This window comes from Tamandua tetradactyla, chromosome 8 (assembly GCF_023851605.1).
Source record: "Tamandua tetradactyla isolate mTamTet1 chromosome 8, mTamTet1.pri, whole genome shotgun sequence".
Classification (NCBI taxonomy): domain Eukaryota; kingdom Metazoa; phylum Chordata; class Mammalia; order Pilosa; family Myrmecophagidae; genus Tamandua; species Tamandua tetradactyla.
In genome coordinates this window covers 114,307,030-114,379,118 of record NC_135334.1, presented here as the reverse complement: position 1 = coordinate 114,379,118, position 72,089 = coordinate 114,307,030, and the positions used below count along the sequence as shown (strand labels likewise).

The 72,089-nt window shown below is 35.8% G+C and overlaps 1 long non-coding RNA gene and 1 pseudogene across 3 annotated transcripts; one reads left to right on the top strand and one right to left on the bottom strand.

Annotated features, from left to right (window-relative positions):
• Nucleotides 1–17,413: 17,413 nt before the first annotated feature.
• Nucleotides 17,414–67,002, bottom strand: LOC143644879 (uncharacterized). 3 transcript variants are annotated; one of them, XR_013156923.1, is made up of 4 exons: nt 66,849–67,002; nt 59,409–59,444; nt 19,110–19,268; nt 17,414–19,022 (listed from the first exon to the last, which is right to left on the bottom strand). It is a non-coding gene; the product is annotated as an uncharacterized LOC143644879 (long non-coding RNA). The 3 variants fall into 3 exon arrangements; XR_013156922.1 differs by lacking the exons at nt 59,409–59,444; nt 66,849–67,002 and adding an exon at nt 22,257–22,366; XR_013156921.1 differs by lacking the exons at nt 59,409–59,444; nt 66,849–67,002 and adding an exon at nt 22,257–22,361 and having other exon boundaries at nt 19,110–19,291.
• LOC143643958 (RNA-binding motif, single-stranded-interacting protein 1 pseudogene) lies at nt 54,042–55,733 on the top strand (annotated as a pseudogene).
• Nucleotides 67,003–72,089: the final 5,087 nt, after the last annotated feature.

Below are 72,089 nucleotides of genomic sequence, written 5' to 3'. Positions count from 1 at the left end.
AAAAAGATACCGCCCAGCAATATTGAATGAGGATTAAAGGACATGGCTTTTCTGGGGTTCACAATAGATTCAAACTGGCACAAGCTATAAATAGAATACAAGCTGCCCAATTGCAGAGTCCATGTTCCTATGTACTCCACTCTACAGTGTCAAAAATATGTGTTGCTGCTTTGCATATTTGAATTAATGAATAAAATAACCTGACTAAATTTCTACCTCTCTGAACATAAATCAATTATTCCTTTTTCACATCATAGAAAATATTGTCATTTTAAACATAATAGCTAGAGAAACATCACAAATTCTGTAAATAATTATCTCAGTGTGGAACCATCACTTGAACAAGCCCAAGGTAAATAAATCTAGAGCATTCAAGCTTGTAAAGAGAGATTTTAATTCTGGAAGAAGACTAAAATCAAATGGAATCAACATTTTATTCAAGGAAGCTATCAAATATACTTTTCCATAGAGACTATGCAAACAAATATAAAAGTTTTCTCACCCGGGTCTCATTTCCTTATGGGTCTGAATTTTGTAGACCTAGGCACAGCTCTCTAGAGTATAGACTAAGTAAGGTTCCAGGTGAAGAATGTGGATAAATAAATGAGAAAATATAGAATGGAATTTATTGATCTTATTCCACTGAAATTACAACTCATTTCACTCAACAATTCTGACAAACCTAACACTTTGTTATTGCTTTCCTCCTGTTCAGCAAAGATAAAACTCAAACTTGACATTAGGTAGACATGTGACAACCCATCTGAAATAAATGGCAAGAACCCAATGCAGACAGGAAAAAGTGAATAGGTACTCAAATGAGAAATTTGGCATGTTTGAACTGATATAGAGGAGTAGCTAAAAAAGAAAGTTTTATAAAACATAGCATAAAATTATCCAAAACAGTTTAATATTTAATAAAAGTTCATTAGTGACGTTTGGATCAAGTTTTAAATGTGTTCATTTTATCTTTTCCACCCAACATGTATTTCCCTTTACATAAAATGTACTTTTTTCCTTTATATTTTAATTTTTCATTTACTCACTCTGGACCCTTTGGCATTCTGAGTATTTCATATGTTTTGAAACTCTTTATAGAGAATAAAAGTTGGGACTGGGAACTCCAGCCCATCAAATCTTTTTATCAAGATGTACACAACCATTCCCATGCACAATTTTGAATATCATCCATGAATTCTGAATAGAATGTTGAGTACATATCTCTTTTCACCACTGACATAGTTGTCTGTATCAAGACAAGAGCTTGGCTTACCTTTGTTCTGTAAAAGGCCATACACACCTAAGATGTTTATACCCTACACAATAATGTTTAGCAATAGAAAAGTATCCCTAAAATAAAATATTTGATTGACTGAAAAATTAAAAAATGAACAATTGTTTTGCACAACCAAGAAATGACCAAAAAATATATTGCTCTTTGTTTTAAAATGATTCATAAGGAAGAAACAACTGAATATTTTTTGGTTCATATGAATCTAGAATATCTACCTACATATTAAGTGAACTCCGATTTTTCCCATTTTGTTTCTACTCACTGCATAAATTATTTTAGTGAAAAGAAGTATAATATCTCTCACTTCCACACCTATCAAACCTTCACATCTTTTCAAATATTAAAAGAAGAAACTTTTATCCTGTTGAAGGATTTTTATTCTGTTAAAGCTGCAGAAAAGATGGCATGCAAATAGTTTGTATAGGAGAAAAAACATTTAGCCATGCACATGATACCAAAGATTCCAAAACAGGGCACCAATAAAGAACATTACCTTCTTAATGACTGGAAAACTTTAAGAACATTTATTTTGGCCTTGATGTCTGAGTGTCACTTTACTTAACGTGCCTACATAATTCAACGCAGAAAAAAATATGTGATTTCCAAACTTAATTAGAATGTGAATATTAAGAAATAAGTTGTAAGAGGCTACATTTCTACATTTTAATGAATATATAAAAGAAATGAGTATTTCCTTATATTTGCATCATCATTTTTGCATATTTACCAAATAATTTTCTGATCCTGTGTTTAATGTGCTTTTTTTAGATTTTGTTTCACCTGCTAATGCTGATTGATTGGCAGTGATACTTGCAATGCTGTGTGCAAAGTCCCATCTGTACTCATTGGGGAAGGTAACCGTGATCAAAACAGATATGTCTATGGACTCAGGAGAGCTACACGTAAGCAATAAATATCATGCATTTCCTATCGCTTTTCCATGTATATTTCTTCATTTCAGCTTGAAAACTGCAATGAAGTCTCAAACAATGTTGGCTATAAATACAAATTTATTTCTCACACCTTTCTCATATTTTCAGTATAATACTAAGAGGCTAATCAATTTGATGTTCAATTAATATGCCATGGTTTGTTTTGTATTTTCTTCTCACCAGGGTTAGCTCCCTTATCCTTTCTGGCCAAAAAATCATACCTATTTTAAATTTGACTCCTACATCCTCATTGAGCTTTCCTTTTTATCCACCTTTAGTACTTAATTTCTCTCCTCTTCCCCTCCCCTCCCTTCTCCCTTTCCTCCCTCCCTAGTTCCCTTACTGCTCTTTTTCTTTTTCTCTCTCCTGATAATCTTAGCTTTACCATTCTATATTGCTTGCTGTTTGGTATGCATGTATATTTTATCTTTCTAACTAGAATTAAGCATCTTAAGGAAAAAAATTGTGTTTCTGTATTCTCTGCAATAGCCAGAAGCATGATGAAGCATTAGAGGGGACGAGTAATCCACTACTTGAGATCAGTCACAAGATATTGATTGACTTTATTCAATTTCAAAGAGAAGGAAAAATACTTAAATTGGAAAAACTAGGGGCAATTATAAAATGCTTGAAATTTACCCAGACAGTCACAAGAGGTATTCTTAGAAACATCTAGAAACCATATATGCTCATGAATAAAAACTTAAAATTCACAGTCAAGAATAAATTATTGCAAAAATGTAAAAGATAGACAGGGTGCCAACCATATGCTGAGATGGGCCAAACACATATGGTGAAAATTATAAATGGCCAAACCCCACAGACTTCCAGATTAGTAGAAAAACAGAAGCACCACTAAAGCGTTGTATGGAACAAAGTGTATTTATTGGTCTTTACACAGAAGACTCATTTTGATTATTTTAATAACATAGGATTCAAATGAAAGATAAAGATCTCCTTAGATCAAGAGAAGTTTATACATCAGTTGTCAACCCTAATATGAGTAGACCATTTGAGGTGCCAGCTATTATTCAACCTTATCCATTTAGATTATAAAAATATAATATATCACCATCAGCCATTCAGTACCTAGTGACTTACTGAATAAATGAACATGTAAATAAGCAGAATAATGATATGCCACGTTAATTGAAATAATTTTGAATCTAATGTTTTTGCAAATTATAAATGTAATTATATTTGCTTTCCTCAGGAAAAAAACGTTTTACATATTTATCATATATTAAAATATATAATGACTTTGAGATACACATTTTTAAAATTAAAATTAGGATGTGTCTTATAATCAATAGCATATGATAGTTAATTTGCAATATTTTCTTTTTATTTACTAATTGTACATTAAAGTGTGGTATGGCACATGTAATGGTCTTCAACTGAATGGGAATTATGATATTTAGTGACTATATCACTTTAAGTCAGGCACTAGAGTGCTTTAAGACATTATATAAATAATATATAATAAAACATATGATGTCTTATATCATACATAATACTATAAAATAATGTAAGGCAATCCCTATAAAAATTCTATAGGAGGAACTATTAATATCCTCATTTGCATAAGAATTGAAGTGCAGCTAGATTAAGTAACATCTAAAACTATACACCTAGTATATGGATGGGGCCAGAATTCAAATCCTGCAGCACAGCTCCCAGGTGGATGCACTGTAACCACTAGGCAATGCTGTTCTTTCATCCTGCTATTGTTTATTTATTCTCTTAATCTTCTGCCAACAGTGTCTCCTTGACTTACTTCTTTCCAATCCAAATTAGGTATTTTATAAAAACAAAATCTAGATTATTTTTTGAAACATTTTTTCATATTTGTTAAGCCCAATGAGCAAAATAAATACATAATCTATTTCATATTAGATCTAGATTTTCCAACATTTCAACTTTAAAGATTATTCAATATACCTAATGAAATAACAGCAAACCCTAGACACTAAAAATAAATTTTCATCCTCAAGCACATTGGAAAATGATTCTCTCAGAACCCTTTGAAAAATTAACACAGTAGAAAAGATAAAGGAAAAAAGAAATTGTACTATGAGTTAGAATATATAGCAATTAACAAGAGGATGAAAGTTAAAATCATTCTAACAATTTTTACAGCTTACACTTACTAAAAAAATGAAAATATCAGGCACTGTATTTAAAGACGTCTATTGTAAAGTTGAAGTTGATTATAGTAGTCTTGGACTCACTAGTGTATTCAGACATAAAACCAGAGAACCTCCGAGCAGAAAGGGGATTTAGGAAACACTGAGACCTTCATTAGATACATAAGGAAACTAAAGCCCAGAAAGGAAGAAGATTTGTCAGATAGTACACGTCTTTCTTTTACATTACCAAAATGGGGATTTTATGCTATACCTCAAAATTTGAATCTGAGTAATATCAGAAATTTAATATTAGGTATCAACAGTTGAGAAAATGAAAATATGAAAGCACTGGTCTGGAGATCTGAGACCTACAAAGTAAAATACAACCACACGTAGTTGTGACCACTCAGAAGACCTCATCCTTTGGTCAAGATGATTGGTTTAGGCTGATGAGAGTTCTCTGGGGATATCTTTTTTTGCCAAATTTACTGTGGAAAAATGTCTGCTATCTGTTTTTATACCAGTGTTGAAAAATGAATGTGGAGATTTGGGACATCATTGTGCTTTACAGCAATGGTGAAGTTCCCTGCAATAGGAGGTCCTTAATCCAAATGGAAAAGGAAGCAAAGGGTACCAGACATGAGAGAAGAGGAAATAAAAGGTTTCCTGGCAATACAGAAGGACAGATCTCTTACAATACACTCTGAGCTTTGGGATTCAGCAGGATCTACCTCAAGCTTTTAATCTGGACAAGCCAACTGATTTGCTTTGTTTTTGCCTTTAGCTATTTTAAATTAAGTCTCAATGGTAATTAAGTAAGTCCTTACTAAACTATCTCCTCCTGTATTTGTAGCTTTTTGTGACAGCCCCTAACTTGATGCACTTTTAATAATGACCTAATTCTAGTAGATATGTACAAAGCCTGACACAGCCCTACCTAGTCTGAATGTATGTTCTGACAACTCAAATCAGACATTTAAGGGCTCTAAGGAGACTTGCAGGCAGAAAAAAAAAAAAGTTAAGGAAAAAATGAGCCTTAAAAGGACAAATTATTTAATTTCTTCATTAGCTACAGGTTTCAATCAATTCTGCAATGTGTAAGGATTAGGTTTTGGGAAAACTGTCTTTCCTAATTATTCAGTGCAACTCGTGGGCATATGAAAAGTTGGAGATGTCATGTTCAGTTCTTTGCTTTTGATTTAGGAGAAAGAGGGAAAAGAAAGAGGAAGAGGAGGAGGAGAAGTAGGAGGAAGAGAGTGAGACAGAGAGAGAAAGAATTAATATATGAATTAAAACAGATTGAAGATGGAATTCCCACATTAATGTAACTTTTATTCCTATGCAATATGTGTGGTAGCATATTTTCAATACCAGCTCTATTGAATGAAGAAAGCCAAATAAGACCTACAACACACAAGGAAACTTCCTAACCAGCTGAATGTTTGCATACTATTTAGCAAGTTATCACTTAATTCTAATTGGTATTTGCCAGTGAAGGCACTAAGCTGATTTGTGTGCACAATGTGAATTGTCAGCAAAGTCATAAAACTCTAACCGTAGTAGCTTAGTGCTGTTTTCATGCAGCCGAAATTATAGAAATTAGTATATAAAAGTAACAGTGAGAGAGATAGGTGAGTACTATTCCTCTGACAGAATGTATGGTTTAGGTTAAAAGAAAAAAACAAGGAGCATTAAGAAAGGAAAGGAAGCAAATTAATGGTAGAAGAAACAGATGGGAGTCCTAAACAGCTCTGAAAAAAACAGGAAGACCTTATTGCTGAGACTGAGTGAGATTTTAGCAACTGAAAAACAGAATATCATGTTTAACTTCTATAGGATATCACAAAAATATTCACTATACTTTGCATTCCTCATGTCAAAAGATGGAACTCACTTTCCTCTTAAATTGCAGTTGACTTTGGGCAGCTGAGAACTAAAGGTTGAGACATCAATGTTGTACAAGGTCTGAGTCTAGGTCCCTTGAAGACTTGAAGCTTCAATTCCTGCTTTACTTGGAACCTGCCATGTAAGCAAATCTGTAAGGAGCAGACAACTGAAAGATAAGAGACCACATGGAAGAGAACAGAGGTCCCCCCTTCACAGCTAGATTAACCTCAGGAACCAGATCCTAAGCTATCTATGACCCTAGATATATGAGTGAGTTCAACTCAGGTAGCCAGAAGAACTGCTTAGCTGAGTACAGCCCAAACTAATGCTCCACTGAATCATGAGCTGAATAAGTAGTTGTTTCCTTAAGTGCTTAATTTTGAGGTACTGCAGAACCTGATACCAATCCATAAGGGTAAGAGATAAACCTTAAAGAATTTATCTTTGCAGGACTTTGGCTTTAAAGGGTGTTTCAGTTTGTTAAAGTTGCTGGAATGCAATATACCAGAAATGGATTGGCTTTTACAAATTAGATTTATTAGATTACAAATTTACAGTTCTAAGGCCATGAAAATGTCTGAATTTAGGCATTTAGAGGGAGATACTTCCTTTGAGGAAAAGCTGCTGGCATCTGGGGTTCCTCTGTCACATGGGAAGGCACGTGGAATGTCTACTGGTCCTTCTCTCCTGGATTCTGATTTCAAAATGGCTCTCTCAGCTACTGTGGACCCTTTTGGCTTCTCCAGGAGAAGCTTTCTCTTTGTCTCGGTTTCTCTGAGCCTTCTGTCTCATCTGTCTTTTAATCTCTCATGAAGGACTCCCGCACGGGGATTAAGACCCATCTTGAATGGGCTGGGTCACATCTGCACAGAAACAACCTAATCAAAAGGTCTCACCCACTAATGGATCCCACCCACAGGGGTGGGTTAAGTGAACGTGGCCTTTTATGGGGGTACACATTTGCTTTAAACTAGCACTATGTGTGGAGGAAAGCGATGGAAGATGAAGTAGGGAAGGGCTCAGAATGGAAAGTGGCTAAAAGAGACACAGTAAACATTTTGATGTTTACATAGGTACAGTGAGAAACCATTTCTAAGACTGGTGTTTTTAATAGAACACTTAGATTAAGTGCTGAGTTAGAGTAGAGGAACATGAGAGCAGATATAGAGTCACAATTAGAAATCCTCTGTGGTAGTCTAAGAAAGAGCTAATAGTAACCTGAACTCATTGATAGTGGGGACATTGACAAGGAAATCGACTACCATATCCAGGCGTTGGCAACCATTACTGTGACAGAGAACACAGGATGGCAAGGACACTAAGGTATGTATGGAGGGAAGGGCTTATATATGTATGTTTTGTGCATATTGACTTTGATGTGCCTGCAAAAGAACACGGTGACATTAGGCCACTAAATGTGTGAGTGTGAAACTCAGGAGAAATATCAGGATTAGAGAAAATTTTATTTTCTGCAATTTATAGATAATTGTGGCAATGGAAATCAATATCATTTAACAAGAATATATTTTAAAAGGGGTGTTTAAGATTTTAAAATGTATTTTTAAACCATATAGATTTTGTAGTCTGATAATGCCTAAAGAGCCTAAAGAGTCTTATCATAAGAATGCTTTAAGAACATCAGATTGCATAACAAACCAATTGCATTGAAATATATTAAAAAACATTAAAAATTAGATTTGCATATTGTTAATTCATGTCCTTCTCAATTAAAATATTCTGTGAAGTTTAGCTAAGGTCTAATAACAACCAAAATCTCCAAGATGGGGGAACATTAACAATATTTCAAGATTCTTGCAATGACTATATTATAATATGAAATTGTCAATGATTTCTATTTGTTGACTTCTATTGGTGACAAAGTGTCAGATATTACTAATACTATTTTGTAGACTGAGTTCATAATTCTAAAAAAGAAGCATTGCAGTTGGAATCTAGTGAATACAAGGATTTTTCCCCAATCCAAAGACTTCTACCCCCGGACTTAACAGAAAGTTCTATAGACCTCAAGCTAGAGTGTGAAAAGAGAGTTTTGTGGCAGAGCTCTGAGATCGGCTCTACCTAGTTTTATGTTTAAAGACTAAGTAGACAGGGAAGAATTAGCAAAGGAGACATAACATATTTGAAAATTGTTGTTTTTCTTTCTTACACAGAAAAAAGAAAGAAAAACAACAATTTTCAAAGTACATTTTAACAAGTAATTACAGTACAGATTTCAGAGGTTGTTAAAGGTTACCATTCCACTATTTAAGATTTTTCCTTCTAGCTATTCCAAAACACTGAAGGCTAAAAGGAGTATCAGTGTAGTGAGTCAGCAGTCGTGCACATTCATTAAATCCTGTTTTCTCTGTTATGATTCCTCCTTCTCATTTGAGCCTACTCCCAATCTATAGGAATCTTTGAAGAATGCCCCTTTCTAACTTACTCATGTTGAGAATGGGTATCAACACTAAAGGAGAGGGGGATGTAATTAGTTGATTGTCTGGAAGAGGCTGGTCTGTCTGGGTTTCAAGATTTATCTGGCCTAGGAAACCCCTGCAGGTTTAACATTTCAAGAGGTAAACTTAGTGGATGAAGCATTATAGAGTCTCAGTTAGAGCCCTAGGTGTTCTTAAGAGTTAATATGAATAATGCTGTTGTTTAGGGTTTGGCAATTAGCAATACCTAGCTGAAGCTTGCATAAGAGAAGCTTCCAGAATAGACTCTCAACCCTATTTGACTCTTAGCCACTGATTCCTTATTTTATTCTTTTCCCTCTTTTGACCAAAAAGGTGTTGTCAATCCCCTGGTACCAAGACCAGACTCATGCCTGGGAGTCATGTTCCACATTATTAGGGAGACTTTCACCCCTGAATGTCATGTCCCATGCAGGGGGCAGGGTAAAGATTTTACTTGCAGAATTGTGCTTAGAGAAAGAGAAGCTGCGTCTAAGCAACAAAAGATGTTTTCTGGAACCAACTCTTAGGCCTCACTAGAGGTAGTCTTAGCTTCTCCACTACAGAAATAAGTGTCATAAGGGCAGTACTCAAAATCAAGGGCTTAGCCTTTTCTTGGGAGTTCCCAATGTTTGAGAGAGTATTAGGGGTTTCCCAGATGTGAAAGTTTAATATCTCCATATTTTCATCTTCAGTCCTTCAGGAGACTCTACTGATAATTTTTAATTGTCAGCTCAACAGACTCTGGGATGTATCCAGGTATTACATTAAGCTATAGAGAATCATAAAGCCTTGTTCCAATTCTAAGTTCCATTATTTGGGTTGCTTCAGTGAGCCATCCAGACAGGTTGATTTAGATTGTATGTTACAGAAGATTTAGGTTCTACATGAAATAAACCTCTCTGCCTTTGGTCTCATGCAGTAGATGAAGCTCTGTATCTTCTTTTACCCATATTCTGATTTACTTTTGTTCCAGAAAGATTGGCTTGAGTTTTATCTCTAATTGATGCCTAACCTCTTTTACAGTTACTTTAACTGTCATTGTGTGCAGCAGTGCTGACTCTCAGGGCTGCAGAACTCCAGCTCTTAGTCTTAGGTATCACACAGGTACCCAAATAAAGGGGAAATATGTAGCTCAGTGTCTCAGAGTATAGAAAAACACTTGCAACTTCAAACTAAGTGCAGCTGGTATAAGAGATTACAACCTAAGTTCATAACATTTATGATTATTATTTCTTCTTGGCGAGTTGTCCATTTTATTAATATGTAATGTCCCTCTTTGTCTCCTATGATATCTTTACATTTAAAGTCTATTTTATCTGATATTGGTATCACTGCACCTGCTTTTCTTTGATTACAGCCTGAATAGAACATCTTTTCACTTTTAGTTTATGTTTATCCTTGGGTCTAAGATGCATCTCCTGCAAACAACATATACCTGGAGCATATCTTTTACTCTTTTCTGCCAATATGTATCTTTTATTGGTGAGTTTAGTCCATTAATGTTGAAAATTATTTCTGTAAAAGCAGTTTCCTGAATCTACTATCTTATCCTTTACTTTTTATTTGTCACATCTATATTTTCTTTTCCCTCTCCTCTTCTTATCCTTTAAATTTCCTGTACTGGTACTCTTCAATTTTGTGCCCTCCTCCAGACTTCACTCTCCCCTTTTATTCCCTACCAACAAGAGGTAGGCCTCTTATTGACAAATTCTCTCAGCCTTTGCTTCTTTGAGACGATTTTAAACTCTCCCTCAGTTTTGAAGTACAACTTGGCTCAATAAAGAATTCGTGGCTGGAACTCTTCCTCCCTCAGGATCCTAAATATGTCATACCACTCTCTCCTTGCTTCCATGGTGCCTGTTGAGTTATCCAAACTCAGTTTTATGTGGTTTCCCTTGTATGTAGTGAATCACTTTTCTCTTGCTGCTTTCAAAATGGTTTGCTTCTCTTCAACATTTGGCAAATTGATTAACATGTGTCTTGGTGTTTGGATTTTTTCTATATGGGGTCATCAGAATTTACTGATTTGCATGTTTATGTCTTTTATAAGTTTTAGAATATTTTCTCCTATTATGTCTTCATTTAACCTTCTTACCCCTTTCTCATTTCTTCTCATTCTGAGACACTGATGATCCTCATATAGATGCAGCTCATGTTATCCATCATTTCCCTGAATCCATTTCCATTTTTTCCATATACCTTGGCATTTGTTATTTAGTGCACTCTAGTTCAATTGTCCTATTTTCTAGCTTGCTTATTCTTCCTCCTACTGCAATAAGTCTGATATTGTGTGTCTCTCATTTGGCCTAGAGTATCTTTTATCACTGTGAGGTCTGCTATTTTTCTATTTATTCTTTCACATTCTCTTCATGCTCTTCTAATATGTTCTTGATATCCTCTATGTCGTTACAAACAGCCTTGATTAGTTGTTCCCAATGCTGTTTCCTCTCTGGCAGTTTGATTTGGTCATTTGGCTGGGTGATATCTGCCTGAATCATCACATGCTTTGTGATTTTTCTGCTGCATTTGATTATTTTACTAAGGGTATTTTCCAAGTTGATTCCCTCCACTCATTTAAGGTTTTGTATTTGGTTGGATTTGAATTGAAAATCTCTTTTTGCACTTATTATATTAGTAATTTCTTGCCAAACTGAGGTCTTGATATCATGGAGGGGGTGTAATTCTATTTGATGGTATACTAAGAGCTAGGCAATTTCTACCTACTAAATAGGTTGAATCTCATTTAGCCAGGTGAATTGCTTTGGCTGGAAGAGAAGGTAAGAGTCTCGGCATTGTTCCATTTAATCTCTTGCATAGCTATCATCCCCCTTGGAATATACCTGGGCTAACCTGCTGGCAGATAAAAGACACATGGCAAAGCCAAGTCACCTCAGTGGTTCCAGCCAAGGTGAGTCTATATGTTCCAATAGCCAGTAGACTCTTAGGCATGGGTAGTCCAACCAAGATTAGTGCAGCTGCCTAGACAGGCTTCAGCTTACCCTAGATTCTTGGACAATGAATGTTCATTGCTGTGTGTGACTGAGAATTCTTGTTTCTTGGTTACACAGGATTATTGTAATGAGAGAAGACTGATATTAAAGGATACACCTTTAAAACTATAATAGTTCCATTTTCTTACTTAATAGCATGTGGTGAGAACTAGAGAAGAAAATACATGTAAAATATTTTTGCAGAGACTGAATAATCATCCTTTGCATCTGTCTATCTGTCTGTCTTTCTATCTATTCAGTTGTAGTAAATGCTGTTTAGATGAGAAGAAAAAGTAGAACTTGAAAAAAAAACTGTTACTAATCATGTAGTCCCCACTATTCTTAGAACAATTTCAATTAAATTGTTATGGCAAACATTTAGAAGAATTGAGGAATAAATAAATAAATAAGTAGAAGAAGAGGAAATGAAAGCAGATGCTAATGATTACAGCAACTAAAGTTTACTTAGTACTTTCTGTATTCTGGGCAACACGCTAAATCTTTTATATACAATACTCTTTTAAAATTCTTTTAAAAAAATGAAAAGACACAAGTATAGAAAGGATTAGGTGACCCCTAATCTTTGGACCGAGCTACTCTCTGAACTCATTGTATGGATAAACTCCAAAGGAAAGTACTCCTAGAGGTCAATCTGCAAAGACTGGGAAAGGTACTTTCTTTTACTCCTTTTTATTTTTTGGTAGTTCCTTGCATTCAAATGAAGTTCAGTCATAGCACTAGCTAGATAAATGCTTAAGGAACAGGATTTCAGAGTCTAAATTCCAGTGATAACACATATCATAATGTCCAGTTTTCAACAAAATGTTACAAAAGATAAAGCAGCAAGCAGTGATGGCCCAGGCAAAAAAAAAGATTAAAGCATTAGAAACCATCAATGCGGAGGATCATACCTAGAACATACCAGAAAATAATTTTTTAAAATGATCCCAAATATCCTCAAGATCTAATGGAAAACATGGAGAAAGAACAAATGTAATTAGGAAACTAGTAGATGAACAGAGGGAAAATATCAATAGAGAGATGAAAATTATGAAAAGAAGCCAAACAGAGCTGTAAACCATAGTAACAGAAATTTAAAATTCCCTAAAGGGATTCAACAGTAGATTTAAGCTCTCAGATAAAAGAATCTGAGAACTTGAAGACAAGGCAATTGTAATCATTCAATCTGAAGAGGACAAAGAAGAAATAGTGAAAAAAAAATGAACAAAGGCTGAAAGGGTGAATCAGGGATAGGAACACAGTTGTGTGTACTATTGAAGTTAAGTTGATATCGAAGCAAATGAGATTGTCATAGATTTAGGCCTTAAATGTTAAGTTCGATGGTAAGTATAAATAAAATAGAGAACATGCAAGCTCATATAAAACAGAGTTTACCTGGGGAGTGGGGAAAGTGATAATGAGGTAATGAGTGTAAATGCATAATGCACGTATGATTTTTGTTTTGTGAGGTGGGAAAGTTTTATTAATGGAAGGGAGTGAAGATACCACAACAGTGTGATTAATCTCATTAAATGGTGTGCTTGGAAGCGTTTGGTATTAGAAACTTTATGTTGCATCTATTTTCCCACAATAAAAAAAAAAAAGAAAGAAAGCAACTAAAGAGTCAATGACAATTAAATGCAATATTTTTTATCCCGGAAGGAATCTAGAAAAATAAGAGAAAAGGCTCAAAGAGATCTTATTAGGGCATTTGAAATAATTGGAATGTGGATTGCAAACTTTATGTCGATGTTAAATTTGTTTAACTTGATATTTGCAACCTAAGATGGTTATGGAGGTGAATATGCTTGTTCTTGGATATATACATGACAGTATTAAGTGTCTAAGGAATCGCATGTATGCAACCTACACTCAAGTGTCAGAAAAAGATAGATAGATAGATAGATAGATAGATAGATAGATAGATAGATAGATAGATAGATAGATATAGATAGATGATAAATAGATAGGTAGAGAGAGAGAGAGAGAGAGAGAGAGAGAGAGAGAGATGAATAGATAGAATCCTACAGCAGATTTGGCCAAAAGTTAAAATTGGTGGATCTGAGTATGTGGGAGGACAGGATTATGCTGGAGTTCTTTGTATGGGGTTAGTATTATTTTTGTAGCTTTCCTGTAAGTTTGCATGTATTTCAAAATAGAAAGTTTTAAAAAATCAAAAATAAAAAGCAATATGAAATCAAGGGGGAAAATAAAACAGTAAGAAAAACAAAAACCTCTTGACATTATGAGGTTACCAACCTACCTTATACTTTTTGTGGGAAAAACACAGATTATGATCTTGATTTGAAAGAACCACTTTCTCCTACTTTCAAACATAACACCCTTTTATATATTCTGGCAAATTAAGAGTAACTCAGTCTATTTTTTAGAGGTATCATTTTAAGAGATATGACCACATCCAATGGATTGTATAATATTGCCTTAAACAGTTTTTCAAGAAGAGTTTGTACTGCATTACGTGTTTGCAACACTGACAGGAAGCAGTATAAATCTCCCTACATGCTTACTTAGGTATTTGACTTCGCAGCTTTAGCTACCTGGCAGAAAACCCTGTGGAGTAGGGAATGTGAAATAAGGCTTACAGGGCAAAATCCACGCAGTAGTCAGAAAGATCTGGACTGGAATTCCTGCACCAACTCTGTATGTGGGATTTCAGTGACTTTTTTTTTTTCCTGCCCCTAAGTTTTTTTTTTCTAATCACAAATATTGACACTATTTATGTATAAGTTTGTGAAAGGGATTCAATGAAATGATAACACACTTAAAGGGTCTGAAACCATGACTAATGCTATTGTTTGAAGAGTAATCAGAGTACTTACTGATGATGAAAAACATCATTTTAATTAGATAGACTAAATATTCAGTTTACTAATGGTGTGTATATAGTCAATGCTGCAAAGAGAATTTAATAAAGAATATGGATGCAGGAGTATTAGTTCTGTATTAAAGCCTAACTCTTTCATTCCAGTGGGGTAATACTTTAGAAGCATTAATACAGAGTTAGGACTCAGAAGTAAAGGGCTCCTTTTCTCAGATTTGCTAGTAGATTTGTGACCTTGGGAATGCCCTGTTAACTCTGGTGATGAAGACTCAATTTCCTCTTCCATAACATGAAACAGTTAAGAAGACTCTAAATTCTTTTTTAGAGCTAATGTTCCGAGTGTCTTGCCAACTTTGTATTTTGAATTTAGTATTCAGTAAGAACACCAGTTATTGTAGTTTGTATTCATAAGAGAGAAATGAGAAAGAATGCAGGATTTCAAGGACAGAAGGTGCCTTCCTCTGAGTCTGTTGATCCGTTGGCTCTGGTTTGCCTCAGATGTTGCCTGAATAGCCAGGGCAATACTGGAACTCAATGAAATAAATTGAAGAGTTTCTTTCCAAGGATTGTTGTTGAATGTCCCAGTTACTTCCAAATCTATTGTAATAAGAGGAATAAATCATGAAAATAGGCAACTTCTCTTCCCGATAGTTTTTAAACAGGAAAATGTCGAAGCTTTAGGAAGGTCCCAGGTTCTTCCTCTCCACAGATTAAATTCTGTCCAATAAATGTGGTACCAGCATGTGGAGAGGGCAGTGGTAATTTGCTGCCAAGAAACCTGCACGTGGAACTTCTAGCCCCGGGCATTTTGGGAACTGAAATCCTGCCTAACTGGCAGTGAGGAATTCAGTGGAGATTGAGCACCAAGTACTGGACTTTAGAAAGTGACCCTCTGTGACCTTGTCTGCTCCAGACAGGTCCCTGGCACTCTCATCTGTGGTTCGTAAGCAACCAGCAGGCCTTCCTGAGGCGATAAGAACTGATCCAAGAACGTGAATCTTTTCTACATTTATTTTCTGGGTGTGTGCCAAAGCGCCATGTTCCTCACATTTCCAGTTTTATACATTATTAAAACATATTACGGTTTATGAAAAAAAAATTAAAATAGCAAGACAATATCAATCCACTGTGAAAAACTTACCAAGGCCTGTTATTTAGTTTCTGCCAAGAGTTTTCTAAGATGTACAAAGCGAGGCAGCATTACAAAGATTAAGTGGCAGTGCTGAAATTGGGATTTCAAATGTTCGGGATTCACTTTACTCTTCAAGAGGGAGGTTTTGTTATCAGGGTATTATTAGGACTGTTTAATAGTTATATGTTTCTGCTTTCTCCTCTTCCTGTAAGTGATATATTTTTAAATACTTTTAGGCTTTACTTGTGTTGGACATTTACTCTATTGTAGCTATTTTTGTTACTTTTTTCTTCTTTATCCCTTGGTGTTTTCATACTTCTTTCTCCCCTAAAAGTAGAAATAGTGACAGAGGGGATCTGGAGTCTTTTGTCTCATTTTAAGTAATCTAATACATCTCAAGTTTCAGAACCACCACCTCTGAGCAATAATTTTATACTTACTTCCTTTTCCCAGGCTTACATGGCTGGAGTACCACCGGGAGGAAGAGTCTACTTGAAGCTCAGAGAGGTCATTCCTGAAATATGATGATGCACAGCTGTATTATATTACCAAACTTTTGAATAGTGAGTGCAGTTACTAGTGCTGCATAACAAAGCGTCCTAAATGAAGTAACAATCATTTTGTTATGCTCAAAGAGTCTACAGACCTAGACTTTGCCCAGAGACTTGTCGTGGTGATGTGTGGGACCTCAGCTTCTGATAGCTGGGGTAACCTGGCACCTGAGAATGGAAATCTGAAGGCTTGTTCACTCACAAGTGAAACTCAGTTTTCTCTTCAGTAATGTACAGGTGATTATACTACCTAATTCATAAGGTTTTTTTAATAAAGATAACATGAACTAATATATATTTTATGTTTTATATATGCATATATGTGCACATACATCTAAATCAAATAAGCAAGAATTTCATTTTATCCATATATGTTACCTTAAAGCATCATGGCCATATCAGGCACTCTGAATATTTATTATTAAAGAATGCATAGAAAGTTCTTAGCAAGGAGTTCAGTATACAGCAAAAGCTCAAAAATATGATTTCGCCTAAATGAATATTATTATCGGGACTCCGTTCAGTAAAGCATAGTGACTTGAGCACTGGCACTGAAATTAATCTGCTTAGGTTATAAATGATCTTCTATTTGCAAAGTATGGATGTGGCCTCAATTTAATTTCCTCATTTATAAAATAACAATGGTTAAAAAAAAAACAAAACCTCCTTCTTCACATGGCTATTGTGAAGTTTAAATGCATCAAGCAAGTTACCAAAGTACAAAATGCAACACTAAATTTTGAAAACACTGGTGCATATCTTTTATGATGCCCTCGAATTGCATTAGAGGGTTGAGAAAAAAGGATTGTGTATGAAAATGGGGTCATTTCTGGGAGCCTCAGAGAACAAGCAAGATAGGACTTTATTCAAACCCAGAAATTTATGTCAGATTTTAAAAATATGTGTTTTTCTACTCATTATAAATTTATTCTTAAATTCTCTCCCTTTGTACTTTTTTTTGGGGGGGGGGTCATTTCAAAGACTTTCAAAGACTCTCAGCTCTGCTCTTGGAAAGGAGATACTTTTCATGTGTTAAATGGCAGATGTGCCCTGTACTCTCCTTTCCTTTCACTCCCATTCTAGTAAACATGTTCTAATAATCAGGAGAGAGCCCCTGGAAGTAAAAAAAAAAAAAAACAGAATAAATCCAAAAGCAAATGGAGCAGCTATTGCTCTCCATTTGAAAATTTTTTTCAGTGTTAACCTTGATAATTCTGAGTTCAATTATTTTAAGTTGGATGAAATTTCTTTCTAGTTCTGTGCACTGAAGTCACCTCAATCACCTTCCAACTATTCCTATATAAAATCCATTTTCCATGATGTAGTTCATTTTGGAGGTTGAGTTTAGATGGAGGCATAAAGTAATCTAATTAAACTAATTGAAAATAAGATGTAAAAGTCTTAACCTTCCCAGAGACATTTCAATTTTAAATGAGGTTGTCTTATTAATAGCAATGAATCTCTTGTTGATGAAATGTCAGGCTGTGTGATAAAATAAAAAGGGAGAAAGTAGCATTTATTGAGAATCCATTATGCACCAGCCCTTTGCAAATGACTACCTTGACCATCAACATGTTAAGTAAATATATTTTAATTTGAAATATTTTTTAAAGACTCAGAGCAGTTAAAAGATTTGCCTAAGTCACACAGTTAATAGTTCAAAGAACTTAGAACTGACAGTTATCTGCGTAAGTGACCAAACCAGTGCAGTAGTCATTTTTTCATTCTAGCCCCATGATATTGGAGTGGAACCATGCCAGTTAAAAATTGGTACAGCCAGATTCATTTTATAAGAATATATTTTGATTGATCAGGACGCAATGTCAGTTTCTCAAATATAGGGTATGTCTAGAATTTTGAATAATGGAATTACAGAAAACAGATAGAAAATAGAGCCCTTTCCATTGCTTCATAGAGTAAAGTCCATTTTGTTGAGTCTTCTTGTTATCATTAGGTCTCGCTCTCTCTCTCTCTCTTTTACTGGGTGTGCAGGTTTGAAGTTATTATGTGCCCCAGAAAAGCTGTGCCCTTTAATCCTCATTCAATATTGTTGGGTAAGATCTTTTCTATTGTTTCCATGGAGATGTGACCCACCCGATTGTGGGTGGTAACCTTTGATTAGATGGTTTCCATGGAGATGTGTCTCCGCCCGTTGAAGGCGGAGTTGCTTATTGGAAACCTTTAAGGCACAATCATTTTGAAGAACAGTTTTAGAGCAACCAGAACCAACAGAATCCACACAGCCAGAGAGACCTTTGGAGATGAAGATGAAAACGCCCCTGCAGGAGCTTCTTGAAACGGGAAACTGGGAGAGAAAGCTAGCAGACATTGCCACCTGCCTTTCCAGCTGAGAAAAAAACCCAAACACCATTGGCCCTTTTGAACAGAGGTATCTTTCCCTGGATACCTTAACTTGAACATTTTATAGCCTTGCCTTAATTTGGACGTTTTCATGGCACTGGAACTGTAAACTTGCGACTTAATAAATTCCCCTTTTGAAAAACCAATCCAGTTCTGGGATACCGCATTCTAGCAGCTTACAAACTAATGCACTAGGGAATGAGGTATTATCTTTCATTCAGAGGTATTGAATAGTGCATTTATGGGTATGACTTTATTTTCTCTGGAAAACTGTTGCCATCCTCATACTACATGGTACCCCCTCAGGACATATGTGGTAATGCCCATTCTCAAGATTTTCAAAGATATCTTCGTATTATTGCCTCTGTTTGATGGAAATTATCTCCTAAATTACCAAACTTTCTCTTTGAGCTGCATCAAATCCAGATGATTTTCCACTAACAGATTCCTTCAGCAGCAAAAAAAAAAAAAGATTTCAGAATCCACATTTCATTTCCACCTTTCCAATATGCAAAAATCAAGTATCTGGACATACAATATTATATACATAGTGCGGTGCTTTGGCCTTCTGTCTTCTGATAAACGTTCATTTTATGCTTGTCAGAAGTTTCCATTTTCATTCCAAACATTCTGGCCTTCCATAGTATTAGTATAATGTTTTGTGACAAAGAAGAAAGTTCCTCAGACAGCTTCCCTGAGGAAGAAAAGCAAAAAGCTCTGTAATATATAAAACAGATGGAAGAATTGTGTCAAAGCAGGCACTGTAGAATGAATAGCGATATTAAAGAGCCAAATTAAAATTTTTATGCATCTTTTACTCAGTCAAGTCGATATGAAATTCCCCTGAAAATACATATCCTTTACAACTTCCAAGGTTGTTAAGAAGGGATACACCTCTTTGTTGGGTGCAAAATCCACTGGTAATTTTTTTCTGCTGCTTCTGGAATACCTGGTACTTCCCTGAAGGGAAGGCTCACCAACATTTATCAACTCTATGATATTCCACCTTCCTGGTTTATCTTCCTGAGGACTCGTTTACCTTAGGTCTATAACTGTGAAACTACAGCATTGCTGTAGTCATCTTTAATTTCAATACATTGAAATTCCACAGCATAGAGAAGTTCCAGTAAGAAAATGGAAAGTATTGGGCTAAAAATCAGAAATGTCATTCTCCATCGATTTATAGGTATTTATCAAATACTCCTTATGAATTTGAAAGATTTATTTTTCTCACCCATTGTTAATTTTTAACATTATTTCAACATCTGATTAATAACTTATCTTTTATCCCAAAATAACTTATTTCATTGTCTGTATTATTAATTCTATTTTGGGTAAAGTTCCAGATCTTTTATGAATCTGAGTCCACATTGGCATGTTTCCCAAGCTCTAAATCTTTAAATGTAACAAATAATCCTTCAGTAGCATCTGTGTTTTTAGCATCTGTGTTTTTCACCTGGAACCAGTGCTTTCCATGACAAGTACATTTCTCAAAACTTGTCTCATTTTTATTGACTTCATGGAACTCAAGGGAGAAAACAGGCTGTGCTTTCTACAGCCTCTACCAGAAATGGATTTATGACTTTGCTCAGAGCAAAGAGAGCCAGGCCACTGGATTTTTTCAGTTTAGTTTCCTCTATTTTTTTCTTTATTTTCCCTCTTTCACACAGAAGCAGGGATTATAATTTTCAGTAATAGACCTGCGTGAAAACACATCAAATTCAGAAATATGGTTGGTTACTTTTTGTCTACTTGTCAATAGATTGGGCTGTTTTATTAGTCTTGACTCTGAAATAAAGGCAATAAGTTTTACTTCTTAGAATGAATTGCCATATTGACAGATTTAACTGGCCAATTCTATTAAAATCATTCAACCAAAAGAACGTGTGGACAACATAAAGGCAAGAAATTATTCTAATACTCTGATGTGTGTTATGAAGCCTACTGAATTTAAAAAGTTGAACTCTACAGGCTAGAACAGAAAGACATGTTCTCAAAACCAGAATGCCAATGATCTAATACATTGCAATTGTTGAAGTAGACATTTTCCTTTCTGTATTCTAAATTATTCATCAGATGGTAGCTAATAATAAGCTGCTAAAATGGTCATTTCTTTTCATGATACCTATCTAACAGATATTCTCCATGGAGCTAGGACTGTAATAATGTGTGTGGGGAGAAGTGAGGTCTGTATCTCTAACCAAGGGCATTCTAAGTGTTAGAGCTCCTAGCTTTGTAATAATATAGTTACTATTATAATATAATTATAATAAATGTATAATATATCATTATTAAACTGTATTAAATAATGTATTATGATTTTCAAAATTATTGTGTTTGTTTTGAGTTATTGATTGGAAGGTGGAATAATAAAATAATAAACAATGCACGGAAATTACTTTCATAACTTCTCATTGTATTAAAATACATTTGTAATATAGGTTGCTATCAATAACTGGAACAAAGTAAGGAAAATCATAAACCTTGAAAAATACATTTTTACTTCCAAAAATTATTTTGTTTTCCTATTATATGACACAAAACATGTTTGTGTGGCTTACTCAAAATTGGATATCACTTGTTTCATTCTTTCAGAGGTCAGCTAGATATATTATTACACATCAGTTAAAATGAAAGAAACTTCCTGCTTAGTTCTAATGCGTTTTCTGCTTAATCATTTCTATTTTTAATTAAGAACTTTTGTTTATGAAATGTATAGCAGTGGTGTGACTTATACCATAAGCATTATTTCCTTTTCTTTCTATAAAATTCCCTTACTAGGGGAGGGTGGAATGGCATTTACTAATAAAAGTTAAAGAGTAAATTACGAATATGTCAAAGGAGAGAGAAAAATAAACATTTTCTTTTCTTTACTCCTTTGAGTAAATACTAGTTCATCTTTATTAAGCACCATTTCTGTGCCATGCACTTTTCAAAGAATTTCATATTATTTATAATGTACAAATCATATGATATTTTACAATATATTTTTCTCTTCTATATTTTTCTTTATATCCATCTCCATCTTTCTGTCTATACTGACATACTTGATATGTTTCTAAATCTATACAATATCCTTGACAATAAATATATATAAATAAAAGTATGAGTATGCATGTATACAAAAAATTTAAATTTTATTTGTTTCACTTGGTGTGTGTATGTGTCTTTCTATATACATAGAGAGAGACACACACACAGAGTGGGTAAATAAATAGATACATAGACAAAGACATTAAACTTTATTTTGGTTGCACATTATTTGAATCCCATTCTTAGATTTGGTAAGTTTATCCATGATTGAGACCCAAATACTTCTTCTTCCAGAACCCTAAAGCTAAGGGTGTGCACACCTGATATAATCTCAGCCAAAATGGTATGACTGTATGGAATTCTATATTTTACAGAACAGAGAAGCAGGAATGTTTAAACTTTATCTTATTGTTGTAACACCAGCGACCAGTTTTTACAAAGGTGGTGGCAGCACAGGACTGAGTTATACTGACATAATACTAGGTTTTTGTTTCTAGTGGTTATTTCAGAGAACATATTCTTACCAGACGCAATCCATGGTTTGATGTGGTTTTGTTATAGATTGCCTAGTCCCCTTTCCTCCCTGTTGTCACCCCTCATCTATCACATGTCCACTCAGTTCTGTGAGCTGCTGTAATATTGAAAATACCTTTTCTGCTTCAGTTAATTGGTTGGTTTCGGTTGCTTGTAACCAAGGACCCTTATTAGCACTATGCTTTCATGTGGGGAGTGTGTAGTAGCAACAGACTCCATAAGAATTAGAACATAGAAGACAGTGAAAATTCCATACTCACTTAGTGATAGAAACCTGGAAGCCTGTTCTTGCAAAGGTGAAACTATTAGTTGTTGCATCACTGTTAACTAATAGGAAGGAAAGATTTTGAGAAACTGAGGTGCTGATAACATAACATAGTAAGAAGAGGGTATGAATTCAATAATTATTACAAGGGAAACCTAATTCAACCAGCAATGGACAAGTATAATAGTTTTGAATCTCTAAGTGTTCAAGTTAGGTCACAATTGAAACACAAGGATAATCCACAAACATGGTAAGACCATTTTTAATCTCATATGTTCACAGGACTGAAGGAATCAGAAAGAAAACTTTCATTTGATTCTGAAAGTTGCGAAGGAACAATGACAGTTTAGTGGAGTCTGAAAAGATCTCTTTTTTAGAAAATTAAAACACTGAGCATTCAAAAGTTAAGATTCAAAATTTTGTGTCAAGTATACGGGTTATATTGCTAAGGAAACACCAAAAATAAGTAAGTTTGCAAAATCATTATGGCAAAACTCTGAGAAATACTTATGGAAATGGGAGGGGTAAAAATCTAGACAATTTTGAGTTTATAAATGTAATGCAATCACCAGAGTACAGACTCAATACATTAATTTTAATCTTAACAAATTTGCTTAAACATTTGCCTAAAACCTCAATTCACCAATAATCCATGTTATATAACAGAAATTCTTCAGGAAAATTTAGAGGGGAAATCTCATATATTGTGGAAGACATGAATGCAGATTATGTCTTTCATTTATAACTTACCAAAAGGCACAGCATTCACCAGTTTCTGGAAAATTTGCTTGGTGAGAAGATCAAAGTAATCTTTATAAAAATCCTATCACTTTGGTTTGCTGCTTTGAGCTGTGCCATTAAAAAATTATTTCAATAAATTATAAATATTAGGAAATTTTGGAGTTTGAAATGGACTCACTGATTTTAGCTGGTTTGGGAAGACCTGGGAAAAATAAAAAACAGTGCCATAATGATGAAGCAGAGCTGAGGATTATAAAATTCTAAAATGTAAGATCTTCGACTAAAGCTAATTCATCCCCCATTTCCTGAAAACACAGTTTATCAACCCACTAAAACCCAAGACAATTAGTATGACTGAAATTCTTCTTGGTATAGTGAACACCGAGCCGATGCAAGAGAGAGAGACATGGCCTCATACAATTAAGACTTTGAATTCATTCTTAAACCCTGCATAGAAGAAATAGTGTGGTTGACCAAGCGTGATGAGAAGGGAGAACAAACTCAAATGCAGAATGAATGACTACTCCAGTGAGGACAAATTGCTGCAATTTTTTGATTCACCATTTCCTGCTCTAGAATTGATTTCTACACTGGACAAAGGACACGAAGACATATTTTACCAAAGATATATATATAGATATATATATATATAGATATAGATATATAAAGATACATAGATATATATCTATATATATATAGATATATAGATATATGCAAATAAGTATAAGAAAAGACTATTCCAGGTAATTAATTATCAGAGAAATAAAAACGACAATGAGATATCAGTACATACGATCCACAGGACTAAAACAAAATGAACCAAAACAAGAGTGACAATGCCAAAAGCTGTCAAGGATAGTGAAAATTGGAACCCCCAGACATTGTGCACTAGTCTGGAAAACAGCTTGGCAACTTATTGAAAAACTTGTTAACACACGACTAGTATATGACTGAAAAATTGCATAAATGATAAATGAAAAGATAAATAAAAGATAAATGAACACCTATATTCACACAAAAACCTGCACATAAATGTTTATAGCAATTTTGTTCTCAGTAGTCAAAACCTGGAAACAACTCAAATATCCTTCAAAGGATGAATGGCTGAACATATTCTGGTGCAGTCATTCCTTGGTACACTACTTAGCAAAGAAAAGGAATGAAGTTGAAATGTTCAAAAGTCTGGATGAATCTCCAGAGAATTATACAGCATGAAAAAGCCATACCAAAAAGTTTACATACTTTCTGATTCCATTTTTTTAGTGATAAAAATATAGAGATCTAGAACAGATTTATAGCTGCCATGGTAAAGAGGGGTTGGGGCAGGAGGGAACTGGATGTGGCTAGAAAAGGGCAACATGAGGGATCTTTGTACTGATGGAAATGTTGTGAGTCTTGATTGCACCAATGTCTCTGTGGTAGTTAGATTCAGTTGTCAACTTGGCCAGGTGAAGGCACCTAGTTCTGTTGCTGTGGACATGAGCCAATGGTAGGTGAATCTCATCTGTTGCTAATTACATCTGCAGTCGGCTAGGAGGCGTGTCTGCTGCAATGAGTGACATTGACTTAATTGGCTTGTGCTTAAATGGGAGAACGCAACATAGCACAGCCTAAGCAGCTCAGCATTCCTCATCTCGGCACTCGCAGCTCAGCCCAGGCCTTTGGAGATGGAGAAAGAAATCACCCCGGGGAAAGTTGTTGGAACCCAGGGGCCTGGAGAGAAGACCAGCAGAGACCACCCTGTGCCTTCCACGTAAGAAAGAACCTCAGTGGAAAGTTAGCTGCCTTTCCTCTGAAGAACCAACAAAATAAATCCCCTTTTATTAAAAGTCAATCTGTCTCTGGTGTGTTGCATTCCGGCAGCTAGCAAACTAGAACAGTCTCTTTACTGGGTTTTGGTATTGCACTTCTATAATTCTGTAAATTGTTACCATTGGAGTAAAACTGGTAAAGTGTATAAGGGATCTCACTCTTTCTAGATATATATTATTTCTTAAAATTTATGTGAATCTACAATTACCTCAATTTTAAAAAACATAATGATCCATTTTATCATACAGATAAACCTTCTGAAATGTAGCCTGCATTAGGTCTCTGAGAGGTACACTGCAATTCAAATATATTTATGAAGGTCTTCAGAAGGCACTTACCAGAGTAAAATTGGAGTAATGAAAATAAAGATTTCTAATTTGAGAGGAGACTCTTTTTGCTCTAGTAGATATTTCAGCATGACAATTCCCTAGCTTTTGTGGATAACTTCCTGCACTGAATCAGTTTTCAAAGAAGAGCTTTTGGTAGGATTAAGTAGCTCCAAAATATGTTTAGTTTGATATGTGAATTGTAAAGTGTTTGTAAAAGACAGAGTGGATTGGCTAGCCAAAACCCATTCCCACAGACCCTGTCTCTATAGATGTCTCATTCTATGAACAAAGAAATCGAGCAATTCACATTTCAATACCTATAGCTAAGAGTGGTCATTAACTTCTAGATAATGAGATATACGGGTTACCTTCAGGGGACTTCCAAGAAAGAGATTACTTCATAAACCCTTTCTGACCTAACCTTTCATTTCACAAGAAAATAGACTGACTTTGAGAGCATTTCAACCGACTTCATTACATTTTAACTATAAAGACAAGGGCAAAATAATCACTGAGATGCCAAAACAGAGAATTTGGCATTACTGAACCAACCCTGTAGGTACCTAACATCACACTTCTTGTTAGAAATAAATCTTTCTTGTTTAAACAATCAGTAGTTTGCTAATCTACTACTTGCTTAAAGTAGAGCATCACATATGCATGTTAGGTAGATGTCTTAATTTTTTTAGCTATCACAAATACCACACAATAGGTTGGATTAAACAATAGGAACTTACTATTTTATGCTTTTGAGGCTGGGAGAAGTCCAAAGTTGAGGCATCAGCAAGGCAATGCTATTCCCTCAAAGTCTATATATAACATTCTGGTGCTGCTGATCCTGGGGCTTTTTTGGCTTGGATCTTTCCCTCATGTCTGTTGGCAGTGACCTCTCTTGTCTCTTCTGGGTTCTGTGGACTTCCGGCTTCCAGCTTCTAATCATGGCTTTCCCTATGTCGGAATTTCTTCTGTTTATAAAGGACTCCAGTAATAAAATTAAGACTCACCCTCATTCAGTTGGGCCACACCTAAACTAGAAATGACTTCTTCAAGAGGTCTTAGGTACAATGGGTTCATACTCACAGGAATGTAGGTTAAGAATCTGTCTAAATTGGGGCACATAATTTAATCCACCACAGCAGGAGAGAATTTATTTGACCTAGTTTAATTTTTTTTTAATTCAATACTATGAATAATTTGAGAATCAAAGTTTGGAAAATCTGAGGATAATACTCTCTTAAGGAAGAATGACATAATGATATAATGTTGGCATTAAGATGATATGAATAATGAATTACAAAGGAACTTTGATTCTTGGAAACTAGTGGTCATTGGAATTATACAGTTAAATGTGAATAAAGTCTCCAATTTTGGAATAGGGAAATAGTCTAAATATTTTAATAAGAAAAACAGGAAACAATTTGAGATGCATTTCCAACAAGTCCAGTATGGATTTAAATTCTTCCCTGAGGTAGAATGCAGGCAGTTAAGTCATGGGATCAAAATATCTGAAAATAATGCAGGTGTTGGTAAAGATCATTACAATTCCCTACTATATATGGTGGGCCAGGAAAAAGTGCTAATCTTTATATTTGTAGGACAGCATTGGTACAATAGTTTTCTAAGAAAAAAAGTATGTGTATGCATATATATATTAAGCCTAAATCATACTTTAAATTATATTTTGATTAAAAAATAATAATTCATCGATGTAACAGAACATTTTATCTAAGTACAGTTTTAGTGCTTGGACACTATTGGGAAGTTGGATTGAGTAGCACTTTTGCAGCATATGGATTTTGGATGATGCTATTCACTGATATTGGGGAGGGCCCTTCCATCCATACCGCTATGCGTATTTGTTCATTGATGTCCTAGGCTACCGATTACCTCAGTGCTTGGGATAGGCAAAAGGAGGAATGAAATTCCCTTTGAGGTTAAAAGTAAATAATAACAATTCAGGCAGGCTCACTTGAGCTAGGTTAATGAGAAAAAACAGAGAGATCCCTGAAATAATGTCTACTGACATTGAGCTGACCTTAATACAAACATTTAAGAGTAGGACAGATGTGCTAATTAGAAAGGCGACATTTGTATACTTTAGGGTTATTTTAGCTATAAGCAATAGAGAAACTGTCGATCTTATTTAAGCAGAGAAGGAAATGAATTGGTATACATAACTAAGAAATATGGGAGATGGGTTAAGCTTTAGGTGCAGCTTAATCTAGGGCTCGTATGATGTTGGCAGTATCAATCTCTCTTTACCTGGGTTGTTTACAACCCTACTATAAATGCAACATTTTCAGGATTTCTCCTCATTATAGTGGCAGTTCATACTCAGCAAAGAACAAAAAAGTCAGTTTTTCAGTATTGGCATGAAATACTCTAAAATTCACCAATCTTAGATCAAAGTGATCCAATGAAGGATCATCCTAGGTCATGTTTCCTGTCCTTGACCACTGTGGCTAGCGGAATGCTATTGTACTGAATGAATTTGACCTAAATTACAATGCCCATTCTGAAACAAATTAAGTAGCTAGAATGATAGGAGTGCAGGCCAAGTATCAAAATATGGCATTGCTAAGAAAGTAAGGATATAAGTAGAAATGGGAAGGGGAGGTGGATACTGGGCTGTGAAATAATAGTTGCCTACTTGACCCACACTGGAGTCATGTGACAACTATGCAGCCAGGGAGGTGTTAAACCTGACTAGTACCGACTGACTGGGAAAATCTCCCCACCAACTTCATAGTTAGAGGTTCTCTACAGCAGCTTAAAACTGGCCACGGTGGAAGTATTTATACGATTGAAATTTTCGAAAGCTGCATAGCAGCGCTTCCCCCACCCCACCCTACCTTGGAGAGATTCAGTCACCAAATATTTGCTAGCCAACACTAGGGCAGACAATCTTAGAGTTCTTGCTACAGAAAGTTTCTTCAAATCAAGACACTCAAATCCTGAGGAGTTGATACCCCTCAGCTAAAATGTAAAACTAAAAGCAAAGAAAAAGAAATGAGTCAGTTTATACACTTAGGATAGATTTCTGATGAGAGGGGAAAAGCACACTATCTATTCCTGGATTATGCAGTATTTTCTTCTATGTCTTTCTCTTGGCTGAATTGGTTTTCCTCTCCAAAAGTGTGTTTTCAATGTCAGATCTAAAGATTAGCAAAGATGCTCAGGGCCCTGAGTTATCTGGAAAGGCAAGTAGACTGGCCAAAGCTATAACTCACTGATAACATTCTCAGAATAATGACTCTGTCTTTGGTAGATATACGAGGTCAAAAGGTGTGTCTCAAAAGCAGGGCTGTCTTAAGAATGTGACTCCCATGAATATTGGTGATTCAGGGATATTTGATGCTTTCTTGGTCCTTCCATCCATTTTGAACTGTAAGTAACATTTGTTCTATCCCTTAGACTATGTTGAATACACTTAACCCTCCATTTATCCCACATGCATCTGACATGGCTCACAGTTTAACAACTTTCTATCTGTATTTCAAACATCTGAGGAATTTTGCCTGTTTCTTACAAGAAGCTTGCTTAGTTACTATCCTTTCTGAGAATCTCTTACATGTTTTTCCTCTTTTATTCATTTGATTCTCTTGTTCTCCATAACATATTTAAATGTTCTCAAATAATAGATGACACACACATTGCATCCCTTCACTTCTAAGAAGACTGTCATAGCAGTCTACCCTGAATTAAGAATAATAGGAAAATTTCACATCATTGGTTCAGCTAGCTTAGAGAGCAAAAGTTGAAGAGTTAAGGCTGGAAGGGCACATCTGTTTTCTCTTTTTGCCTACAGGGGAAAAAAAACTAAAGCAGAATTTAAAATATAAGCATGAGTAAGTAAGTTAACTCCCAGGTATTTCCAGACCCATGAGGGGAGGGGCCACTTGGGAAAAAAGATTGAATGTCCTTCTGTTGATCAAAAGAAAGCTTGTAAGCATTAAAATAACTTTCTAAACTTTAATGTAATTTAATTTGCATGCTAATAGAATAATCAATGAAATAGAAATATGCATTTTATCTTGGAAAATTAATCTGAATGGAAAAGTATTGAAAAGGCATTGGCTCCTACCATTACAGTACTGTTTAAATTTAACTTGATACGGAAGCACTTTAAATCCATGAGTTTTAGACTTCCAATATGTAGTGGTAATAAGATCATTTGGGTATAGATTTTAATTGAGGCAATGAACATACCTCCTCACACCCGCACATAATCTATATTCCTTGAGTGGTATAGTTTTTGTGAGCAGACAATAAAAGTAGAAATATTCACTCAGTTCCCCTATTATCAGCACACCAATGAATAAACACTAACAGATAATCCTATCTTCTTTCTTCTCTCCTTACCTATAGTCCTCTGAAAATATGCTGCCTTTTGTGATGCCAAATAAAGGAATGATGAGAGAAATACAGAATTTGAGAGGAAACTGGAAGCTTTAGAAAGGAAGATTAAATTAATCTACAACTGAAGAGCTGTGATAATTGGGAATGTGGGAAGCCTGTAAAGGGGTTATATCTCATGGGTGGTGTGGAGGAGGTTAGAGCAATGGCAGTGCAGGGACCAGTAAATGAGAATCTCTAGAAAATAGGGGGGTTGAGAAAATTAAATAAAGGAAATATATCCTTGGAATTAGCTCTAGGATCCTCTTTAATTCATTTGTTGAGAGACATATATAAACAGAAATCCTTTTGAATAGATGTCTTGCTTTTAAAAAGTGCTTCGTGAGGGTGATATCAATTAAAGATTAAACTGTGTAGGGTTTAGCTTCAATAGAGTCACAGTGGAGGAGGGGGTGGGGGAGTCCATGTGACAGACAACCAGGTCCATGGCACATGATAACCCTCCTCTGTTTCACTAAGCCTGAGCCACATTATTGAATTATGGGACATGGAATTGGTGCTTCAATGAGACATGATGATTATTGGAAGGACCCCTCAAAATCTAAGGATTCCAGAAATGATAAACAGTTCGGTTTCTCTCCATTATGGGAAATGTGCTATTTGAGACTGGATGGTCCATGCAGAGAACTAAATTTATTCAGTGATGTCAAAACTCATTTATTTTATTTATTCAGTGATGTCAAAATTTCTAAACTTAGAAGAGGGAGTGGAAGGGAAAACTGGGGAAATGGATTGGGAAATAATTTCCACTCTCTTTTTATTTATAAACGAAGTCCCCTTGAGTAATTATACACATTGATTATTCTATTAGCATGCAAATTAAATTACATTAAAGTTTAGAAAGTTATTTTAATGCTTACAAGCTTTCTTTTGATCAACAGAAGGACATTCAATCTTTTGAAGGTACTTCAAAAGCAATGCTGGCTTCCCTTTATGCAGAGCCAATCAGCTGGGGGAAGAGGGAAATGCTAGGAGGCATATAATTAGGAAGGTACTGGAACAACCGGCATAGGAATCAGCAGCAGAAAGACCTGAGAAGTTGGAGGTAATTAATAAGCTAGAATCCAGATAAATTGATTTTAACCTATGGTTGGAATATGCCTCGAAAATCACACAAGGAGAGACAGGCTCAGAGTTAAAAGACACTGCCAGTTTTCAGTTGACGAGGGCTGCCATAAAGGTCATTTTTTGACTAAAATCCAAAAAGGCTGACATTTATATATAGGACTAGAACAAGCGTTTGACAGGGTGGACAGTGACTAGAATTCTTATTCAGAATTCAATACAGCATGCCCGTGACCCAGGGAAAATTGCTCTGTCTTTGTGTGCCAAATGGAGTCCTACGTTAGTGGGCTATTGGCCAGCAAGCTACAGAGGATGCTTGGATGCTAAGAAATACTTAAGCAAAAGTTACATGAGGATGATATAAATTGAGAAATAATAAATAATATTGTCATCACTAATTTCCGCTCTGAAGTGCAAATGTGAATTCTCACTGTTGGTAAATCTAATCATGGGTAGGGGAAAATGGTAGGCAGAGAATTATATGTGGAAGAATTTAGGTCAACATACACAATGATGAAACAAAAGAAAATGATTTGAGAAGTGCAGTAAAACCCATTGTGTTGGGAGTAGAGAGATATGTTTTGAAAGTAAGAAAAGTAAGAGATTAATGACTTAGAGATTCTAGAGAACATGGATTGTTAGACAACAGACAAAAGAGAAAAGTGAGTGGACAAATGGAAAAGACACCATGAGAATTCAACATCCAAATTGAATCCCATTTAATATCATTTGAGTGAAAGAATAAAGGTTGGATTTGCTTCTATTGCTTTTTTTATTTCACCATAAAAAATGTTGTTCACACATGGCCTGTGACATGATCAAAACACAGCTTTATTCTTTGGTTGTCCACTCTTCTGTTAAATTACACTCACAGGGCAAAAGTATTGCAAGAAAATGGCATTCCAGTAATCACTTTGTTGTGGTCACATTCTCTATTTAGTACATAGAATGCACAGAAAGAATATCAGTTACAAACTGGGAGTTGATCTGGTAATAAAGCTTCCCACAGCTTATATTTGATTCCAAATGGAAATGTATGGTGGGAAAATGGCATGTATTGGGAAAGTTGGATGGTTCTTTGCTTCCTTTTTCTTTTCCTTTCCTCCATTCTGCGTTTCAAAATAGTGCTGAACCTTATGGGTCAGAGAGGATACTTAAGGTGGGTAATGGAATAAGAGTATAGAAAAGGTTTTCCTTAAACCAGTTCATCTCAATCTAGATTTGAACTCTGCACAAGGCTAGTGTTTAAAAATGATTCTTGGGCATTATTGCTGAGCTCTTTTTCAGGGTAAAAGAGTCTCTATTTCAGCCTGTCCATTGTTAATTTTTTCAGCTCCAAAGATTTTTATATTCTTCCCCAGCTTCTTGATGCTGGGATTTCTCACTTTCCTCGGAAGCCCTTTTGTATAGTGAAGTAGCAAAAACATGTATCTAACTTTTTTTCATGTGGCTATCCACCGATAAATTTTTTGCCCATAACAAATACGGGGACTTTAAGCTGATCCCAGCACAGCTCCCTCTTTTCTTTAACTCAGTTTATTTTTTCAGAATGTCTCAGTTACCAATCCTTGGTATTCTCAGCTGCAGGAAATACGAACTATATGAAAGAACCCATCACTAAGATTAAAGTAAAAGATTGGACAATTCCTCTCCAGTTCGAAGTAGATGGGAATTCACAGCCCACCGATTACTTTCTCCAGTGGAATAGCTTCTGTTCTCTAGTTCATTTTTATAGCCTTGTTCCGCCTGAGGGCTCCAAGAGTCATGACAACAGATCAGGTCAATTTCCTTTATTAATTTGTATATGGCAATTTTTCTTTGTGATTTATTTATTGTTTTGTATTTTGGTGACTTGTTAAAATTTCAATTCACCATTTGGTTATACCTTTTCATTTCTTGTGTGTGAGTCATTCAAACCATGTGGCTCACAGATTTCTGCATGCTATTATCTGTTGAGCAGGTTATACTTTATGGAAGAAGCTCCACTTAATAAAAAATTCTACAGAGGCACATGGGGCAGTTGTATTGTCTCTACTATAGAAATTAAGGAAATTAAAGCCAGAGAAGTCAAATGACTTGGTCAAATTCAAGAAGTAAGTTCTAGGCCTAAAATTCACACTGACTCCTTAAGATATATTTTCTGTTCAGGGCACAAAAACATGGAAGAATTTCCACAACTATTTTATATCTGTGAAAAAATGGGTAAATAGTTAAGGACAGATTTAGAAAATGAGATAATGGGACAAATGTCTCCTGTTTTATAGTATAAATTATCCAATCTTATTAATTATCCATCTATCTTACTATAGATGAGCAGAAATTTATCCTAGCAAAAATATTGGTAGAAATATTGAATAGTAACTGTGCTCTAAGGAGCATGTCACTCTATAGACAATGGGGCACTCTAGTACATCTGAGTATTAAGCAAATATTCCTTTTCTCCAAGCTCATTACACTACATGACTCATTGGGCCTCTTCAGAAATATGTATAGATATTTTGATCATTTTAATTTTGATTTATGTTTCCATAATTAGTCCAAATAGCAAACAATATGCCAGATAGAGCAATAAATCTTTTTTCTGTAGAATGTTTTTCTATTTTATTTTTCTCACTTTGCTTCATGGACTAGAGAAAGGAAAGAATCCACTGGAGAAAAACAAATGCTTAGCTTAGAAAGCTGATCTTTCAAGTAAACATGTCTTTTTCCTCAATCCTATCTATCAAAATTAAGTGATTTTGATGTAGAGTTGCAGTAGAGTGTCAACTCCTTATTCAGAATAAGTAATATATTTCCACAAGAGACTCAGCAAGAATATTAAGGATTCACAGGAATGTATATGGAAGAAGCCAAATAAATTCAAAGTTGACAGCATTTCCCTGAGTCAGAAATTCATCTCCATATTAAGAGTTCAAAAAATAAATAAATAAAAAGAATCAAGACCTTCACATTCTAACATTCCAAATAGATTTCCTACATGGAAAATAGCAGAAGAAATGGAGTTAGTGAGCCTGCAGACAATCTATATAAGAAGTTACTATTTTTATGCATCCGTTGCTTTTCTAAGTAAACTAGTCTAGAGACTTTAATCTCAATGGATTTTAGATTCTCAAAGGAATACATTTAGCAGTGGGGGTAAAGTGGAAGGAGATACACTGTTTTTAAATGTCTTTGAAGATGTCTTCACAAGACAGTAGGATCTTCTCACATAAACTTTGATTTTGAATAGTGCTTCAGTTAAGGGTTAAAGTAAAAAGTTCACGCACCTCAAAGTCATCTTCTGTCAAGGGAGAGACTAGTATAGCAACTGCAGTCTATTGATAGGTAGTTTTTATGAAAGACAAAGACATTTTATTGCAAAACATTATTAAATCTTGTATAGGGTTTTTAATGTGCCTCTGATTATTTGACTAAATGGTATAAGGCAATTGATAAAGAATTACCCATAACTTGCTATCTTATTTCTAATGATTTAAAACAGCTATTCTCAGTATAATACTATGACACAAATGGAGTGTTTTTGTAATAACTCTGGATCATGTTTGACCAACTATGGGATGAATTTGTGAATTCTTAGGAAAGCATATTTTTAATATGTATAATTTTAAAAATAAAATATCTAAATATGGAGAGTTGACTTGTTTCTTCCTCTTTTTGGATATCTTACATAAAAGATCTCAACAAGATTTTATATGGGCATGTGAGGCAGGTGGGGTGCTTCAACATTATTAGGGTGTAATTTCTTACCAATAAACCAAGTGGAAGCTTGAAGCACATTAACTTGATTTGAAGTATCAAATAAATGTGACATAATATATTCCCTAGAAGTGAGGTTGCACATTCGTACTTTCCATCCCCATCTGGGTACCAGCTGCTTCTGGTGCTTCGTGTGACATTGCCCTAGCTCACCTCTCGTTCAGCATCTGGTTTTAGCCATAGCATTGCTGTACAGTCATATGCAAATTCTGACTTACTTCATGCTGACAGACATCCCCAAGGAAGCAGGTTCTAAGCTTCTACTAGATTGTTAACCCAGTATTTTCTTCTAGATTTCAATAGTTGCAAATTCATACTTTCTATAAGGATAATGCTTAAACAATAAAATATTGCGCCTAACACACACTTGGCTCTCAATATAGTTTAGTTTCATTTCTTTCTTAATTGTAATATAAATAATTCTTTAACTTACACCTAGAAACATGGAAGAGTCTGTTGACTTGTCTGTTTAAAAAACTGCAGCATTCTTAATGGTAATATAAATGAGATTATAAAATTAATAGTTATTACTAATATATACTACTGAGTGTCATTATTTCCAGGTATTGGGGGGGAGGTACTGTACAGCTATATTTTGTTAATCCCTCACATGGTGGAGGTATAGATGATGACATAAAAGCTAAGGATAATATTTTCTCTTTACTCTTAGGCACATGGGGACAGTCGGGATTTGATTTCAATCCCTCTGATTTGAAAGTTTCTGTTCTGAGCCACAGTATGCTGGTTCTATATCACCTTGGTATATTATAAGAAGCATATTTACTGGTGTGCATCAGGGAAATAATAAGTAATATAAATACTGTTTTAATTAGTGCACAGCAACAACACAAATTGTATGAATTTAATGTTCAAAATTGAGAACAAGCATTTTGATATTTCTGGAGCTGACAGTAAGTTTCCCTATGTGTTAAGAATATACTACAATGCTTGTATCTGAATTACCTTTTTATTGAACAGTACATTCCATTAAAAAACGTCAGTGGCTTTGTTCTTTCTAATGTAAAACATTGCATCGTTTTTGAAATGCAGCAGTTTTAGTTTAGTTTGTTTTCGAACAAGAAGCTCTACCATCTGCTTCCAGAGATCTATAGCTTGCTTTATTTGAACACACAGATTGAACAAAAATTTGGTGCTAGGGGCTGGTAAAAGGGATGTTGCAATGGTTTCACAATACTATTGTAATGAGATTTATAAATCTCCATTATTGTGAAAAAAAATGATGCTAAAATTGCCCACATATTTAAGATGAATAGACAAGAGGCATTTTCTCTGTGGATATTTCCATACACAGTAAATTTTACATTATATATATATATATATATATATATATATATATATATATGTAGTTAATTCCCAGTTACATGTGGAAAATTGTAATTCTCCTATCAGCAGGTATGTCTCTAGGGAGAATAAGTACATTTTAATACTAATTTATGTGGAAATTTCAGAAAGGCATATTCCTGAAAAATAAACATCATTAAGTGAATTACAAAATTAAATAAAAATGGCACTTCAGATTTTGTGAAGCTTTGTTTCTCCCTTCCTTCCTGCATAACTACATGTTGTACAAAGGCTGAAGAATTGATTGTTTGTGTATTTGTATACATATGTAAGTGTACTTGAATGTTTATATTGACTTTTTATGATACAGATCATTGAAGTGGCAGGCCTGGCACTGTGGTGGCAATGTTATTCTTAATTCAGGTTTTAGTAGAGCAGCATTTCTTTTCTCAAAACAAGAAAAAGGTAAACCTGGAAAAGAGTATAGAAAGCATTTTGTTACAAGTAGGTCTTCTCTTAAAATCCAGGTGATAGGAAAACAAATGGAAACAGAGAGTGGTTCAACTACTTGCCTGAGGGCACCCAGGGTTTCCTTTAGCCAGAGCCTGGAATTCAGTACAGGTCTTTTTCTTTTTCTTTTTTTTCTCCCCACTGCATCATGATAATCTCTGGTTAGAGCCTTGGGTGAACTAATGACTTTTTTTTTTTTCCCGTATGCTGTATAACGTGGTCAACATTTCAAAAACATTTCATTCTTTTTTCATGTGAGCATCCCTTTATTGAAGCACCATTTGCTGCGTTTCTTTTCTTTTTTTGGAAGTGCATGGGCTAGGAATTGAAGCCAGGTCTTCCACATGGCAGGTGAGAATTCTACTGAACTACCCTTGCACCTCTTAATGCCTTATTTTTCATCTTATTTTATTTCATGAGTTACTTTAGAAAGGATATTTAAGTCACTAGTAAGAAATGGATATGTTATTCCATGATTATTTTAGAAAGATTGGAATGTTAGAGTGGATTTATTATGCAAAGCCGGCTCTTACACCCCAGGAATGTCCAGAGGATGCACCTTTTACCAGAACTGTGAGAAATAAATTTGTGAGACTAGCACCATCATCCCTGAAGAGCTCTGTAGTTGCACTTCTCTATAGGTCAGATGTTACTGGAGAAACTGCTGTCACTGAGCTGGAATCCTTAAACACAATGGGGATGACAGGATCCCGAGTTGGCAGAAGCCAGGTGGCAGCACTTAATAGCCAAAGACAGGGCAGATGTGGCTATTACAATAGACAGCAAACTCAAAGCAGAAGTCAAAATCATATGACTTGCAGATATTTGTGGGATTGGGTAGTAAATCATGAGGTACCTAGAAATATAATAGAAGGGCAGGCTACTAAATTCTTGTTCGAGCTGTATAAACAAGAGTTCTAGGTCATGTGAACAGAAGTTTAACCTGAATTACAAAACTGCAGAGTCATGGCCCCTTAATCAATTTCCAGACTTGAGACAGTTTACAGACCTAGAGCCCCATGAATGAAAGGGAGGCCATGTCCTTTTGGGGGAGAACTCTGTTACATTGCCACAAATTTATACTGCTAATCTTCCTCCAAGCCTTTCCCAAGGAGACCAATGGCCTTTTACCAGGGTAACTGTGCATTGGGAAAAAAGGACATGATCACATATTCAGGGATTATTAGACACTGGTTCAGAAGTGACATTAATTCCAGGGGACCTAAAACGTCACTCTGGTCCACCAGTCAGAGTGGGGGCTTATGGAGGCCGGGTGATCAGTGGAGTTTTAGCTCAGGTCCATCTCACAGTGGGTCCAGTGGGCCCCTGGACACATTCTGTAGTTATTACCCCAGTTCCAGAGTGTATAATTGGTATAGACATACTGAGCAACTGGCAGAATCCCCACGTTGGCTCTCTAACTTGTGCAGTGAGGGCTATTATGGTGGAAAAGGCCAAGTGGAAGCCACTAGAACTGCCCCTACCAAGCAAAATAGTAAATCAGAAGCAATACTGGATTCCTGGAGGGATTGCAGAGATTACTGCCACCCTTAAGGATTTGAAGGATGCAGGGGTTGTGATTCCCACCACATCCCCATTCCACAATCCTATTCGGCCTGTGCAGAAAACAGATGGGTCTTGGAGGATGACAGTGGATTATTGTAAGCTCTACCAGGTGGTAACTCCAATTGTGGCTGTTGTTCCAGATGTGGTATCATTGCTTGAGCAAATCAATACATCCCATGGTACCTGGTAGGCAGCTATTGATCTGGCAAATGCTTTTTTCTCAATAGCTATTAGTAAGGACCACCAGAAACAGTTTGCTTTCAGCTGGCAAGGTCAGCAATATACTTTCACTGCCCTACCCCAGGGCTATATCAACTCTCCAGCCCTATGTCATAATATTGTCAGCAGGGACCTTGAGCATTACTCCCTCCCACAAGACATCACACTGGTCCATTATATTGCTGATATCATGTTGATTGGACCTAGTGAGCAAGAAGTAGCAACTACTCTAGACTTACTGATAAGGCATTTGCATGTCAGAGGATGGGAGTTAAATCCAACAAAAATACAAGGGACTTCCAGCTCAGTGAAATTTCTAGGTGTCCAGTGGTGTGGGGCATGTTGAGATATCCCTTCTAAGGTGAAGGATAAGTTGCTGCATCTGGCCTCTCTTATAACAAAAAAAGAGGCACAACACCTACTTGGTCTCTTTGGATTTTGGCAACAACATATTTCTCATTTGGGTGTGCTACTCTGGTCCATTTATCGAATGACCAGAAAAGCTGCTGATTTTGAGTGGGGACCTGAACAAGCGGAGGCTCTGTGACAGGTCCAGGCTGCCATACAAGCTGCTCTGCCACTTGGGCCATATGATCCAGTAGATCCAGTGGTGCTGGAAGTGTCAGTTGCAAATAGAGATGTTGTCTGGGCCTTTGACAGGCCCCTATAGGAGAATCACAATGCAGATCCATAGGATTTTGGAGCAAAACCTTATCATCTGCTGCAGATAACTACTCTCCTTTTGAGAAACAGCTTTTGGCCTGCTACTGGGCCTTAGTAGAGACTGAACACTTAACCATGGATCACCAAGCTACTATGATACCTGAGTTGCCTATCATGAGCTGGGTGTTGTCTGACCCACCAAGCCATAAAATTGGGCATGCACAGCGGCACTCTATTGTAAAATGGAAATCATATATATATGAGATAGAGCCAGAGCAGGTCCTGAAGGCACAAATAAGTTACATGAAAAAGTGGACCACATGCCCATGGTCTCTACTCCTGTCACATCACCTTCTCTCTCCCAGACCAGAGCTATGGCCTCTTGGGGAGTTCCTTACAGTGAATTGACTGAGGAACAGAAAACTCAGGCCTGGTTTACAGATAGTTCAGCAGGATATGCAGGTACCAGCTGAAAGTAGACAGCTGCAGTACTACAACCCCTTTCTGGGGTGTCCTTGAAGGAAAGTGGTGATGGCAAATCATCCCAGTGGGCAGAAGTTCGAGCAGTGCACCTGGTTGTTCATTTTGCATGGAAGGAAATCTGGCCAGAGGTGCGTTTGTATACTGACTCATGGGCTGTTGCTAATGGTTTGGCTGGATGGTAAGGGACTTGGAAAGCCCATAATTGGAAAATTGGTGACAAAGAGCTCTGGGGAAGAAGTATGTGGATAAACCTTTCTGAGTGGGTTAAGAACATGAACATATTTGCCTCCCATGTGAATGCACATCAGAGGGTGACTTCAGCAGAGGAATGTTTTAACAATCAAGTAGATGAGATGACCTGTTCTATGGATACCAGTCAGCCTCTTTCCCCAGCAACTCCTGTCATCGCCCAATGGGCTGATGAACAGGGTGGTCATGCTGGTAGGGATGGAGGTTATGCATGGGCTCAGCAGCATGGACTTCCACTCATCAAGGCTGACTTGGCTATAGCTACTGCTGAGTTCCCAATCTGCCAGCAACAGAGACACACACTCAGCCCCTGATATGGCACCATCCCCCGAGGTGACCAGCCAGCTACATGGTGGCAGATTGATTACATTGGGCTACTCTCTTCATGGAAGGGGCAGCCATTTGTTTAACTGGAATAGAAACATACTCTAGATATGGGTTTGCTCTTCCTGCATGCAAGGCTTCTGCAAAAACTACCATCCGTGGGCTTACAGAATGCCTTATCCATCATTATGGTATTCCACACAGCATTGCTTCTGATCAAGGAACACACTTCACAGCAAATGAAGTGTGGGAATGGGCACATGCTCACGGAATTCTCTGGTCTTACCATGTTCCCCATCATCCAGAAGCAGCTGGATTGATAGAAAGATGGAATGGCTTTTTGAAAACTCAATTACAGTGCCAACTAGTTGGCAATAACTTGAAAGGCTGGGGTAATGTTCTCCAGGAAGCTGTATATGCTCTGAATCAGTGTCCACTGTATGGTGCTCTTTCTCCCATAGTCAGGATCCATGGGTCCAGGAACCAAGGGGTGGAATTGGGAGTGGCACCACTCACTATTACTCCTAGTGATCCACTAGGAAAATTTTTGCTTCCTGTCCCTGCGACCCTGAGCTCTCCTGGTCCACAGGTTTTAATTTCACAAGGGAGAGTCCTTCCACCAGGAGAAACAACAATGATTCCATTGAACTGGAATCTAAGACCACATGGTCTTAGAATCTAAGTGACCACATAGTCACTTTGGGCTACTCATGCCCCTGGATCAACAAGCCAAAATAAGGGGATTGCATTATTGTCTGGGGTGATTGACCCTGACTATCAGGGGGAATAGGACTGCAACTACACAATGGAGGTAAAGAAGAGTTGGAATATAAGAGATCCCCTATATTCTTATATTATTCCTATATTAGTACTGCCATGCCCTGTGATTAAAATCAATGGAAAACTGCAACAACACAATCCAGGCAGGACTACCAATGGGTCTGAAAGTTCAGGAATGAAGGTTTGGGTCACCCCATCAGACAAAGAACCATGGCCAACCGAAGTGCTTGCTGAGGGTAAAGGGAAAATGGAATGGGTAGTGGAAGAAGGTAGTGATAAATATGAATTACGATCATGTGATCAGTTACAGAAATGAGAACTGTGATGCTGTTTTGTGCCTGTTATACTATTTAAGTTGTAAGATATCAAGTTTAAGAATGAGTATTACCCAAGGACTTGCACCCTACTGGAAAGAGTTAATGTGTTTCCAATTATATGCAGGACAGTTGAGTATTGTTAGGTGAAAGAAAAAAATGTGTGCTTTAATGTTTTTTATTTAGAAATTAGGTATGGTTTAAGGTGATATATATAGGTGCCAAGTTGACAAGGGGTGGACTGTTATGGTCAGGTTCATGTGTCAACTTGGCCAAGTGGTGGTACCTGTTTGTCTGGTTGGGCAAGTGCTGGCCTGTCTGTTGCTATGAGGACATTTCATAGAATTAAATCATGATCACATCAGCTGCATCCACAGCTGATTCCATTTGTAATCAGCCAAGGGGAGTGTCTTCTGCAATGAGTGATACTCAGTCTAATCAATGGAAGCCTTTCAAGGAGGACTCGGAAGAGATAGGCTCTCTTCCTGCTTCGGCTGGTGAGTCTCTCCTGTGGAGTTCATCCAGACCCTCCATCAGAATTGTTGGCTTCACAGTCTGAGGATTTTGGATTCCATGTTCCCATGGTCACATGAGACACTTATAAATTTTATATTTGCGAGTGTTACTTGTTAATTCTGTTTCTCTAGAGAACCCTAACTAATACAATGGGCTAAAAATCAGTCTTTTAATGTATTCCTATAAGGGTAAAAACAAAACAGTTGCAATAAAGAGCTGTTATTCTTTGAAATAATGATGGAATATAGCTATCTATTTCTCCTTCTCTACTCAGTCTTAAAGTATGTATAGCTTGCATGTTAACACACACACACCCCTGTGTGTCTTCTTAGTATCTTACTTTCCCTTTTCTCCTCTAACTTCTTATATGAACACAGGAGTCCCTTGTTCCACCTCCTTGTAAGTGTCCTCTAACATACATGTTAATTTATTTTTATTTTTTCTCCCGAGTGTTCTCATTTTCCTCCCTTTTTTTCTGTCATAAACTTAAAATGGCATATTTTAAGAATTATGAATGTTCTTGGTATAGATATGTTTGATGTGCCTTTTTAAATGTAGAAGATAAAAGATTGTTCATCTTTAAGATTGTTTTCTATGGCACCATTTAAAAAAATCTAGGTAAATAAGCCCTTTTATGCTTGTACAGCTCTCAGTTAACTTATTTTCTGTGGATCAATGTCCTTTATTAGGAACAATCCCCCTCAGAGTAACATAAATTATGCTTTTATAACATCAGAACAACGGGCCAATTCTGATTATCAGTTTTTTAAACAATCATTTCATTTCCTTCCCATTCCCACCCAAAAAATAAATCAAACTGGATGGATGATATCGCTGAGATAAAAATAACTTGTTGCCTTTAGGTCTTTCAAAAAGTTATTGTTACTTATTTAAGACCTCCAAATAGTTATTTTTTAACACACTCTATTCTCTTTCTATTTACATGATAATCTGCTATGTGTGAAATATCACAATACAATTGTCATAGATCTAAGAATGAATATATACTGATGATGTTGACAGGTACACAGTTATCTATTTAATTGGAAAATTACACTCATAACCATGTGGTTTCAGTTCAAGTGGCTGTCCTAGATATGATGAAATGTTTTACAGTAACACGTATGAAAGGGGACCTTTGCTACACTCACATGCAAACTGGAGTTCTCAGAAGTCAGAAACTTAATTTTTTTTTTATCAAACGCTCACACTGATGAAGGGAGCTGCCTAAACCATGCAGCAGGTGAATTGCAAAGTTAGGGATAGAGCCTGAGCTTTTACACTTGAAGAGAAAGCTATTGCAGGCAGCATGGCTTTGCTGAGGAGCTCCACATACGTGTGATTACGTATCTATATGCACAAGGTTTCAAAGGATACCCTTGTCTCCTAAACAAACTCTTTCTACATTTGTCAAATATAGAAGCAATAGAATCTTTGCAACCTTTCCAGAAGATACTAATTGCTCAATATGAATCTCATTTTTCAGGAAAACTGGGATTGAGATATGAAGACTGGGTAGAAACATTACAGACCAATTTGGGAGTAAATGTGATTACATACAGTTGTGTAGACAAGCAAGCTGTTTTCCTTTTGATATATTTATGTATGTCATAGTCCTGATTTGTCTGATTATAATTTTTCTTTATTAAAGGAAATCAGAGTATCTACAACTGTCAGCAAAATAACCCAAAACTCAATGTAACCCGACATGGCATTGATCAGTCACAGAAGATTCGATAGAGATGTCACTGACTGGGCTGATGAAGTAAAAAACAAATTTTATTTTTTTCTTTTAATTTCCTTTAATTAGATCCCAGGCAATTTTCATGGTTTTCCTTGTCACTTCTTAGTCATTCAGCAATTAAAATATCTACTCTTGGTGTACCATGACACTTGGGTTTTGATATAATATAAAGCTGTAGTTGTTCTTTTGTCCTACCCACAATTTGTCTGGGCTACAGGTTGGGAAACCAGCAGAAGAGAAGGGAGATGATGAAGTGTCACTTCCCTGGACCTCCTTCCACCCATTCCCCGGTGCTGTTTGTGACCTATCAGGCTGAATAGATAGGAAGGTGTGGCAACCTGATTTATATAACCTAGAAAAAATAGCCCATGTTCTTAATCAATTCTTAAAACCTGCTGAAGATGTTATTTTTAATGAAGCGTGATCCAACTGAATGAGTTGGGTCTTACTCCTATTATGAAGACAGCACTGTGCGGAGGAGTGAGAAACTGAAAGTCCAGGGACGTGGAAGAGAAAGGAGAGGATGTTTCCATGTGACAGGAATGCCAAGGAACCCAAGGGTTGCTAGTCAGGCAGAATGCTACCGATCCCAGGAGGGAGCCTTCTTTCTAGCTGCTGAAACCATTTGCCAATAAATTTCTGTTCTTAAGCCAACCTATGCTGTGGTATTTGTCATAGCAGATGGGAAACTGAGACAGAAGGGACAGGAGTGGGACTATATTGAATATGTTGACTTCAGTGGTAGACTAACTTTGGTGCTCCCTACATACTGTGATTGCACAATAGCTGGGCCTTTTCCGAGTTCCTCCAAGATCTGCCATTGTGGTCTCCAACAGACTAACAGTCTAGCAGATGTCTTGACAAAGGCAGGTTAATAGGCTCCTTTACAAATCCCCTCAAATTTGTAGTGGCTGGTTCTTTCTCTGCTGTACTGAAGCTGGTTTAACCTGGCTAGCAGGAGCCTACTGTACACATCTCTTCCCTTTGCTTGCTCAGTCATGCCATGCCAGTGGCTTACAATTGGCATAGTGGGAGTATTTACACCATGGAAAATGGTATTTTCTGAAAATCAGCACTTCTAGCTATTTTCTTCCCCCAACCCCTGCAAAGAGCCAATTTGTCAGTATACCTCCGTAAGTGGTCTTTTTGGGTGGATTTATTTTTAGAATAACTCCAGGTTGACATTCTTTAAATTCCATGTCTGAGTACAAATCTCACACTCTTTTTCTACCTTCTGTGAAAATGTAGCTCATTCTTGAGCTTCTCTCTCCCTGACCCCCTTCCTTTCTCTCTTTTTACTCTTTTGTCTCTGCCAGTTCTAGCTATCCTCTTATTTTTATATTTCTTTCATAAAATGCCAGCTACCAGAGCCCTCATCCCTCAAATTCCATGGGACACAGCATTGGCTTATAGAGAGCTCTTTTCAAGGAAGTCCTCATTATTGGTCCCTTCAGCTATCCTCATATTACCTCAGAATGGCCAGTGGACTAATTAATGGTAGCAGAATCAAATCTGTATTCTTTTTGTATGGCCTGAATTTATCATTAGAATCTTCCTATAGGATGTAACAATACTAGCACTTATTACAATTGTTTCCAGATTTCCCCTGCTCCCAACTGCATTTAGAACGAAATTAGAGGTATTAAAAAGCACGTAACTGACCTGTTAAGAGTATTGATTTTGGTATTCTTGAGAATATAATGATAATCCTTATATATACTATATAGTTCTTACGAAGACATAGATTTATTACTCTTCCATTTTTACAGATGAGGCACCTAAAATATAGAGTGGTCAAGTAGCTTAATTTAGTCATGATAAGAAGTAGCTCTGAAGTGGTTATGAGCAGAATGCAGGTACTTCAGTCACACCATTGGGTTCAAATCCTGTCCCCAACACTACAAGCTACATGACCCTGGGAAAGATATTTGGCCTCATTCTTAGAGTAGGGATAAATAATAGCATTTGCTTTATAGTGTGGTTATAAAGATAATTAGGGGTTCAAGGGTAGTTCAGTGGTAGAATTGTGGTCTGCCATGCAGGAGGCCTGGGTTTGATTCTCAGTCCACGTACTTCCCCCAAAACAAAAGAAACAAGAAAACAAACAAACAAAACCAACAAATGGTGCTGCAATAATGGGATACTCACACTGGAAAATGATGAAATGTGACCCCGCTATACAGCATACAACAACAACAATAACAAAAAAGATAAATAGGTGATGCCTACAATATTGAAAGTATGCTATAAACATTTTCTCATATGATGGAGATTACAAAGATAAAGATGAAAGTATTAAAGACATTTTCTAGTCAGTTCAACTAAAAGCCACAGAATAGTTTGGCATTTTGTAATACTCTCCAAGCGATATTGATCCCAAAAAGTTCAGCCGCTTTTCCTATATTTAGTTTGACTTTTTCCTGGTAATGTCTAAACATATGAACACTAAGCATGATTTGGAAGAGAGATAAGAAGGCATAAAAAACATTGAAAAGAGCATCATACCAATTTGTAACCAAATTTAAAAAGAAATGCTACGTGATGTTATTTTCTTTTCTTAAAACATTGGTCTGTATAAAAGAAAATTTTAATTCTACCATTGGTTCATGGTTTACATTTGAATTTAAACACAAGCAAAATAATTCTCAGTCATTTTGTCTTTCTCTAAATATTTAGTAAAACGTTTCCTGATGAATTAGAAGTGCTAACTCAGGTATCATGGCTATCAATGGCCCCTTCTCTTTTGATTTTATTTATGTTTATCATATTTATTTCCACAGCTGTGGAAATAAATTATTTGACTCAAGAAAATAAAGGACCATATGATACCAGCCTGAACTAAAAAAAAATGCAGGGACTCATGTAGTAAAATATTGTCATACTAATAATATACCTTTATTTTTGAGCTCTGCCTTCTTACCCATGGAGTAATGTAAAACTAAAGCTATTTCTTTGTGTTCGTTCTTAACATTGTATAAGTTGCTTTTTTAATAATAATTTTGTTTTATTTACTTATGTATTCTTGAGATTCTATTACAAATAACTGGTCTTAAGGCACATATCACCTGCAGCACCTGCAGACGCAATTCGGGGATTAGATAAACTGTGCAGATTCCAAACTGGAAAAACTTCAAGGAAAAACTATTTCAATTTTCACAACGGTAGGATGGAAATTGGCTCTTTTCTTCCTGTTGCACTGAATTAATATTGAATTCTGATTCTCATTATTTTATTCTCATCACCTAGTGGCTGTGTTTTTGAGGACACAGGATGTCTTCTTATCATATTTTAAATCCAAAGGTAAAAAGAAATAGTTACTGTTATTGAGCATCTTTACACCCATGATACTATTTAAATCTCATAGCAATCTTAGTTTTTCATGAAACAAATAAAGTTGAGACAATTTAATATGCTTGTTCTAGATCTCAGAGCAAATATGTTGTAGAATAAGCTTTGAAACTTAGATCTGTGAGACTACAAATTTCAAATTCCTCCTACTCTTTACTTACACATATAGATGGTGTATAGATTGCATTCAATATGTATGTGTTGAATAATTCCTTAAGTTCTTAAGGAAGTAATGATCCAAGATTTTGATTAGAAACATCCTCCTGTGAAATAATTTTATTTCCTTACAGAACAGTCAGCCAAATCAAGCAGCCACTCAGATATAAATGAATGCCTTTCCCCAGTGCTGGTCTGTGAATCTAAAAGTTAAGTGTGACCTATGACATGTGTCACATCTAAAGCAGTGATTCTTAATGTGTGGTGCACAGTGTGATTGCACTTATAGGCAGATCATACGTATGTTAGTATTCACTCTATGACAATATCTAAAAGTTATTTACTGATACCAAATACTTACTCTACTTGATTTACTATTTATATAATTCACATATTCATCCTTGCTTTCAAATGTGAATGAAGAAATTTGTGTTGCATATGTCTTTTCCACAAAAATATTTGTCATTGGATGATTTATAGGGACTTTTGCCAAAATAGACAAGAATTTGAGGAATGTAGAAATTAAAGTCCCCAATGATCCAAATTATTTTGCAGTTTCCCTATGATGTAATTAACACTGTATAAAAGTCTGTTTTTTAACAAAACACCAGTTGATAAGTAACCATAATGTTAAACACATTGAGTGAGAATCAGTATACCATGTGATTCATCAATTGATTACTTATTTTTGTTAGTCTCACTTTTTTCATCTGAAAAATGGAGTTGGTTCAGATTAACTCTAAGTACTTATTAAATTTGCATTTCCATGTCCTTAGTCCTTATGGTATACTACACATTCAAAATAATCAAAATTATCATTTAAATGTAAGGTTTTCTTCTCAAGGTATTTGGTGAAGAATGATAGGCTTGTTGCTTTATTACCAATTTTCTGATTCTCTTGTAACCTTTTCTTGTGGTACATGGTACATTTATTTGAAAGATGAGATCATTCTTAGCTCCATTTTTTAGAGAACTTTACTCTGAAAGGAGCTTCACAAGAAAACAGATTAAAAAAATTATACCTAGATCTTAATAATTTACCATTCCTACATTACTCTATTATTTCCCATTGGCTTAGCCTTTCTACCACCACCATCTCTTCATTAAGCCAACTGGAAGGTAATGGTATGAACTTATTTTATCTCTTAGACAAGACAATTCTGCATCCTTACAGTAAAATTCAACATTCTTTTCTGTTTGTCTTTGTCTTTTTTCCATTTGATAACTCAAAGTTACTCCCTTCCTTTATTTGATATCTTTTGCTGGAGTTGATGAAATGTTTTCTATATTGAACTAATGATCATTATCAGCTTTATCTAATTTCCCTCAACTTCCTTATTCCATGGCTGTCAGTATTATGAACTTTAGGAAGACTTCAGTCTTTCAGTGTCAGTTTCCTTATCTCTAGAACAATCAAGTTAGATTAAAAAATCTTCCATTTTCAAAATTTAATGCAATTTAGACACCTGCAGTGCAATTAAGATTTTCATTCAATAGAACTTTATTGAATGAATACCTTTCGTGTGCTGGATATACAGTAAGTGAAAGGGATACTGGGATAATACATGAAGCCTATCCACTAAGGGTTCAAAATCTAGTGGAGACAAGAGCAGATAGAAATACTTACACAAAAGATGAAATAGTATCCTTGTGGAAGTGCCTACTAAATGCTAGAGACCACAATGGTGAAGCAGTGAACAGCCTTTCAGGGATATAATTGTGAAGGTGCGTTTGACCTGTGACCTGAAAGATGAGAGAAATCCTAAGCAATGAAGAGAAAAAAGAGCATTCCAGGAAAAGGCCAGGGGTCTTACTGAAGTCTGCTTAACTCGCTAGAAGGAAGTGAGCTTGGGAGAGGAAGCTGAGGCTAAGTAACAAGGTTATATTAACACTGAGAAGGATTTTGTAACTCCTGCCACAGTATCTAGACTTCCTAGGAAGAGAAGACCAATGAAAATTTTTGAGCAGGGGACTGATAAAATCAGAACTTCTTTTAAAAATGTAAGTGCCAGTACTGTGAAAAGTGAATTGGAACAGGGAAGCATGAAGGAATGTAGTTGTAGATACAGGACACCTATGAAAATTTAATTATTAGCTGATGCCAATTATTCTGCAGAGGGCTGGGATAGAAATATTGACCATTCGTGCACAAAAGTGTGGTATTCAGAGCTTGGAATTCATGATAATGTGAAATAACCATAAAAAAAAATTTCCTGATTAGATGTGTTCTCTACGGAGCAGTAAATTCCAGCTCTGAGCATTATGAGACGTTCTCAAGAAAACCTGCCTCAGGGAATTTCCTACAGTTGATTTATTATTTTGACAGTCATTATGTAATGATTTCTTGTGACTAAATTAAATTTTACCTTTGGAAATAGTTGTTTCCCTCTTTACTTATTTGTATTTCTATTACTCAGCATAATACTTTCAATGGAACTTTCTGTGATGATGGAATGTCTTAAAAGTACTATCCGTTGTAGTAAGCACTAGTCACATGTGGCTACTGAGCATTTGAAATGCAGTTAGTGTTAGCAAGATAGAGAAATTACAGTGATTTTTAATTTTAATCACTTTAATTAATAAATAAATAGCCCCACTTGGCTAACAACTACTATATTGGAATGCACACACACACACACACACGCACTGGCCAATTTCAAACACTAAGCCTCATAATCTATGGAAAGCACTCTCTTTTATATGTACTTCCAGGAAAGTTAATAAACACCCAAAGTACTTTCATTTTGGAGGGTAAGAAATACAAGCTGACTTGAATGGCAAGAAGAAGACAAATTGCATTAGTTTTCTATCAAAAACAAAATAAAATAAGAGATGATCACGTTTATTGATCACTTCTTTCTCAAAGGCCTTATTGAACCATATTTATGTTTTAATATCATCTGAAGTAATACTCATAGAACTCTTAAATTAATTCTCTGATAATGTGCATTTGACAAATGAGAAAACTGTAGCAATTTTCCATGGCATATAGGTAGAATACGGTACAGACACATTACTAATAATAGTATTATAATAATTTTAAAAATAAAAATTAATGCTATGTAGTAGATCAAGTCTGTCTGTCTCCAGGTCTAAATAATATGAAAACACACCGCTTACTTCCAATAAGAAAATTAGAGAATTTTTATCCATGCTAATTATATTCAGTGTATTATTCATTATTTATTGATTATATGGGTTATAAAAACAGACACAATATGTTTTGAGCACCAAAGTGATTCATTTAGCACATATAGCTGAAAAGTCTGAGGGAGAGTGAGCATAAATTACTGCATGAACAGATACACAAAGGATGTCACCAGGCCTTATTTTAGTTTCCTAGGCGGCTTAAAGCAGATACCTTGAAATGGGTTAGGTTTAAACAATGGGAATGCATTAGCTTACAGTTTGAGGCTGTGAAAATGTCCAAGTCAAGGCATCATCAAGACGATGCTTTCTCCCTGCAGATGGGCTGCTTGTCATCCTTAGCTCCGCTGCCACACAGCAAGGCACCTTGCAGAGTCTACTGTTCTTTCCCTTTTCTTCCAGCTTTTCTTGAGTTCAGCTTCTTGTTTTAGTGGCAGGTGTGCTCGCCCTCTGTGGTAGTTAGATTCAGGTGTCAACTTGGCCAGGTGAAGGCACCTAGTTCTGTTGCTGTGGACATGAGCCAATGGTACGTGAACCTCATCTGTCACTGATTACATCTGCAGTCGGCTAGGAGGCATGCCTGCTGCAAGGAATGACATTTAACTTAATTGCCTGGTGCTTAAATGAGAGGGCGCAATGTAGCACAGCCCAAGCATCTCGGTATACCTCATCTCAGCACTCACAGCTCAGCCCAGGCCTTTGGAGGTGCAGAAAGGAATCACCTTGGGGAAAGTTGTTGGAACCCAGAGGCCTGGAGAGAAGGTCAGCAGAGATTATCTTGAGCCTTCCCATATAAGAAAGAACCTCAGATGAAAGCTGCCTTTCCTCTGAAGAACTAATGAAATAATCCCCTTTTATTAAAAGCCAATCCATCTCTGGTGTGTTGCATTCCAGCAGCTAGCAAGCTAGAACACCCTCTCTCCCACCTTCTGTCCTCTTTCCTCTCCCTCCTCCCTCTCCCCCACCCCCTCTATATTCATTCTTTTCCTCGATTGAAGATGAGGACATGTTACCTAACTGCCTTTTTTTTTTTTTTTTAATCCTGCATCCATTTCCAACCACACCCTCAACCCTGCTTCCTGTTTCAGGATTTCCCTCTGTAAAGTCATCCTTCTCTCCCTCTCCACCTCAGTCCATGCTGTTCGAATGGAGTGGCCAGGCTCAGGACAAGTGACTAAATTCACATCAGTAGATTAAGTCTCATCCTGAATGAGGTGGGTCACACCTTAAATGAAGTAGCCCTATTTACAATGGGTTCACACCCACAGGAATGGGTTACATTTAAGAACATGTTGTTTCTGGGGTACATCCAGCGTCAGACCACCACAGGCCTTTTTATGTCCCTGTTCCAGTTTCCACATCTGGAGCATAGCATTTTCTTCCCTCTTACTAATTCATTCCAGCAGGAAACAGCACCTCCCCAGCAGGAAACTCAAGAAAATGCGCAGTCCATTTCAGTGGTGCTGATGGAGTGATAAAACCACCACTGAGTTAAACACCAGGGTCCGGCAGAATGTACAGTCTTGAATTACTTAAATTTAGCCACTTGTCCTAAGTCTGGCCACTCCATTTGAACAACATGGATGAGGACGAGAGGGAGAGAAGGGCAACTTTACAAAGAGAAACCCAGAAACAGGAAACACGGTCAAGGGTGTGGTTGGAAATAGATGCTGGATTAAAAGAAAAAAAAATAGATTTAAAATCGGCAGTGAGGTCCAAGTCCTCATGTTCAACTGAGCAAAAAAAAATCTACTCTTAAAAATTTGGGATGAAAGGATGTTGTAAACTCGATTAAATCTTTTTATTTGACACAATTTCAGATTTGTGGATGCTTAGTAGAAACAATTTTCATATACCCTTTACTTAGGTTTCCCTAGAATTAGCATCTTACATAGCCAAGGTACCTTTATCAAAACTAAGAAATTAACATTGGCACATTTTTTATTACTATTAACTAAACTCTGAGCTTTATTTCAATTTTCCCATTTTTTTTACACAGTTGTATTTTTATCTGCCTCAAGATCCGGTTGAAAAGGCCATGCTTCATTTAATCACCTTGCCTGCTTAGGCTCCTCCAATCTGTATGTTTCATTGTCATTTCTCATCTTTCATGACCTTGACGCATTGCAGAATATTCACTGGGTATTTTGTAGAATGTTCCTCCGTGTTCACTTGGTGCTTTTACTCAATGTACTGAGATGTAATTCAGGAGAATATAGCAGAGATGATCAATTCTCTTGTTGCAATCTATGTTGGTACTGAAGATGTTAAACCTTCGCTACTTGGGTAAAGTGGTGCCTGCCATCTTTCTCCATGTGAATTTTCTTTGCTCTTTCTACATTCTGTCAGCAACCAGGCACTAAGACCAGCCATACTTGAGAGGGAGAGAATTAAACACTTAATCCTAGAGGAAGGGGTATCAATTGTGGTCATAGATAATCCCAGTAGTGACTGGTGAATTTGGGGGAAGATATTTTAAGGAAATGCAAAATCCTATGACTCCTCAGCTTCCTACCCACTAATTTTAGCCTTCATCAATGGATTGTGCCTGTGACAATTATTAATGTTTATTTTCTTTTTATTTAAACCAAAGATGGTTACAGAATTTCAAAAGATTTGAATTATTTGTCAATTTCATATTTGATATTATTTGCTTAATGGTATATCATCTCATAATAAATTGCCAAGCAGAGTAACCAGATTATGCCAAGTTATCCCATTTTTTTCTTCAGTTGTTGTGTAAGAACACTCAAATAATTACCACTCTGAACCATTTTATTTTCTCCAAATTATCTGGTTTTGCAGGAAAACTAAAATATAAATCATTTATATGAATGATTTAGGCATAAACTCACTTATCTTTTGTTTTTACTTCTTTTAGCAGTGAAAATTATAGGTGAGTGGATACAAGTGTCAAGTAAATAAAAGGAAGAGAGGTTTGAAGTGAACTGTCTTATGAGTGCATTGATAAAATTCATTGCATAAATTCATAAATCTTTGTAACACACAGCCTGTAATTTTGCACATGCAGACTTTGCCAGCATTTTTATATTCTCAAAAGCTGTCAAAGTAATTGGATGAATCCTAAAATACTCTGCTAAATTTTTCTCTTGAACAATATTCTAACACCTGCTTCATGACAAGTGTTCTTTATTTTTCTGTTAAAGAACAGAAACAGAGGTTCTGTTAATCATTTCACCAAAGTACTTCTGCTTCTGTTTGTGAAATGTAAAATGTCAATATCCATATTTGTCTAGACTTCAGGAAAGAACATTGTGCAGGTTTGAAATTGTTGTTTACCCTGAGAAAGGCCATGTTCTTTAACCTTCATTCACTACTGCTTGGTGGAATCTTTTGATTAACTTGTTTCCATGGAGATGTGTCTCCACCCGTTCAAGGTGAGGTCACTTACTACAGTCCTTTAAGAGGAGAAAGCATTAGTGCCTACAAAGCCAGAGAGACCTTTGGAGAGGAAAGAAAACACCCCTGGGAAAGCTATTGAAGAAGCTTGGAGAAAAAGCTAGTAGATGTTACCATGTACCTTCCCAGCTGACAGAGGTTCCAGATGGCATCAGTCTTTCTTGAGGGAAGGTAACTTCTTGTTGGTGCCTTCATATGGACATTTTAATGGCTTTAGAACTGTGAACTTGCAAGTTAATAAATCTCCCCCTTTAAAAAGCCATTCCATTTCTGGTGTATTGCATTCCTGCAGCTTTAGCAAGCTAAACAAAATGGTATACTGTGTGTTTATGAAGTCATTTGAATTTCATTTCAGTTCTCTTTAAAGCACTAAGTAGTATTATACCCTACTATAATATCTTTGGGGTTTGAATATTTGATACCAAGTATACTTCTCAAATGAACTTTATTTAACAAGCACTCAAAGAGCATATATGAAGGAGTAGGCATTATTTTAAGTGTTTTACAAACATTAGCTCATTTAATTTTGCATGTATGTTTGTCTGCCTGGGTGTAAGGGTGGGTGTTTTCCAGTATATAGGCATTAATGACTGAAAAAATGTACTAGGATAGAAAACCTTCTTTTGGAGTATTAAATGTCTAGATGGCTCATTTTACTATAGGTGCCCTTTTCTAGGTAGCTTTCTTTTTGGGTATGAATGTGATTATCTTTGGCACAGACCCATTTTCAGAATGTATAAAACCCAAAGGGTTTAAAATACACCTGAAACATACCATGGTAACTTTACTGAATTCAGAAGATATTGAAGAGTTTGAACAGGTATCTAGGAGTTCTGAAAATACAGGTCTAAAAATAGAGTGGAGAAGTATGTAAAATAAGATATTGGATTTTTAAAAAACAAATGCTTAGTGATTTGTCTATAATATTAGGTCATCAGGGAATTAAAATTGAAAATAAATAACAAAGGAAAACATAAATTGCACAATAATTTGTAATGAGGTTTCTAGGTAAAGAACTTTCATCCAAAGACCCACATGTTGACCAAAAATGGGCATTATTTCTGCTATTCCTGCTCATTTTTATTTAATCTAATGCTTTGGGTTCTATATTAGAATATAGCGTCAAAAATTAAGTTTGGTATACTGTTATATTTAACCTCTGAATATAATAGTATACCATACTTAATTTCCTATGGATATTTCATGTACTAAAAATTATAGAAAATGAACTAATGCACAATATTAAAAGTCAATCCCATGTATTCTTCATTCAACTAAGAAAATCTTGACTACCCCATCTAGATGCATCTTTCTCCCAACCACCCAAAATAACTATATACTATTTTTCATTTTGTGGAAAATTTTTAAAGTGTTGTTACCATATATTTCATCAAAACAAAATATATTTTATTTTTTGTCTGTCTTTAAACTTCGTTTAACTGTAATCTATGTATCTTGTCATAGCATGCTTATTTTCTCAAAACTATAAGTTGGAGGAGAGGGCAGCAGCAACTCAGGAGGGGATCAGCTAAGAAAAAATGGAGCTCCATATCTGAGGACTGCCTCCCAATACCACAGAGCAGGGCCTGGGAAGCTGTGTCAACCATATGGAAAAATAGTCTCCTCAAAGGTAATTTTGAATAAGACAATGAACAAATGTAAAAGTTATGTTCTTGTTGACTTTGAAAATTCTGAAGCAGCTCAGAAAGCTGTGTCTGAAGGCTGGTGGGATTCAAGCTCAGATGACAAAGTAACAGAAACCAGATCTTACCAACCTGTATATTTCTAATTTGCCACTATCCATGGATGAACAAGAACTTGAAAACAAGCTCAACCCATTTAGACAAGTGATATCTATAAGGATGCCATGTGAGTCCAGTGATACGACTAATGGTATTGGCTTTGCTAGGGTGGAATCAACAGAAAAACATGAAGCTGTTATTAGTCATTTTCTTGGAAAATTCATTAAGACACCATCAGGAGTTTCTGTACCTGTAGAGCCTTTATTGTGTAAGTTTGCAGATGGAAGACAGAAGAGACAGACAGAAGCATGTCAAATAAATACATCCTTAATGGAAGACCATGGCATAGAGAAGGAGAAGCTGGAATGACACTTATGATCCAACTGCAGCTGCTATACAGAATTTTATCCTTTACCATACAATATTGCAACAAACTGAATGATTGCTCAAACTTCTATTACACCCTCCATTGCATCTTCTGTATCTGTTTACTAGCTGCAAAGTCTTTCTTGGATGCAACCTCAACCATAAGTCCTACAGCACCCTGGTGCTGCGTTAACTCTGTTGATGGAGCATAAGAGCCCGCATCTGTGATCCCTCCTTTGGCCCAAGAGATGGGTCACTTATCACTAGGCAGCACTGGAAAACTTTATGTCTGCAGTGTCAGTTATATGAGGGGCCTATTTGCCAGAGTGTACACATGCAGTCAATGCCAGTTCCCTTAAGGAGGCAAGTGCTCAGCAGTAGGTGACACAGAGACATCTAATGTCCATTCTCCACTTATCTTACCACCCAATATGCAACTGGAGATGTACAGAAGGGTATGGTATAGAAAGGGGTGAAAACTGAACAATCATGGATTTTTCTGATCAATTGTGCTTTAAGAAATTATTGAATTGTATACAGATTTTTGAAAATGTTATTTATAATACAATGAACTAAAACTATTCTTGCTATAAGTTCTATTAAGCACATATAGCCCTTAAATGCATCTAACAGTTCTCACGATCAGGTTTATTTTAGTGAAAAACAAAACAAAACAACAAAAGATTTTTATCAAATACTATTATACAAAATAAAACTTCAATTTTCTGGGTGTGCACAAAGACCATGAAGACTAATGCAAGTGCATGACCAGATTTGTGTGGTTTTGCTCACTTAGTGTTTTAATGTGTGTGTGTGTGTGTTTTAAGCTGTATGAAATGGGCTTACTGAAGTTTAACTAGTCTGACTTCACCCATGGTGCACGTGCTTGGTGTGTGAGCTGCTCCTCTGTATTACTGTCAGTGTCACTTTTCTTTGCTTTCCATTTTTCTTTCAGTGTAGTATGAAGTGTCCCATCCTTCTCTATGAATTCCAGTGTGCCTTAAGTCTTTCAGTGTTGTAGCTGTTTCAGCAAAAGTTGCTCAAACTAATGAACGCTTCGACCAAATGAGCTGGTCTCTTATGCCTTGTAAAACAGCAGCGCACGGCTTTTAAAAGGTGGTCAATACAAAGTTGCTGCAACTTTGGCTTTTTAAAATATGTGGTAGGTGCTTTTAATGAATTTTCACATGATGTTTAAGGTAGTGAAATGCATGAAGGGAAGAATGTTTTGTGTGAAGCTCATTTTCTGCCTGGGGAATTTTAATAGGGTCACTTTTCTGTAAGACTGTCTTCTGATAGTTTGACCGATTTAGGATATTTGCTTTATGATGCAGTGTAAAGGCTTTCTTTTCCTTTTTTCAAGAAACTTAACTTGATGTTCTAGATTTAGTGTAGGTAGCATTGGGAATGGGGATGGAGGAGGGGAGTCACTGAGTGTTTTCTCTTTCCTTTATACTAATGAAAATGTTTAAGAGTGAGAATTATGCTTGAGAGCCTGTAAACTGAAAAACAAAACAAAACAAAACAGAAAAAAAGTTGCCCTTGAAACTAAATAGCAAAAGCTAAAAGTAAGGATTTATTTTCAAACATAAGCTGATATGTGAATAGAAGCAAAATGATTGGCTACTAGGTCTCTCTCTCTCTTTCTCTCTCTCAAGTAAATTAAAAAAAAAAAGTAAAAATGACTTGGCACTCTTAAAGATAACTTCACCAAAGACCAAAGAGCCAGTAACCAGTAGCTCCAAATTGTCTCAGCATCACATCTTCTGTGTTGTGATTTTACTGGACCAGTTTGCAGTTAAGAGAATGTGCCTGTTTTGTACCTTTGCATTTAGGTTTTGTAATTTTATCATTTTAATTGATGCATGGACATATACAAACAAACAAAAAACATGAGGGTGAATTTGGGTCCAAGCCGTGCCACATTTCACAGAATTGCTTCAAATGTTAAGTGTAAAGAAAAACCAATTTTGCAACTATGAAATTCCTGATTCACAAATTCAGCTATTTTTATGTTAATACATATAATTCCCTGTTATTAAAGCTCTTTTGTTAAGACAGTTGCATTCATTTTTAAAGCAATGTTAAATTAAGTTGCCTTCCAAAACTGCATACTTGCCTGGTCAACTCTGGATGATCAGTTATCTACCTCAGAATCTTGTTTTCCTTTGTAATGGTGCAGTAGCTGGCCATCTATGTTTCCAAAGACCAAATACTCCTCGCTCAGGAGATAGGAATAAGCATTTATTTATTCTCAGGATTTTTTAATTTTTAAATTTGATGCTTGTTTTTGATAATAGATCTCAGTGACATTTCATAGTTTCAAAAGTCCTTGCTGCTCTGAGAAGTCTAGATTCTAGTAAAAATGATCTCATCATGAGAGTCTGTTTTGGTTTTTGTTTCCTTTTTCAAAATTGTGTTATCATAGGTTTTATGCTCCCTGGAATATTACTGCTTCATCAAAGTCCAGACTGAATGTGGCGCCGTCCCTGCACCTAGTATGTTTATAGACCTGGACCTCTCACTACTTGATATTTTTGCATCAATTAAGACTGAAATTTGATAGTTCAGTCAGAGGGGAGGGAAAATCTGTTCTTAGAAATGTCTAAACCAAGTGTCATACTAGTCTGGGTAAGATTTGGAAAACATAACTTCTGTATATATATATAAAGAAATCACTTAAACATCACATGGTAGACAGCCATTAAATTATAAAAGAATATTTATGAAGAAAGACCTCTCACATAGATTTTGAAAAAGTTTTTTTTTCATCGAGCTACCTATATGATCAAGAGAGTTAATTTTTTATTGGTTTTACTAGTGCCACAAATATCCCAGTGGTAATTTATTTGTCTGGTTCAAGATAACTGTAGTTTTGTTTCCTAAAACCTATATTTAAATGCCAAAAGACATTTGTGAACTATACATATATTTGATCAGATCGTTAACTTTTTGTGTTTTCTTTCTTTTGAGAACTTTTGAATAAATAACAGTTATATATATATATATATATATATAAACCATATTACTATGGCTATGACATATAGCCATAGTAATACATGAAAATTTACTCACTCATTTCCAACAATTGAATGCATTGCCATTATTAGAATGAATGATAATTTGAAGTTGATGCATATTTTAGGGATTTCCAGATTTGTCCAATTATCGTTTTAGGGGACTGTGTATGTGAGTATATGGGTTTATTTACAATGTTGCAATGAACGATCTGACCCGCATACTCTTGTGCAGTGGGGAGTAGAACTGATGGGCTGTAGCCCATGTGCATATTTGATTTTTCCAGGCAATGACAAATGATCATTTATATTTTCAAAAATATTTACATTTTGTAAATATTTTGAACACGTAGTAGCTATGAAATATTACCTCTTGGGTTTAAATTTACTTGATTATTAATGAAGTTGACTATGTTCACATGAAATTCTTCTTAATTTTTTCTCCAGTTTTTTATGGGTTATTTTGTCTTTTTCTATTATATTGTGGAAGGCATTTCATATTCTTTTTATTAATTCTTTGCTGAAAATATGTGATATCTTCATCCAGTTGTGACTCATATTTTAATTCTTTTTTTAGTCCTTGATATTCATAAGTAATTATCAAGAATGACAATTAAGTTATTGATGTTTAGCTTTATAATTGCACATTTTGTGTTTGCTTAAAAGATCATTCTTCAACAAAGTTTATGAAGTAATATTTTCTTATATTTAATTTTAAAATGTTCCCTTTCATAATCTTTCCCTGCATCTATATAGTGTGAAATAAAGACATAATTTCATTTTTTTAAGTATAGGTTAGCATTTCTCTCAGAACCACATATGAAATAACCAGTCCTTTCCCTCATAGCTGCAAAGCCTATTTAATAATACATAATTTTCATAAATGTATGGTGCAATGGTTTGAAGCTGTAGGTACCTTAGAAAAACACGTTCTTAAAGTTAATCGATTCTTGTGTGCGTGAACCCATTGTAAGAAGGACTTTTTGATGAGGCTGCTTGAGTTGAGTTGTGACTCACCTCGTTCAGGATGGAACTTAATCCTATTACTGGAGTCTGTTAGAAGAAAAAAAAAATCAGAAAGACAGAAAAAAGCCATGGAAGGAAGAAGCTGAAATCATCAAAACTGGAAGAGAAGGGAGAGACCAACAGATGCTGCTGTATGCCTTGTCATGTGACAGAGGAGCCAAGGGCTGCTGGCAGCCTGTCTTCAGGAAGAAAGCATCATCTTGATGATGCCTTGATTTGGACATTTTCCTGGCCTCAACACTGTAAGCTAATAACTTCCCATTGTTTAAGCTGAACCACTTCATGGTATTTGCTGGAGAAGCCTAGGAAACTAAAACAAAAGGATCCATACATGTTGGTTTCGAAAACTATGTATCAACAGCCCACTACCTAAACCAAGAGTCATCAAAATACAACTCATGGGTCAAATCCAAGCTCTCTCTTGTTTACCAGCAATTATTTTACTGTATTTTTAAATGGATGAAACATTTCAAAAGAAAAATTATATTTTGTGACAGTAGAAAATATATACAATTCAAATTTCAATGTTTTATTGGACATAGTCACATCCATTCATTTGCATATTATCTAGCATTACTTTAATCTTACAATGACAGTGTCAAGTAGTTATGGAGACCCTGTGACCTGCAAATCCTAAAATATTTATTTATCCTGTTTAGAGGAAAAGTTTGCCTGCCACTGTCCTATGTAAAGATAATCATGTATGTCTTTGCAGCTCCTTTGTCCCTTAGAAGTTTATTTCAATTTCACCCTTACATGAAAGTCGAAATTAAGGATTTTCATTCCCTCTTTTTTCTGCAAGACTGTGATTCCATTTCCATCATGGTTGGGCTCTGACTTTTCTCCTGTCTCGCATGCTCCGTATGGTCATCACAGTATAACTCCGGTTTTCGGAAACAGCAGAAATCCTTGGGGCAAAACCACTTCGTTTGCATGGTCTTGCTTTCCCATTACTTTTGCCTCTTTATCTTCCCTCCTTTTGTGCTGGTTCAGCATTTACAAGCATATTTTTTTATCGTTTTTATTCCAAACTTTTAGCTGTTATATCAAGAGAGCTGCTTATTTTATCTCATATGTCATGCTGCCTGAAATGGAAGTCAATGTTATGTTTCCTAACTCTTTTTAATTTGTAAGTTTTCTCAATCAATTACATTAAGGGTTGAAAAATGATATATATCCTCATAAAATGAATATTGTAACATCGATGAAATGCTGTAACACATAATGAATGGAAATAAGATTTGTGTCAGCATCAAGAACTACTATGGACCCGACATTGTAAGATATGGACAATTTATGAAATGTATGAAACTTAGTGTTTTTTGTCATTGCTCTGCTTTAACTGTAAAGTCCCTGATTCTGTATTTCTTTATACAAATATTTTGCTTTTGCAAATATTTTGTATAAGTTTTTTAGAAAATCTGAATGCCATAATTATCTGAGATGGTAGGTGTACCATATAAATCCATGACAAAATCATTTACTTATTTGCATCAAATATGTTTAATTATACCTGGGAAGCTACTTCCTCTTTGTAATGGGAACCCAGTAAAGGTTTTTTGCTTGTTTGTTTGTTTGTTTGTTTTGTGTGTGTGTGTGTGTGTGTGTGTGTGCTATATGGTGGGGTCACATATCATTCTTTTTCCATATGAGTATCCCATTATCACAGCCCCATTTGTTGAATTTCTGTTTGTTTGTTTTGCTTGTTTGTTTCTTCTTTGGGAAGTGCATAGTCTGGTAATCAAATCTGGGTTTCTCTCATGGCAGGCATGAATTCTACCACTGAACTACCCTTGCACCTCTCACTAAAGGGTTTTAAGTACAAGAAAACACATGATTCAGTGTAACTTTTTAGTGTCTGGATTAAATCAAGAAAGAGTAAAATTTGAAATGATGATTAACAGCCACTTGAAGCAATCCAAAGAAGTGAATTATGGCGGTGGCCTGGGCAAAGATGGTGGCACTAGAGAAGAAAAGACAGGGAAAGACTTTCATTATGTCCTAGAGATACAAATTGAAGTTCTGGCTTGCCAATTGGATGCTTTTTAAATAAAAGAAGGATCAAGAATGAATACTATACTTTTTAGTGAGGCAAATGAGTATATGTAATAACCTTTAAGAAGGTGATGGAGATTGGTGAACAGATTCTGAGGCTAACAAAGAGATCAATTTTAGACATGTTAAGTCAGAAATTTTTTTGAGGCATGTACGTGAAGAGGTCAAGTAGGAAATTAGATATTTGAATTTGGAGATCAAGGATATATTCAGGTTAAGGTAAACATTTGAAGGTTATAAACATATTAAATGAGTATTTAAAATCTTGGAGTATAACAATATCATCTAGGGAAATATATAGAGGGAGAAGAGAAGGAGGTCTAGGAAGGAGGCCTAAGGTAAATCAACAGACTGGAGAGAAAAGAAGCCAGCGGAGGAAGTTAGAAGGAATGGCCCTTGAGGTAGGAAAAGACAAGCGAGAATTTTCAGAGAAGCTGGGAGAGTGTTTCAGGAAGAATGGAGTGGCTAATAATGTTGATGAAATGTCACTTAAGATAAGGGCTCAGTAGAAATTTGGCCACATGGAGACAGCTGATGGCCTTGCTAAAGTAGTTTTCAAGTAGGGTTGAGGTATGCTGTTATATTGAGTAAGTAGAAATATTAACAGCAAGAGTAAGAAAACGACATATATAAATGTCCTGTTTAAAGATCAGTTTAGCTATAAAGCACATAAGCAAATTTGGATGGATAATGGAAAGATGTGGAATAAAAGGGATGTTTTTCTATGAGATTGGAGATTCTAAATTTCTGTTGATTTTGCATACTAGAATCCTTATTCTGTTAATAATTTCCCACTACTATCTTGTGAGCTATCACCACCACCACCCCTACTGTCACACATTATACTTTTGGTGGGGCTCCATCACAGTTGGGGATGGAGTATGTGGCTAAGCATAAGTCACACAGAATTTTACTTATCTCTGGCAATAGAAATTGGCTTAGGGATGCTCAATGCCCCAAGAAATGCAATGGGTATTTCTCTGGCACTGGTATGAGAACTCTCACAGAGCATTAGCATGAGTGGTGAAGAAAGTCCTTTGAGAAGGTTTAATTTGGTCAATGTCTTGAAAGAAATGAATAATTGAATGAGCCATGTGTTCCTGGAAGAAGGAACAGACAGTGCAAAGGCCCTGAGGCAGGTAAATGTTGAAATGTCATAAAGAGAGTGAGGGCAGGATGTTAAGAATGCAGAGTGAGAAGAGGTGTGATGGGGGCTCTATGCAAGGGTTGCATAATGTAAATGCAAGATACAGCTCTGACCTTTGTATTTTATGCAAGATAGATGGGACCAATATGGTGGCATTAGCAAGATACAATAATAGATGAGATATAGTTTGAAGGTGAAAGTAAATGCATTGGTAGTATGTTAGTTGTGATTGGGGAGGAAGAGAAGGATCAAGCATAACTCCAAGTCATTTTGGTAAATTCTAGAGATATTAAATAAGGTGGGGGAAGGTGGGGAAAGTTTCAGCATTTTGTGGGGTGAAATCAGTAATTCCATCTGGAACATATGTGGTTTGAATATCCACATTAGAATCTCAAGTAAAATGCAAAGTTACATTTGGCTAAAAGGTCTGAAATTGGGGGAAGATGCTGATACTGGAGATATAAATTGAGGGTGATAGAATATTGTATTTCAAATCTGGGGTTTTGGATGATATTAATTTGGAGTGAGTAGAGAAAGAAAGAGATAAAAGTATAGAGCTCTGAGGTACTCCAATATTTAGAGGTCAAGAAAAGTGAGCAGTTTTGTGCACTGATAAATGCTTAACAACTGATTCTCAGGGGTAGGGTGGCTGATTTGTAGTGTTTTATTTCAGTTGTGTAAATATTCTCACCATGACTGCTTCCAAGCTTTCAATATATCAACTAGCTTACAAACTTCCTGAGAATTTGAAAATCATTTTTCACAAGCTGGGATGGCTGGCTTCAGGTCACTACTCAAGGAAGAAAATTTAGTGAAGGAAACAAACAAAAAGCCCCCAGTGAGGCAAAAGACAAAAAAACAGGAGAATGGTGATTCTGAAGCTAAGACAATAAAGACTGGCTTAGAGTTCAAATATTATGAAGTCAGATGGTTGGTCATTGGAATTCCTTAGGTAGACTATTCTTTACAGCAGTAAAGTTTGTGAAATGGTATTTCCCAAAGCAAGATTAGCTCAGGTTCAAAAGTACTATGGGTGAGGAAGTATGGAAGGGAAAGGGGAATGCTTTGCATTTCTTCAAATTCTTTACCATGACCACACATTTCTCTTTAATATTTGGTTTCTAATACTAAAAATATAGGTTCCAATAAGGTTTCTTCTAGGGAATGTTCATCAAATTGTTTCAGTAATCCGGTTTAGCTCTGTGACTGAGTTAGGGTAGCACTACCATCTAAAACAAGCTCTAAAATATCAGTGGCTTAATGACTCTTAAAAGGGTGGAGATTTGGGGTAGAGATGTAATTGTGTTTCATGCACTAATTCAAGGAACTAAACAGATGGCAGCTTCTTTAACACATACTGCCGTCATTCCTAGGGCCTTGAAATACTTTTCTAGAATCTCTGCAGCCAGAAATGTAGTCAACCTTGGTGCCAGGAAGGAAGGGAGATGGCTCTGTAAACAACTGGCTTGTCTACGCCATGTTTCACTTAATTCACTGAACCCTTGGCATTATAGGTTGTTAATCCAAGAAAATTAACTTCTAACATGTATGGAAGAACTGAAGTAGCCTTATATTTGTCCCAGGTCTAGCAATAAACAACCATGCAATCCTAGACAATTAAAATTTTTGAGATTCACTTTCCTTATTTACAAAATGATGGGGCATTCCAAAAGCAAAGTAACAAATCTCCCAATTTTCCAGTTACATTTTATTTAAATGATTTTGGAAATTAATAGCAATAGTTTGTGGATCCATTAAGTCCACTTTTGTTTGTGGTCCATTAATAAGTAGCCTTAAAATTCTGGTTACCTTATGTCAGGTTAGTCCCCAAATGCCACCTTGATGAGAAAAATCCTGTTTAACTCAAGAATTTTAGGTTACTGTGACCTGCCAAAAGCTTGTCCATTATTTTTCATTCAGCCAAGGGTGTGTGTTTCAGCTACCACCACATGTTAATGCTATGTAGTCTCTACTGATTAAATATTGCTTCCTAAACATTGACCTGTGTAATATTGTTCTGGATTCTGAAAGAGTCAAATATTTTAGGATGTGTAATCTTAAATTCCACATTTGGTTGTAGCTGACACCAAGGGCACAGGTTATTCAGGAATCTAGCAATTTCCAAGAATGCCACATTCCAACCCTCTCGATCTTTCAGCAAGGCTGTGTCCATTCTGTAGTTACTCCAACTGGAGAAACAACATTTTCTCCCCAAATGGTTTATTGTTAGACATATGCATTAATCACATGAAAAATAACAACTTAAAAAAATGATTTATTTATACCCTTCTCAGCCATCAAGTCTGAGCCATCAAGAGTATACCCAGTGCATATATATCATAAGTTGCTCTGTAAGTGCTACAATAAGTTAGCTTGGAAGCAAAGTGCCAGTGCGATTATGCAAATAGCATCAAACCTACTTCTAGGATGCCTGGGAGACATATTTCAATAAAAGGAGACAGAATGTATCTCAGCCATACTGACATTAATAATTTAAGATTAATCAATTTATGAGGACTTCAAACAGCGGAAGGAAACTGAGAGAAGAAGATGGATTCTCTCCCTTTAGATTTAACATTAGTTTTCTCCCAGGCTAAATCTAATCATTTCATTTCTAAAGGCCTGATAATTGACTAGCCATTTACTGAAACTTCCTCAAAGGGCACCGAAAATCCTCCCTGGGTTCGTCTTAGATCAAAGGAGGTTAACTTAAATTGACTCCTGATGATTCCGTTTAGGGAGCAGCAGTCAAGCTGCAGCTACCCAGATGGGAGCTGGCCTCATTCAGAAGCTGAGAGACCAGAGTCATCTTTGTGAAAGGAATTTAGGTGAGACCGGTATGACCATGAATCCATAAGCCTGATACAATAGAAATGGCAACAGAAAGAGGAGACATCTGTGACAGTACTTTGATTTCCAGATATAACAACCCATGCTTATTTTTGTTATCCTTGAAGTCTTAACATAATTTTTCTGAATCATGGTTTCTTAAGTTATGAATTATATTTTCATTTTCAAAAATAGAAATGTAAGAATCAATTTTCATAGTTGGGTTTGCTTTCATTTCTTACCAAAGAAATAAAAATATAGTGGAAATTACTAAATATAATGGAAATATTCAAAAATGTATTTCTGGTGAACCACTGTTTTCAACTGATATGTTTCTCATCAGCTTTGATCTTTTGAAAATTACTTATAAGCTCTAGCTAAGGGAAGATATTTTTTCTCTCTCACTTCCATTTTCTCCTTTGTTAAATGGAGGTTGCATGAGTTTTCATAAAAATTAGCTATCTCCAGTAAGTAAAACATATAAACCAATGTTTTGTGTGGTTTATTTTCAATAAATATATGTTGTATTTATTTTAGGGAACTATGCATTTAATTAAATGTTATCCCTAGCTCAATGAATGTTATAGTTCTCGGAGTTATAGCTTCTAATGCTACAATCCAATGGTTCAATTAATGTGTCCTACTTTAGGGCATCTATCAGTAGTCAAATGGGTCTTCATTTCTCTCCAGAAAAGAGTAGAGCTTTCTAAATCACCACTTTTAACACAGTTGAATCAGGTTGTTCAAGCCCATTCAAGTTGGAGAATTAAAATTGTCAAGTTAAAGATGCATATAAGAAATAAAGTTTGTGTTTTGTTACTGCCCAACAAATTAAGTGATTTTGATAAAAAATGAGAATATTTATGGGAAAAATCCAAGACCCAAACTCACATATGCTACTCAGAGAAGTGGTAAGATTTACAGGGATAGTTTCTTATAGCATATTTGAGTATTTTATCTTCAGTCTATAATAAAATAATAATTAAAATAAATGGGAAATCATTGAAGTTTTAAAGGAAGAAGTGATAAAGTTAAGTTCTATAAGATAACTTGAACAAAATATGGGAAACAAATGGGTTAGAAGGTATAGAATAATAAAATAAAATAAGATGATAAATAGTTTTGGAAAGTAGAAGTGAGAATGAAGGAGTAGCATTGATATTAAGTAGCATTTAGGAGTAGAATTAACAGGATGTAGTAGCCAATTAAATATGGCAAATAAATACGAAGAAATGAAGAGGACTGTGAAACATTGCACTTTGTCTATTTACAATGACTGAGCTTCTGAATCCTGGCTGCTCCATACGAATAACATAGCAAGACACTTTTTAGAGACCTGAAGCTACAGTTCTACAGGGACAATAATCAAGATATCTAAAAGAATCATTTCAGCAACTCACCATTTCCTGAGTGTCCTAGAGTTTCTTAAAGGTCTTTCTTTTAGTTGCCACTAAAGCAATTACTTAAGATGCCTTCATGTAGGTGCAACCCAAAGCAGTAGAAGCCAAGCTGGCCAATCCTATTATGTTGAATAGCTGCAACTTGCAACTGTTGAGAAACATTTTAATACTTATCTCATATATTTGTAGGAGAAAGTGACTGTTTACTAGCTTCTATAGCAGGGAAACCTGATGAAATATTGCAATTTTCTAAGCTCAGTCTTAATTTGATTAAAACCTTGACAATTTGTAGCCTTATTACAAAAGAGGAGTCAGTCAGAAAACATGATCCCAGCATTATCATTTAATAAGAAGCAAAATTGGATAACTCAGAGCAGACTTGACCTTGTACAAGTTGGCTTAGTTTTAGTTTCCCATGAGCGTGATTTCCTTAAAGAGGACTCGACTCTACAGAGCTCCTCCAAGCTTCCTCTCCTAGGCCGTCTACTCACAGCATTTAGCGATATTCCCTATATATATATAACATAGTGTTGTAAGGTAACCAAGATATGACTATTTCTGAGTTTAAACAAAACCAGAGTGTTTACAGCATCCCACTGAGAAAAGCAAGCATGTTGTTACCTCATAACATCATTTGCAGTGAAAGATATGCTTTCCTACCATGCAGACTTTCTTTGTTCAATCCAAAGATAGTATAAAGAGAAATTAAGTTTCTCATAGAGAAAACTTTTTCAGTGATTGAGTTGCAATAATGACCCAAATTCTCTACAGAGGAGTGCTTTGCTGAATACTTCTTCATGTCTTTATTATGAAAAAAAATCCAACAATGTCATAGGATTTTGAAAAGCAAAGTGATTACAAAACTTGGGAGACAATTTTGCATCAATTAGACCATTCTACCTAAATCTGAGCAATTCTGCTGTTTGTGCACTATTAGACATTAGATGTTTTATTATTGTTTAACCCATAGCATTGTATTTCTAAGTGAATTTAATGGCCTGTGCTATCACTAAATTTTGCCACATTGCAAAGCACAATGCTTCTGAAACTATCAGTTGCATAACTAATTGATAAATCTGTCCATTAAGTAAATAATGGATAAACTTAGAAAGGTATTATCTCTTTATTCAAGGACCAGTAGAATTTCTATTGCAAACTATCACTCTCAAGTAGAATAATTACTTTTCATAGAGAGATCAGTTCAGATGATAAAAAAAAATTTGCTTTTTAAACAGCTATTGGACTTATTTGCAGTTCTCAGTTTTGTTAATCATCTTTTTTCTGTTAATTGTGAGAATTTGTTTCTCTCCCTATGCCAATCATCTTCTGGCACAATCTGTGTACAAAAGTCCTTTTATCTCTGCAAACAATTTCCTAGGCTACATCTTCTGGCATTTCGGTTAACAAGTTGTATATGTATTTTTAAATTTACTACACCTCTTATCTAAGAGCCTGCTGTTTTCCTTTTTCTAGCTTTTACCTTGCATCTCTGACTAGGGATATGCAAAGGTAAACTTTGTTTCAGAATAATAGATACAATGAGTTGGTATAAAATAACTCAAATTTCACACCCAAATAAAATTTCTCTCCTGCTTTCACTGTTGGCTTATTTGGAGATTTAGTTGAAGGGGTTTGTCTATGTGAAATTGAGAATACACTGAAAAGTGCCTAAAACAAATGCTGACAATAGTTTATTTCAGTAATTCCAAATCTTCTCACCTCAAACTATTCCCCTGAGGTGCCTATTTCTGTTCTAAGCCAGCTGTGTCGAGGAGGATTATATACCGTTCAACATGTTTTTTCCTTTCTTTTATTTTCAAAATAATTTTTATTGACTATCAGTCATTTATATTGACACAGATGAAACTGCGAGCACAAATCTTTTTTTTTTTTTTGTATGCTGTATGGCAGGATCACATTTCATTATTTTTCTATGTGAGTATTATTGCAGCACCATTTGTTGAAGTTTTGTTTATTTGTTTGTTTGTTTTTCTTATTTGTTTGTATGGGGTGTTTTTTGGGGGAAGTGCATGGACTGGAATCAAACCCATGTCTCCCACATGGCGGGTGAGAATTCTACCACTAAACTACCCTTGTACCCCTAAACATTAATCTCATAAAATATTTATCTTAATGTGCTGTAAGGGAATCACTATCTCAGAATTTCTTGTTCCTTAAGTGAAATTTGTCAGAATATATCAAATAACTGCTAACCTTTGTTTAATTTCCTGAATTATTGAGACGGAAGAGTCCCTAGATTGCTTATTACCAATGTATGTTCCTGGTTCCTAGACCCAGAAAGCCTAATTCAGAAAAAAACAAACAAACCCTGAGAAATATTGCTTATGCTTTCTGGCACGCAGAAGCAAATAAGCTTTTGTCAGAAACAAGGTAAAAGTAAAAGTCCAAGATATTTTTGTGCTTTCAGGAACATGGTCACAGATGTATAGGTCTAGTAAAAATTACAGCTATACTTATTTATGAATATGTACATAACGCATGTTAGAAAAGGTGTATTATAAACACACACATATAATAATAATAGTTTATAGGTATCTAAGTAGATATTGTGGCTATATATGGTTGCACATGTATTGCGTTTATGTTTATGTGTATACATGCATATATTTTTAAGTATGTATTTAAATTGTTCTCATGTCAATGAAACCTTTGTTTATCTCTGTATTTTACATAAAGGACACCTTAAGGCCATCATTCACTTAAAAGCCAGTTAGCTTCTAAGCCTTTCGATGTGAAATCTCTCTTTTAAGAGAATGAATGTTCTAATTGGAGTTCTGAGATACGAAAGTGTACCCAGTGGCAAAATATAGACCTACCATTATTGCATTTAATAGGTAAAATACTTGAGATAAAAGCATTTTAGGCACATGACACAATTTAAACTCAATAAAATGTTTGTCTATATAGAAGAATCCAAAGACAGAATGTTTTCAAAACCATTCAAAAAGGATTGCATCAAAAGTTGATTTATATAACATTGTAAAAAAATCTTTGAAGATATTTATTTATAAACTTTGCTAAGATTGTTTTTTGGAAAATATATTATTTAATAACATTTTTGGGATTAGAGCTATAGACCTTTAAAAAATTCATTGTGGGGGTTGATGGTATTCAAAATAATTTATAATATTATGTCCCAGATGCACTAAAGCATCTTATAAAAAGGATATGTTTTTTTTTTTTTTTTGACTGGCTAAACTGATTTTTTAAATCTTTTGTATTTGGGTATAACTTGCATACAATAAAATGCACCTGCCTTAAATGTTCAGATCATGTATTCTGACATTTGTTCAACAACTTCCCAGAACTAGGTCCACACATTTCCATCACCCCGGAAGGTTCCCTTGTGCCCTTTCAAGATGCCTTCGCCAGAGGCGACCATGTCCCTCCTTCTGGATTCATTCTGAGGGTCCTTGGAAGTCACCTGGAGGGAAGCTTGCTTCCTGGAGCTGTTTCCATATTGCTTCTGGCTCATTGTTTTTTTTTTTTCCTTCTTCTTTTTTTATATTAGTACATAATGTATTCACATTCATTTAAATTGTTTATTCAGAACCAATGGATTGGTCTGTACTGAGAACCGACAATTGTTTAATTCTAGTGCTTGAAATGAAGATTAGTTTGATACTTGGTATTACAGACATAGGTGATTTTATGATTTCTCTCTATATATATATGTATAACATGCAAACAATATGTTACTAAGATGAAGTTTGTTGTTGATTTAGCTGTTAGACATTTGACAAATTCTCTCATTTTTTTACTGCGTTCAAACGAGATGGAAAGAAATCAGAGAGCGGAGAAAGGACAGCAGAAAAACTTTCATGACAACTTGGCTTAAAATCCCATAACAATGACCAAGTTAAAAGGGACTTCATCTGAAACCACCGAGCTGTATTTCAGTAGCTTTGGTTATTGAAGGCAATTGTATAACTATATAGCTTTTACAATGTGACCATGTGATTGTGAAAACTTTGTTTCTGATGCTCCTTTTATATGGGGTATGAACAGATGAGTTAAAAAAATATGGATAAAAATAACTAATAGGGGGATAAGGGATAAAATAAATTGGTAGATGGACATACTAGTGGTCAATGAGAGGGAGGGGCAAGGATTGTGGAATGTATGAGCTTTTTCTTTTTATTTCTTTTTTCTGGAGTGAGCAAATGTAATAAAAATGATCACGGTGATGAATACACAACTACATGATGATATTGTGAGCCATTGATTGTATACCATGTATGAACTATATGTGTGTGAATATTTCTCAATAAAAATATTTAAAAAAACAAATAAATACTGCAGAATAACTGAAAAGAAAAAAGAAAAATGAAAAGGCAACTTTGGTTGGAAAGAAAACATTATTGTGCCCTTGTCAGCCAGTGTTTCCCCCATATCCTCCCCAGCTCAGTTTGGAGCTGGCATGTACTCCCAGGGTGGATTTCTGGATCCAGTTCTGGAGGGAGAATAATAACCCTGAGCATGCATAGAATTTATGGGGAAAAAAAGGACTTAACCCTAAGAAAGGAATTATGTGAAAAGGGGAGTAATATTTTATCTGGAGTTCGGGGGTAACACTGATTTAGATTAACTTAGTGGCTCTTAACCAAGAGTGTGCATCAGAATCACCAGTGAAACTTTAAAAGAATGCAATTGCCTAAATCCTACTTCCAGAGATTATGACTCAGTAGGCCATGAGTAGAATTTGGACATCAGTGTTTTTATAAACTTTCAGAAAGAAGATACTGGCTGAGGATCCTAGCATGAAGCATGGTAGATAACAGGCATACCCTATTCAGCAAGGGTAGAGGTTAGAAGGTTGGGGGATGGATAGATCTGTTTCTGTAATCAAGAGTATATGAGGTCGGGCTGGCCATGGTGGCTCAGCAGGCAGAGTTCTCACCTGCCATGCTGGAGACCCGGGTTCGATTCCCAGTGCCTGCCTGTGCAAGAAAAAGAGTACATGAGGTCATCATGTCATAGGCCAACAAACTTGGCAATGGCTGTTTCAATCTTTTCCCAGCTCCTTATTTGTGCCATAATATCTCAAACCAAATGGCTTAGCATAAGGAAATAAGTGCATACTGCATTTCCTAAGAGTATGTGCTCTTTGATCTTAAGTATCAATTCACAGAATATTGACACTCTGTCATACAAGAAGGGGCAGTTGTCATATCTGGAAGAAGGCTTTTAGATATATTATGGTAGTGAAAGCCAGACTGC